The sequence below is a fragment of the Chinchilla lanigera genome, unplaced genomic scaffold (assembly GCF_000276665.1).
Source record: "Chinchilla lanigera isolate Chin_1 unplaced genomic scaffold, ChiLan1.0 scaffold00188, whole genome shotgun sequence".
Lineage (NCBI taxonomy): Eukaryota > Metazoa > Chordata > Mammalia > Rodentia > Chinchillidae > Chinchilla > Chinchilla lanigera.
Window position 1 is genome coordinate 391,640 of NW_004955589.1, and position 63,472 is coordinate 455,111.

The 63,472-nt window shown below is 46.1% G+C and overlaps 2 protein-coding genes and 1 long non-coding RNA gene across 6 annotated transcripts; 2 read left to right on the plus strand and 1 right to left on the minus strand.

The window, feature by feature from the left end:
- Positions 1-13,904: 13,904 nt before the first annotated feature.
- Positions 13,905-18,297, plus strand: S100a11 (S100 calcium binding protein A11). 4 transcript variants are annotated; one of them, XM_005414535.1, is made up of 3 exons: positions 13,905-14,012; positions 16,803-16,955; positions 17,992-18,297. In XM_005414535.1, exons 2-3 carry the CDS (start codon positions 16,809-16,811, stop codon positions 18,142-18,144), a joined length of 300 nt encoding a protein of 99 aa, XP_005414592.1. In that variant the 5' UTR covers positions 13,905-14,012; positions 16,803-16,808; the 3' UTR covers positions 18,145-18,297. The 4 variants fall into 4 exon arrangements, with proteins under 4 accessions (XP_005414592.1, XP_013365413.1, XP_013365414.1 ...); XM_013509959.1 differs by lacking the exon at positions 13,905-14,012 and adding an exon at positions 14,107-14,130; XM_013509960.1 differs by lacking the exon at positions 13,905-14,012 and adding an exon at positions 14,262-14,360.
- Positions 18,111-21,015, minus strand: LOC106147596. The gene is made up of 2 exons (XR_001232535.1): positions 20,007-21,015; positions 18,111-18,557 (listed from the first exon to the last, which is right to left on the minus strand). It is a non-coding gene; the product is annotated as an uncharacterized LOC106147596 (long non-coding RNA).
- Positions 21,016-44,158: 23,143 nt separating this feature from the next.
- S100a10 (S100 calcium binding protein A10) lies at positions 44,159-54,722 on the plus strand. Its single transcript, XM_005414536.2, has 3 exons — positions 44,159-44,257; positions 51,308-51,460; positions 54,399-54,722. The coding sequence occupies exons 2-3, from the start codon at positions 51,329-51,331 to the stop codon at positions 54,558-54,560; spliced, it is 294 nt and encodes a 97-aa protein (XP_005414593.1). The 5' UTR covers positions 44,159-44,257; positions 51,308-51,328; the 3' UTR covers positions 54,561-54,722.
- The last annotated feature ends 8,750 nt before the right edge of the window (positions 54,723-63,472 follow it).

The window sequence follows — 63,472 nt, forward strand, 5'->3', positions numbered from 1 at the left end:
CTAAAACTTCTCACCAGAGCCCACTTTTTAAAGTTTCTGCCATCTCCTAATAATGTCAAGCTGAGGCCAAGCCTTGAATGCATAAGCCTTTGGGAAACATGTAAGACCTGAATTATAACAGGTAGAATTTTAAAATGAGAAGATGGGGAAAACATCCCAGGTGGAAAAAAGGCCTCTGAGAAATATTCAAAATGTAACCCAGCACTGACCAATCAGAACTGTGACCAGACTATCTAGACAGGCCTGGAGCACATCATAGAGACATTTGTCAGGCAATGAATTAATCTTAAGGTGTTTGATCATGGAAATCAAGTGACCAAGGAGAGTCATAGAGTGGATAGCACTTCAAATGGATAGAACTCAGAAGGTGAAACAAGAGATTGTTTATCAATGGGTAGCGAAGAATTTCAAGGTATAGGGTAGGGGAGCAGCACCAGGTATTGAACACAGTGTCTTACTTTAAACCCATTTCTTTTCTTTTTTTTTTTTTCCAGTACCAGGAATCAAACTCACGACATTGCGCTTGCCAGGCAGGCGCTGTGCCGCTGAGCTAAATCCCCAGCCCCTCACATGTCTCACTTTGAGCTGTATCTCTAGCCCTTTTGTTCTTTTTTTAAAATTTTGAGACAGAGCTTTGCTAAGTCGCTGAATTGCCCAGGCTGGGTTCAGCCTTGCTATCTTCCTGCCTCATTTTCCCAGAGTGCTGGGATCACAGGTATGGGCCACCATGCCAGGTCTTAAAAATTTCAGTATTTTAACAAGTAATGTGGCTGGAAACCAGAGAGATCAGGGGCTGTTACCTGTGAAAACCAGCTGGGAAATCAACTCTGCCTTGAAGCATCAGTGTAAAGTTCCACTTGATTAGAGCTCACAGGAAATGATGGGAAATAACAAACAAGCATAAAAATAGCTGGAATTTAGGCTCTAGAGGATCTTGAATTCCAAGATGAAGAATTTGAACATAACAATTAAGCCATACAGATCTGCTGAGAATATTTTGATAACACATCCATATCACAGTAATCTGGGTGTTGTGGCATGTGGCTGAATCCCAGCACTCTGGAGGCTGAGGCAGGAGGATCCCTTGAGTTTGAGGCCAGCCTAGGTTACATAATGAGTTCAAGGCCAACCTGAACTATTATGTGAGACCCTGTCTGAAAAAAACCACAATGGACTGAACATGGATCTGACATATGTGGTATTATGGTTTGTATCTAAATGTCACCCTAAAGCTTCATAAGGTCACAGGCAGGACCTTTGGAAGGTGATTGGATTATAGAAGTGTTTTAGCTGGCTGTTAAGAAGTAGAGCTTGAAAAAAAATTTTTAAATTAAAAAACAATTTAAAAATAAAAAGAATTTAAAATTTTTTAAAAAAGGAAGTAGAGCCTGGTGGGAAGAGGGAGGTCACTGTGGACATGACCCGGAAGGTTATATCTCTTTCCCAGCTCCTCCCTTGATTCTCACTCTGCTTCCAGGATTCCATGACATGAGCAGCTCTCCTCTGCCAGGCCTCTCTACCACACTGTTTCTTCTTTGGAGCCTGCCAACTACAGACTGAAACAGCAGCCAAAATAAACCTCTCCTCCCTTAAGCTGTGGGTGTCAGGTATTTTGTCCCAGCAATGAGGAAAGTAACTGATACATGTGATCTTCTCAGAGTAGAAATTTAACATGCATGTGACAATTTCCTGTGGGAAATTGTGAAAGAGAAAATGTCTCAATCTACCTATGGTAGAATGGTTAAACAACTCAAAGAAATGACCAGGGAATACTTTAATGGCTTCTGACTATCAGCATGAAAGATGCCTAGAAGAATGTGCGGAAGAATGTCAATGCATACTGACAATAAAGGAAAGCAAATGGTCAGCTCCCACCAAGGTGTACAGGGCCTCTGCAGCTGCTCTGAAGATGCCACCGTTGCACAAGGACCAGTGAGAGAACCAAGGAGCACCAAAAATGAGGGCAGAGGGTGGAGAAGTGAGAGGAGGAAAAGGCTCGGAAGGGCAGCAATAATGATACACTACATCTGCAGAGTACAGTTTGCAAAGCACACTTCTTTAATCCGCACAGCAAGACTGTGAGTACTGATTAATATCTGCGTGACACTACACCGTTTAAAGAGCCCTTTTATACTTATTTATCTTAATTAGCAATCCCATTTCAGACATGAAAAACTGACATTCAGAATTAGAGAACAACTTATCTGGTAAGTGAGAGAGCTGGAACAGACTCAGGCTTTTGGATTCCTGGCCCAGCGTTTTCTTCTACACTAGAGTGACTCAGCCTGGGGTCATTCCTTACAAATGTGGCTTCAGTGCTCTAAGAAAGGGCTGCGTGTTAAGAGAAAAACCAAAGCATCTCCCCATACAGTTCTGTTCTTCACAAGGTAAACTTTTAGCCCAGGACTTGAGCAGAAGGTCTTACCCTCTAAACAGGGCTAATACTGCTGATACATATGACTTTGTTTCTAGAATGTCAGTCCTTCCTTACTAATCAAATTAGAATTGGAGATCCACAAGCACAGGTATTACCGGGGCTGGGGATTTAGCTCAGCGGCACAGCGCCTGCCTGGCAAGCACAAGGTCCTGAGTTCAATTCCTGGTACCAGAAAAAAAACAAACAAAAAAAAAGACAGGTATTACCTTCTCCACCAACCTATCAATGTCAAGTACCAGGTCCCTCAGACATTATCACCTGCCTCACACTGGCACCCCACCCTACCCATCTTGTCCTGGATGAGTTCAGCACTCACCCTATCCCCCATCCCCACCTACACCACCCTCACAGTATCTTAACCTCCTTCTCACCTACTCCACTTAAGCTGAAATCAGTTTAGTGTTTATAGCTGTGCTTCAATTTTAGCACTATTTATAAAGATTCCTATAAATAGTAAGACTTACAAGGACTCTACCAAATATCAAATTCACTGACAGATTGGACTATGCCAGGACTTCTTCTACCCCCAGCTCTTTCCACTGGTCTTTCCCATTTCTTCTTTGATGTGACAGAGACTTTCTTCTACCTCACCTGTTGCTTCCCTCTGTGGTCTGCACCCAATGCCCCGTCACGTGAAATCCATCACCCAGTTCCTCATCCTCTGAACTCCTTCATCTCCTTGTCCTTTGTTCACACCCTTCTGTATCCTAACCCAAAATCCATTCCACAACCTCTCCTTTGGGTCCAATGGGTAGACTTCTAAGTATCACTAAAAAACAGTCACACCATCATGCAACCATGAAGACTATATGTTATGCTTTATGTCTGGGTGTCCCCCCAAAGCCGCATGCAGTCATGGGTAGGCTTTTAGAGTTTATGATTGATCCATGGTCCAATGCTGGGATTAAGGTTGGAGTGCTGCACCAGCCTGGAGCAGGTAGTTTCCATATGTAAGGGAGGGAAAGAGACTACTTGCTGCCACTCCTCCCTTTTGCTGTTGTTGCTTTGCTGTCTTCCCCCACCATGAACTGTTGCCCTCTGCCATGTGCTGCTCTGCCTTGGAGCCAGCCAAGTATGGACTGAAACCTCCACCAACTGTGAGCTAAATAAACCTTTCCTTCCTTAATTTTGGGCATTGGGTATTTTGTCTCAGCAATGAGAGAAAAGTAACCAAGACGCTGTAATTACCATAAATGTTAGCTTCCTACCTAAGCTGTTATACCACTCAGCCATTCTGGGTCAGCTCCCTTCTCTACGTGCTCTGAGAAACACAGAATCCCTCCAGTCCCTACTCAGCGCCTGTGCACACACACTGCCTCACCTCCTGCTCTGTGGCCTCAGCCAGGCTCTGAGGGAGAGCACATCTCAGCAGCCCCCCAAACCCAGGCTCCCTACAGCCTCCTCCTGCTCTTCTCTTCTTCTACCTCTGTGGAGTAACTCCAGCCACCCGCAAGTCCTCTGGGACTTTGTTCCATTATTTATATCCTTTCAGTCCTCTACATTTCACTTCTCATTCTGACAACTCCTTCTGCATAGCTTGTAAACCTACTTGAACGTCTCCTGTATGTTTGTAAATCCTCCCTTGCCCCTACATCACCTCCAGCAACGGCTGGTCTCTCCTTTCGTATTCAAGTGAGTGACCCACACCCCCCACTGTGCCTCTCCCATTCTTTCTTTAACCCACTGCCCTTTGTCTTTCTCCTCATCCTCTGTTACAAGTGCCCTGGCCACGGTCCCCAAGGATACAGCTGCCAAATCCAGTGGACATGTATTGGCCTTTATCACAGCTGCTTCTCTGTAGTCTATCACCTTGTCACCCTCTCCCTCTACTTTAGAAGTCTCTCTTCATGGGCTCAGGCAACACCAGAGAGGTCTCCTTTTACTTCCCGACCATTTCATTTCTTTCTTCTGTGCAATGTCATCTTCTACTTGCTCTTTAAATGCTGTTCATATACCTAGGTTGGGCTCAGTTGTGCACCATCGGACAGAGTGTGCCTGGCTTCTTAACCCCCTCTATCCCAGGACTTAGACAGCTCTGCACACATGAAGTCCCTCCGCGTACAACCGCTGGCTGGCTGGCTGAATACGGAAACACTGTAGTCATCAAAGCATCGTCTCCACCCTCAAAAAGCTTGCAGTTTAGTAAGAAAGACAACTGGGTAAGCAGAAAATGATAGTAAAGTGTGGTGAGAAAGATGATACAAGGAGCTGTAGGAGAACATGTGATGGATACAGGCCATGCTTAATTCCTTCACGTCAGATTGTCCCACTTCCCTCAGATTTATTATGATCAGATTTATTATGATCAGTATTATTATGGCCATGACATTGCCATAAACATCCCCAAAAATGTTATTCAGTTTGCATTCTCCATCCAGGGATGGTACTGCAACCAGCCTGGTCACCAAAGTGAAGTCCTAGCGGTCACTCTGATACCTCCTTCTCTCTAACCCCCCAAATTCAAACAGTGGCCCTGCTAGGTTGTTTCACCTTCTCAGTACTTGGAAATTTTCTCTCCCTATCACCGTGGCCATCCCAGCTTTGTTACTACAACAATACCCTACTATGTTCTTTACCTCTAGTCTCTCTCCACGCTAGTACATTTTATGCACTTGCAAAAGTGGAGAGGATCAAATCACATTCCTTAAAAGCCTTCATTGGCTCTTGGTAATGGTAATGAGGCAATGGTTATAATCCAAGTATGCAGGCAGAGCGCATAATGATGCAACCCTGGGCTTTCCAGTCTCATATTTCATGGCTTCTGCCCCCATTTACCATCATCCCGTCCTCTGGAGTATGGTACCGCTGAATAACCTGCATGAACTGAGAGCATACACCACTCGTCCCTCCTTGCTTTTGCACAAGCTGTTATGTAAAACTTCCTCTGAAGACATTGCCCTAAATCCTAAGCATTCTGCATGAGTTAAGCTATAATCCACACAGCTACTCTCTTCTCCATCTTACAGGTAAAAAGAGAACACTTAAATGAAGAACTGGCTAATGTGTTGCGGCACTGGGATTTGAACCCCAGTCGAGTGGCTGTAAACACTGTCGTGCTGCCCAGCTTCAGCACTGTGTCCCTCCACGGGTGACCTCTGATCCACCCTTCAGTGCCCAACTCATGAATCTCTTTCTCCCTCACACTTTCTCTGCTCCGCCAGTGTAAGCCTCTCATCTCTTTCAAACACTGTCACTGTGCCTTGGTCACAACCCTGTCATTGCACTTGTCACACTCTGTTGTATCCATCTGAAAACATCCAAACCTACAGAGATCAAGTTGCACATAAGAATTCCTCTGGACTGCAGAAATCCCCACTTTTACTTCCCGGACCTCCCTTTCCCCATCTGCACCTGGTTTTTGTCTCTGGCTATCAACTTTCCAGCTGTCCCTCAGCCTCAGCTCCTTGCCTGTATTAATCCTTCAGTTTGGCCCATTGTTTCCCTACTTTGTCAAAGCTACCTCTCCAAGCTACCTTTCCTGACCTCTCCCTCCTGTGACCCACAAACGAAGCCCCTTCTATATGACCCTGGAGCAAGACTACCAGGGCAGTCCTTACTCAGCAGACCTGACCCCAACTTCATTCTGATCGATTCACGCTTAGTTTATTTTTTTCCTGTGGTTTCACTCAAGCTACCTCATGGATAAGGAGCTACTGAAAACCTAAATGTCTTATGGAAATTCAGGAAAAAGTAAACAACTTCATTCAGGAGAAACAAAAACATGATTGAGATGGGGGACTCCTCACTCACAGCTCCCCACCTCACACACCTAAGCTAATATCCAGCTCACCTCTTCTTTTATTTCAGTTAGCAGCTGGCTTATTTCCCCTTTATTCCATGTATTTCTTCCAAATTTTATAGCTTCCACTTATTCACAGTGTCTTGGTGTCTTCTTGTGGTTCTCTTTATGCAAATACTCAGTTCAGATCTTCTACATGCCTAGTTCTCTATGTGTTTTCTGATTTCAGCTCCCCAAGAACAAGAGACTTATCAACCTGAGCTTATCTTTCCCAGTCACAAAACATCTCATCTGATGCATTGGCAGTCTTTGAATTCAGAGCTAACCTCAATCCAGGCAGGTGTGATGAAGGGCACAAGGTCAAATCATGGAAAATGTGGCCTCCAGGGTTTCCTCTTCAACAGGGGCTGTAAGTGAAATGTTTTCTCTTTAAAAGTAGTAGGGTTTAGAAGGCCTCATGACTAGGGGTCTGGGGGTTTAGCTCAGGGGCAAAGTGCCTGCCTGGCAAGTGCAAGGTCATGAGTTTGATTCCTGGTACCAGAAGAAAAAAAAAAAAAAAAAAAAAAAAAAAGAAGGCCTCATGACCGAGTCTGGAGAAAGTTAGAAAAATAATTCTTTAGTATATTTGATCATAAATTTTTCTGAGAATCAAATGAAAGATTTGGATCATCTCCCCCGGAAAAAATTTCTCATATGTAGAATATTTCACATATAAAATTAGGGTATTGGGACTGGGGATAACAGCTCAGTGGCATAAGTGCCTGCCTGGCAAGCACAAGGTCCTGAGTTCAATCTCCGGTACCCAAAAAAAAAAAAGTTGAAAAATTCATTCAGTCAGTTAAGGTTAAAGTGGTTATTCAGAGCCACACAGAGACTAAAAAGCTTGGATTTGATATAAAGGCCATTCTGTTTCTTTTGTTGTACTTTGAAGTAAACCATTGATCAGGGCTGCACACTAGGAAAATATGTTCTTAACAGTCAACAGAACAGACTGAAGGGCAAGAGACTAGTTAGAAAACAGGAGAAAAAGGCCAGGCATGGTTGTGCACACCTGTAATCCCAGCACTCGGGAGGCTGAGGCAGGAGGATCGTCATGAGTTCAAGACCAGCCTGAGCTACAAAGTGAGCTCAAGGCCAGCCTGAACTGCATAGTGAGACCCTGCCTCAAAAAGACCAAAAAAAAAAAAAAAGAAAGAAAGAAAGAAAGAAAACAGGAGAAAAGAGGGAATGAAAATTAAACTAGTGGAAGCTAGAAGAGATTGCTTGGCATTTGCTAAGAATTGTGAGTGAGAAAAACATTTAGAATCCTGTCTTGGTTATTTTTCTCTCCTTGCTACAACACAATACCTGATGCCAAAAATTAAGGAAGGAAAGGTTTATTTAGCTCATAGTCTGTGGAGGTTTCAGTCCGTACTAGACTGGCTCCAAGGCAGGGCGGCACATGGCACAGGGCAACAGTTCATGGCAGCAGGAGACAGCAAAAACAGCAACAGCAAAAAGGGGGGAACAACAGAAAGCAGCCTCTTCCCCCAATCCATATTATTTGCAAACTACCCACCCCAGGGCAGGTGTAGCACTCACACCCATAATCCCAACATTGGACCATGAATCAGTCATAAACTCTAGAAGCCCACCCCATGACTACATAAAGCTTTAGGGGGACATCTAGACACAAACTATAACATTCCACCCCTGGCCTCTCAAAGACTCATGTACAGCCTTTCATGCAAAAGGCATTTAGTCCATCTGCAAGAGTTGCCAAAGCCCTAACAGTTTCAGCATGGCTGAAAGGTCTAAGACCCAAGTCTCCTCAGAGATGTAAGGCAAACTCTTCGGTTGCAAATCCCTTTACAAATGAAAAGTTAAACACTTCCAATATTCAATGGCACAAAATAAACATTTTCATTCCTAAAGTTACAAACAGGGGCTGGGGATTTAGCTCAGCAGCACAGCACCTGCCTGGCAAGTTCAAGGTCATGAGTTCAATTCCCAGTACCAGAAAAAAAACAAAAAAAAAAAAAAATTAAAGTTACAACAGGGGAATACAAAGGAATGGGACCAAAGCAAGTCCAAAATCCAGCAGGGCAAACATTAAGTCCTATAGTTCCATGTCCAGCATCAGAAGCAATCTGTAGCACATTATGAGCTCCAAAGAGCTTGCATGACTCCACCCCTATGGCACTTCTGGTGATTACAACTCCCATGGCTTCTCTCTTGGGCCAACTTTGCTCCCTCCTTGCAGCTTTCCTCAGACAATCCATATTCCTGGCTTTTTCAAACTTTTGGAGAGTCCACTGTACCTTTCACTTCACACAGCTTCACACACTGCCCTCTCAGGGGCGCACTGCCTGGCCTCCCAGGCCTTTTGAAATCTAGGTGGAAGCCTTCTTAACCCCAGAACTCTTGCATTCTGCATGCATCTAAAATCAGTGCCACAAGGGCTTCCGGCGCACAGGAAGCCACGGGCGGGGAGCGCCGGTCTTCCGGCTGGCTAGCTTCCTGCCTCGTAGGCTCCTGGAGGGAGGGCCCCCAGCGCACGGGGAGCCTCGGGCGGGGAGTGCCGGTCTTCAGACCAGTGGCTCACTCCCAGCCTCGTAGGCCCCCGGAAGGAGGGCTTCCGGTGCACAGGGAGCCACGGGCGGGGAGCGCCAGTCTTCCAGCTGGCTAGCTTCCTGCCTCGTAGGCCCCCTGCAGGAGGGCCCCCAGTGCCCAGGATGCCACAGGACGGGGATGGCTGGCCCTTGGGCCGGCCCCCAGCCTAACAGGCACCTGTTAGGAGGGGCTCTGGTGCACGGGAAGCCACACGGCGGTGAGTGCTGTTGCATGCCAGCCCTCAGGCTGGCCACCGCTGCTTTGTTGAGAACTACCATGACACAGAGAAACAATGACACAATTGGCCCACCATGCACCAGCTGCAGATGCCCACCCACAGACGTGTCTGAATCATTCAAACATGGAGAAACCCCTGGGAATACATGCCATACAACAGGTCACTCTTGCTCCTGCCACTGAGAACCAGAAAGGTCCAGAGTCAGCGGAGGAGCAGCTGCTGAACAAGGACTCGGAGAACATGAGAATACAGACTAAGCCCGAGGAATCAGAGGTCCTGTGGACTGGGTTCATGCAAGCCGTTCGGAAGCTGTAAACCAGGAGGACCTTGCACAAAACCTGCGGAGACTCATTGGAAGCCATTCTTCCCCTGACAGTACAGGCTGTGGTGGAGCTCTGGAGAGGTCTGCAGCAAGATTCCTGCTGCCTGTGATGACAGTTGGGGAGAGGACACTAACTGGTTGTGGGGTCCCAAAACAATGGGAAGCTGGAGAGAAAAAGCTACAAAGAATGGCTTTCACCCCAGACAGCTCACTTGAGATGTTAGTAAGAATTGCCTCCTCAGTATTCTATAGCCATGATGAGGAAGAGGCCAAGGAGAGAAAACAAAGAGACCGAGAAAAAGCAGCTGCTTTTGCTGCACCACTAAGAGAAACAGATCCCAAGTCTGATTCCTGGGGCCCCAAGAAGAACTCGACAACTGCATTCATCTGCTACCACTGTTAAAAGCCAGGCCACCTCAAGAGGAACTGCCCTAAGAGGCCCCATGGGCCATGCCCTGAATGCAAAGGAGACCACTGGAGATCGGTCTGCCCTCTGAAGTGGAGGCCCAGAGCTCAGACCCATGCTACCAGTTAGTCCAACAGGAATGAGAGGGCTAGGGGCATACTCTGCCTTCTCCCTCTGGCCAGACCGTCATCTCCATCGAGGAGTCCTGGGTAATCATGACTATGGAGGAACAAGAAAACAGCCTGTTGCTAGACACAGGTGCAAGTCTCTCGGTCCTTCTTTTCAATCCTGGCCTTCCTTCCAGCCATCATACCTCAGTGAAAGGAGTCACTGGTGAGGAGGTAATATGCTATTTTTGACAACCCTTAGGCTGTAACTACTTATGAGATCCTTCTTGCGTATCTCTGTCTTCCTGAGAAACCACTTTGAAGATACCACCATGTATTACAGCAGCCATTGATATTTTCCTACTAATCTATCCATAACTGTGTAAAGTTTGTAATGTTCCTATCCTATTTCATAAGTGGATGTATGTTTATTATTATGTGTTTCCTACAACAACCATTGAGAATAGTTAATGATTTTTCAATAGGTCACTCATGTATAGCTCTATTTATTTTCTTTAGAAGCCACTTTGAAGATACCAAAGTATAGTATTGATAATCTCCTACCTCTTTTGTCTCTAACTCACTATTATTTGTCTATTTGTTTTCCTGAGAAACTATTTTGTAGATAACAATATGTAAAACAATAACCATTGATAATTTCCTACCATTTTGTCTGTAATTTGGTAAGTCCCCCCTATTATTATGTTATCCTTCTTTTACTCTTTAAAATAAAAAAAATAAAATAAAATAAAATAAAATCAGTGCCACATGCATGATGCTAAGGTCCACTGCCAGCTGGAGCAGCAGCCAGGCTTTCTTCTCTCTTGGCTGTAGGGGTTTAGTGCCTGGATTGCTGAGCACTCTGAACCTGATTCTGAGGAACAAATTCTCTATGCTACCACCATTCTGGAACCTGGTATGGCTGCTGCTGCCATTCTGGAACATGGTGTTCTGTGGCTTTTTCTCAAAGCAGTCTTTCACTTTTGCAGGTTTGAGGCTGCAGAGGGTGGAAACTTGCTGCTCTTAGTGATGTCCTCAGGCCATCTTTCTATTTTCTAGTTCCTCCTCAGCAATCAAGATTTCCTTCACTCTATTTTTGCAGTCCGCAGCTTTACTGGAGTTTTCTTTCTGGCTAGACTCATAGTGTTTTAAATCATCCTGCTGGGCTCTTTGCTCTTGATTCTCAAAATAAATTTGGCTGAAAGCCTCCAACAATAGCCATGCTACTACCTCAACATTCAACTGCCTTGAAATCTGCCAGGTTAATCAGTCCAGCACCCTTAATCTCAGTCAGGCAAAGTCTCTGGACATGAGCAAAATGCAGACAAACTTTCTGCTAAGCTATAACACACACCGTCTGGAGTCCAGCACCCAATGCAGTCCTTCCCAGCAGAAACCTTCCAAGTCTGGTCTTTACTGGCAGGATTTTTATCAGCCTTCTGGTCTTCTGAGCTCTGACCAGTATCTCCCATACAGAACAGCTGAAGGCATTCTAGCACTTCTCTTTCAGGCAAAATCTCCAAACCTTTCCAAACACTTCCCATAAGCCATTTCCAAAGGCTCTTTAACAACATGGTCAGGTATGGTCACAGCAACGACCCCACTTCTCTGGTACCAAATTCTGTCTTGGTTATTTTTCTTTTGTTGCTGAGACAAAATAACTGACACCTCAAATTAAGGAAGCAAAGGTTTATTTAACTCACAGTTTGTGGAGGTTTCAGTCCATACTCAGCCAGCTCCAAGGCAGGGTGGCACATGGTACACGGCAACAGTTCATGGGGGCAGAAGACAGGAAAAGCAGCAAGAGCAAAAAGGGAGGAACAGCAGAAAGTAGCCTCTTCCCCCCACTTATATTGTATGCAAACTACCCACCCCAGGGCAGGTGTAGCACTCATATCTATACTCCCAGCATTGGACCATGAATCTATCATAAACTCCAGAAGCTGCCCCAGGACTGCATGAGGCTTTGGGGGGACATCCAGACAAGAACCGTGACAAGTCCCCAGAACAGCTCTAATGTTCTCAGGCAGGGAAAATGGAGGGGGGGCAGGGCCGTGGCAGGGAAAGGGAAGCCAGAGACAACTGGTTTGGGGAAAATGAAATCTTTCTTGATTTACCGAGTCTTGATGCACAGACGGGGTTTTCAATTTCCCAAATAAGTGACAAAAAATGTGGGTCTGGAGAGGCGGAGCGCAGAGATGAAGATCTGGCCTGCTGTGTTGAGCCGGTGAACAGCACAAGGACAGGTACCAAAATGCCTAGTGGCCCAGCGCTTTCAGGCCCCATTTACTCTGCAGGGTTTGAAACCTTCACCCTCAAAACCAGCACTTTACCTGATAGTCATAACAATCTTGTGAAATAGGAAAGGCAACCCGACCAGTTAACACATGAGGAAATGGAACCTCAGAGGTTACGGCGACGGTTCTTGTCAAAAAGTATTACAACAGAGCTATGGACCCAGGATTAGAGGCCAGAACTTCTAGTTCTTAATAAAACTCCCAACTCTACTGAAACTGCGAAAATGTCATATTAGCACAGGTCAATTTTTAATTGCAATTGCTCGGTTTTGGGTTTAGGGTTTTGTTTCTCGCTTTTCGGCTGTTATCAGTTTACAGTTTGAGGGAAGAGTGGCAATAGTGCCTTGGCAGCAACCATCAGCAATCCCGTGGCAATCCACCTGGCAATAACCACCACTGTTTATTAAGCATCTTCGGTGTGGAGAGATAGATAGCCTGGCTCCTGGGGACCTGCTCTGTGATTATGACCCATGCTGTCTTTACTCTCTTCCTTGTTTTTAAAAGGGACTTCTCTGCTCCTCTAATCTGAATGTGCAGAGGGAGCACATACACTGTATGATAGACAATTTTGGGGTTTTAATTTTTTTTTTTTCCAGTACCGGGGATCGAACTCACGACCTTGTGCTTGCCAGGCAGGCGCTGTGCCACTGAGCTAAATCCCCAGCCCCAAGGCATTTTAATTTTAAAATTTATTATAGTAAAAGACAGACTGTCATTACCCCCCTCAAAATACTCTCTCTTACACGTATACACATACATACACACACACACATTCAAACACTTATCCCATCCTTCTTGCCACCTTCTGGGGCAGTTCTGGAAGGCCTTTTTCTTAAGTCTTTAATTTCACTGTTCTGGCTGCATCAACCTCTTGAACTGATCCAAAACGTTCACCTTTCATGATCATTTTAGCTTTGAGGAAAAGCCAGAAGTTGCACAGTGCCAGATGCCAGATCCTGTGAATAAAATGGATGAGAAGCCAGGTTTGGTGGTGCATGCCTGTAATCCCAGCACTCAGGAGGCTGGGGCAGGAGGATTACTACAAATTCTAGGCCAGCCTAGGCTATATATGTGAGTTCAAACCAGTCTGGACTATGTAAATGAGACTCTGTCTTAAAAACCAAAAAAGAAAAAAAACAAAAAGGATGGATGAGCCAGGCGTGGTGGCACATGCCTGTAATCCCAGCACTCAGCAGGCTGAGGCAAGAGGATCACCGTGAATTCCGGGCCAACCTGCATTACTTAGCAAGACCGTGTATCAAAAAGAAAGAAAGAAAAAAAAAGATGAAGATGCGCCATATTTCACGAGCCTGCAGTATTCACCATACTTTCACTGTTGATTACAACTCGTAAAGACCTTCAGGAAACAGGTCTTGCAGCACTGGTTCCGAGAGTGGAAGAACCACGGGACAAGTGTGCCCCGGCGAGGAGAAGCAGTTTGAGGGGGTTAATGGTAATGTCTTTTACCTTAGTGAACGTTTTAAAATGTAAACATTCACCTTGCTTTTTGGCGGCCCCTGGTACATGGAAAGACCCGGGACAGACTGCCGGCAGATCGCTTTGCGAAACTTTTAATTCTGAGATTTAAAGTCTGCAAGGTTTACAGGACAAGGAAAGAGAATGAAAACTCGGTTCCCTCCCGGAGAGGACAATGGCTGTACGTGACTTTAAAGGCCAAGTTGTGTGCTTAGCGGAGGAGGCCGCGGGCGGGCAAGCCGGGACCTGCGGGCGGGGTGGGCCGAGTCAGGCTGGAGCAGGCGGAGCCCGCGGGGCGGGCGTGGCGCGGACGGGCAGGGCCAGTGCTCGCAGTGGACTCAGCTAGTCCACAGGTCCTGCGCCCGGACGCTGCGCTGCGCTCCGCTCCGACCCGCTCGGTAAGCCCGGCTTCCCCACTTTCCTTCCAGCCTAGGTGCAGAGGGGAGGCGGCGGGCTGGGCGCCAGGCTTTATCGCTGAGACCGGCGTGGACGTGGCAGGAAACAGATCAGGAAAAGGCAATTAGAGGAGCAAGGACGGAAAGCAGCGGCCCTAAAATTATACCTGTAGCCACAGCCTAGGGGCGGCCACCGGGGTTCTTTTGTGTTCTACCGTAGATAAGAAGAGCCGGGCCGGGCGGGGTCCCCTGGGCCCCTCCGCGGCCCGCAGCCCTCTCCCAGGCCGGGGTGCGCGAGGAACTCTAAGCCGGACTGCACTTCGGGGAGGCGTTCCTAGGTGGATCTGTAAGGTCAGGGGGAGAACTTTTCAAACGTGGTCGCCTGCGTCCTGGGGAAATCAGTTTCAGTAAGCGACGGGCAAAAGGCCAAGACACAAAGAGCCGAAACCGAGGGCTGTGGCCCCGCGGGAGGAGCCTGGCCTCGCCGCCCCGCTCCCTCCTCTTCCTGTCCCCGCCGTCTGCGAGGCGCTCGGCCCGTCGCCCGCTTTTCTCCTCTGCTACTTCCCGGCCCGCGTTGAGCTCTCTGCTTTTCCATTAATTCTTCTCCTCCTCCTCGGTCTCTCTTCAGGAAAGGGGACCCAGATCGGGCTTCTGGTCCCGCAAAGCTTAGAGTGTCATTTCTGAAAGACCATCAAAAGGGGAAGCACACTTTGTGAAAATGATGTGAATCTCAAACTTGAGCGTCCATAAAGCTCTGTGGGCACAGCCACACCTAGTGGTTTCCGTATTGTCCGCACTTGCTGCCTGGCCCAGGGGCAGAGTGACAAGGGACACATGGACCACAGCCGTGTGGAATATTCACTAGCTGTCCCTTTACGGGAAAGAAACCGCATGTCACCCCTGCGTGAGTGTATCTGAACCACCCGCCCACATTTTTCTCTTTGTCCTTCCCTTCCATAAAGGGGGTCAGGGTCACGCGGTCCCGGTCCCTTAAGGCAGGCGCCGCACCAGCGTGTGGTGAAGAAATAAGCTGACTGCCCTGAGGGACGTGCTGTGACCAGGATTCCTTGGGGCGAGGAGGGTAAGAGTGGGAACTTTGCTTTTTGCTTTTCTCAAGTGTTGAGTGCATTTTAAAAGTTCTTCCACACCATTTGTTCATCACAGCCCCCAAGTAAAACTCCCAGAGTGGAGAGTGTTGATTCTTTCCTTTGGCCGCCGCCCGCACCAAGGACAAAGCCTTCCCAGCTCTGGGCCTTCCCCGGACCCATCTCCAAAGGCCCCTTGAGCGCTACCAGTTCTATAATTCCATTTCTGTAATTTGATCATTGTGTTTCTTTTGCTTTAGAGAATTACTTCTGGGGCAGGAAATGCAGAGAGGTTTAAATATTCTCCTTGTGTCTGAAAGCAACAGTTTTTCAAGAGAAAAAATATGGTCTAAATTACAATCATGCCTGTAATCCCAGCACCCAGGAGGCTGAGACAGGAGGGTCGTTGCGAGTTCAAGACCAGCTTGAGCTACAAAGTGAGCTCAAGGCCAGCCTGAACTGCATAGTGAGACCCTATCTCAAAAAGAAAAAAAAAAAAAAAAAAAAAAATTACAATCAAGACCAACATGGGGGTGGGGGGCAGAAAGGCCTTTTGAAACTGCAAAATCCAAGCACTCTGAATCTTGCAAAGAATGGTGACAGAAGCATCTGTAGGTGTAGGGAAAGGCGGAAGAGCTGGAACCTTTCCCCTCTCTGGTGAGCTCTCCCTGCCAACCTTCCCATCCCCCCGCAGCTAGTGAGACAGATTTTGGTCCTGATAAGAACGCGTTGCGCAAACAAACTTGTTCCTAGGCTGTGGTATTTTGGTTTTCCTCAAGCTACCAACATCGCTCTTAAGAATAAGTTCCTTTTGTGGGAGAGGGGGCTCCCCAACATTGTGGTTGGGATAGGCTCCACCTCCAGAAGGTTCAGGGCTCGAAATTCTGCAGTGATCCCAGGAGCAGCATGTGGGCTAGGCTGGTAAAGCAGCTAGGGGAAGGAGGAGAAAGGCCCCCGGGGTAGTCCTTTGCACATGTAAATTACAGGGCCCAAAAGCCTTCAGCTCTGGGTTCGGGAAGTCTACCCCGGAAGGCAAATCAAAGGCTAAATGCTGAGTCGCTAACGAAGCCATCCAAACAAATCACTGTTAATGCCCAGAGGCAAAGCCCCAGAGGAAGGGTGTGGCCCCGCAGGTTCCCAGAAAGCCTGCAGCTGCTACTCTTATCCACCAGGGGGAGCGCACCTGCCCGCCTCTGGGCCCCGGGTTCCTGCTGTAGGGACAGTTTACGCAACCCAACAGAGCCTCCCTGAAGCGTTCCACTGTGAGGAAAGCAGAGTCCAGCGCAGGACGTGAATCTGCCGGTACCAGCACAGCTACGGTTCAGCTCTGACATTGGAAGTGCCACTTGCCGTTCCTTTGGGAGTTAGTGGCACCTGGAAGTGGAAGGACAAAGGTCAAGGTCTGCAGAGAGGGACCTGGAGGCCACGTCCTCGGGCTGACGCTGCCATGGTTTCCGCCTCGGGTCTCAGTGGCTTCACAGTAAAATCCATGGTTCCTGGCCCCTAAATATGAAATCTGCTTTTGAGCATCTAAAGCTTTCTGTGACTTCTTATGGTTGCCTTGGACCCCTGAGCTCCCTGAAAGATGATCTTTTTAGTAAACCGCTTTGCTCCAAAACGAGGAGATGAGAGGCTGCAGCAGGTTTGCAGTATCCAGCCTTTGCTATCTAGTCCCTGTCTGAGCTCTGCATTTTTTTTTTCTCCAAAGGCAAAAATGTCCAGCCCCACAGAGACCGAGCGGTGCATCGAGTCCCTGATCGCTGTCTTCCGGAAGTATGCTGGAAAAGACGGGAACAGCGTCACACTCTCCAAGACAGAGTTCCTCACATTCATGAATAAAGAACTGGGTGCTTTTACAAAGGTAAGGCTCTGGCCCACACCCGAACCTCCCACAGCCTGAAACAAGACCTGGCAGAATGGTGGGAAATGGGGAGCTGACCTCCCACGTCCTGCGTCCTTCTCACTCCAAGTCCGTGTGGCAGCCAAGCTCTGAGCCTCACAGTGAGCACTGCATGATAATTAAAGAGCCTTTTCTCTGGAATAAGATATATTTTAAACATCCATGCCAGGCTTGGTGGTGCACGCCTGTAATTCCAGCACTCAGGCTGCTGAGGCAGGAGGATCGTTGTGAGTTCGAGACCAGCCTGGGCTACAAAGTGAGCTCAAGACCAGCCTGAACTGCACAGTGAGACCCTGTCTCAAAAAGACAAAATGAAATAAGTAAAGATCCTAGTACACAAACTGCTTAACACAGAATGGTGACTTACTTTCCATGACCAGGGAGAGGTGTCTGAAATGAACATCACAATAAAATCATTTCCAGTAGTATTCCTGCATCCCAAACGCTCTAGGGCAGTCCTGTCTGACAAGGCTTTCTGTGCTATCCGGCAGGGTAGGCACCACCCACATGGTCAACCACTGAGTCCACTGAGCGCTTGAACCAGAGCTAGAACTGTGTCAAGGACTGGCTTTCTAAGTCACCCGCGTGTCTGCACTGGCTATGAGAGGGAGCTTGTGTTGAGGGCTCAGCAGAGTGGAGGATGCAGCTAATTGGGCAGGGCCTGCACCCTCTTTCTACCCGAAATCCCTCCACTTGTACATGGTTTACCTATTGGCATCACATGCAGCACCCAAAAGAAGTATTGCACTGATTTTGTGAACCTGAGTAATGCCTAGTGCCACAGAAAGAACCCTGGACTAGGAGCAGGAAGGCTTGGGTTTAATCCCAGCTCTGACCCTGAGGCAGGGACCTCTCCTCTTTGAGTCTGTTTTCAAGTGTGAAAAGTGGGAATATTAATAACCCCTTCCTGTGCCTTACTCCAGTGAGAATAAGCGTGGCAGCATATTTCACAGTACCGTAGAAGTGTGACGTAAAGCTCTTATTATTATCTTTGCAGAACCAGAAGGACCCTGGTGTCCTCGACCGCATGATGAAGAAGCTGGACCTCAACAGTGATGGGCAGCTAGATTTCCAAGAATTTCTTAACCTTATTGGCGGCTTAGCCCAAGCTTGCCATGACTCCTTCCTGGCAGCCCAGAAGCGTCTCTAAAGCCCCCTGGGGTAGCCTCACGCCTTGCCCCTGCCAGGCGCTCAGTTATCACCTCCTCCTGGCCCACACAGACCCCCAGCCCAGCCCACCCACCACTCCATGTAGCCCACTTCTGATGCTAGTAATAAAACCACAGTTTGTTTTTTAAACATACGCTGGAGAGTCAGAAAATGTGTGCGAGGGAAGGCGGAGAATGGGAGGAATGGAAGCCGTTACCTGAAGCATCCAAGTACACAGCAAAGGTGCCTCTTTGGTGAACACATAATCGGGACCAACGACACAACCGGAATCATCTGCAGACTGCTGCAGCAATCTCACCTGTTGCCATCATTCACTCGTTAAACATCTGCCCACCCCTGCCACAGGCACTGGCCGGGAGGAGGCGGTCATCCAGGCGGCATGGTGCTGCTGCACTAGCAGGGGAGAAAACAAGGAACAGATACGCAGACCAGGAAACAAAGGACTGAGTGTGGCAGACCCCGGGAGGGAAAGACAAGGTCATGTTACAGGCGTGTTGCTGAAGGCTGGGGGAGGGCACTGTTCTGAGGAGATCTGAGGGACAGAAGGAGCAAACATTTGAAGGGATGAAGGGGGCACTTCAGGCAAAGGAGCAGCAGGGCGCCGCCATCAGGTCAGGAGGAGCTGGGATGGCCGAGAATTGAAAGGGGCCCCGGCAAATCAAAGTGCTCACGCCTGGCTATGGATTTCCTCACTGAGGTTTGGTATGAGCCAGAGCCAGCCAGCTTACACTTAATGATGTTTCTTTTGATTTGGTTTTTGGGTTTTTGAGATGGAGTAGCCCAAACTGGCTTCAAACTCAAAATCAACTCCTACCTTAGCCTCCTGAGTGTTGGGATTATTGGCAAATGCCACCTGGCTCAACACTCACTTTAATTTTCTGAACTCCCAGCTAATGCAGCAGGGAGGTCTAGAGAGACTGAGAAGGCTGAGCTAGGGGCCAGATGACAGAAGAGAAAGGGAAAAAGAAGTGGATTTTCTTATTGGTGTGCAGTCACGCTTGGGAAATTCAGGGGAGACGTGCTACGTTTGCAGGTAACCCCTGGCTTCTTATGAGTTTTAACTAGCAAAAATCTATCTGCATCACAGTTCATTCCCACATAAGGTAAATAGACTAGATCAGACCATTTTGGAACTGCTTTTTGACCACAACATTCCAGCAATAAGGCCGGTACCTCAGGCTAGCAAGTCCCAAATTTTTCAAGTAGAACTGTGGCTTTTAGATAGAGTTCCTTAATTCATTGGCAGCACAAGAAGGGGGGAGAAAAAGCTTTAGCAAATGAAACCTTCCATATTCTCTTGACATGTATGCAAAAAAAGTGTCATTATCTCAAAGTATGCCAGAGAAGAGATGGAAAAATACCAGGCATCTGAAGTTATACTGGTTATAGGGGTATATACTATTTGCTACTCCACCAAGAAATCACTGGCCCTCACTTTAACACATCAGAATTCGAGAGAACCGACTGGGAAATCTTTACTTCTTGGTACCCTCAAGTTCTGACAAGAAGATCCAAAGAGGCAGTGACAGCACACGCCTGTATTTCCAGGACTCAAGCGGTTGAGGCAGAAGGGTCACAAGTTTGAGGTCAACATAGCAATAGCCTGGGCGGGGAGCTGGGGGATACCAATCAATTCAAGATTCAAATAGCAAGCCCTATGGAATGGGTCCTGTAAGGAAGGCGAGTGGTGGAGAGACTCCAGGAGGAGGATATGTTGTGTTGGAGGTGCTGTTGGGGTGTTGGCAGTGGCCAGTAGGCATTTGTTTTTGAGTCTAAAGAGAACACAGCTTGAGAAGCAGAGGCAGAGGGGCTGGGGATTTCGCTTAGCAGCACAGTGCCTACCTGGCAAGCGCAAGGTCGTGAGTTCGATTCCCGGTACTGGAAAAAATAAAAATAAAAATAAAATAAAAAAAGAGAAGCAGAGGCAGAAGGGCCTGGAGGCCAATGGGAAATCTTAGCAAAGGAGAAAAGAATACTGACGTCATGCAAATGAACTGGCTGCAAAGATACCTTCCCTGACTCCTAAACCCTACCTTCCTCCCCATCACTTGATTAACTTTTCAAAGGAGCCCGCTACATGTACTATCTTTACTTTCTATCTTTACATCCCTTTTCTATGTTTACAGCCTAGGCTCAAATCTACAATTCCCAGCTCACGTGTTTACCTTAGCATCTGTGCATGGGTGTCCACAATGAGGATTCTTTGTGTTGCAACTGAAATATTCAATTTAAATTACTTTAAGCAAAAGCAGGAATTTATTGACTCATGTAAGTGAGCAAGCCAGGGGTAACTTTAGCTTTTGCTAAAGCTCCAGGAGTTGGTATCTTCCTCTAAATTCCTTGGTTCTGTTTCCTCAGTCTTGGCTCCGTTCTCCCCTTCCTTGTGGTTGTAAGATAGTGATCAACATTGCTAGGGCTACAGTCACTCAGATTAGAATTCACTGGGAAAGGGGAAAAGGCAATCCTCTCTGTCATAGAATTTTAGCAAAGGTACTGAGATTCTTTGATCATGTAATCACCCCAAGGCCAGTCACTGTATGCAGAGGAACCCAGGGCACTGACTGACTTAGGCCAGACCTGTGTTCTTGACTATCAGACCCGGGTTTCTCTTAGAACTGGGTGCCTCCCACACAAACTATGAGAAGCGAGAGTAAGAAAGAGCAGATCATGTACTGTTTCAGAAAGAAAATGTAATGAATGCTGTAAGCACAAGGAACAAACACACACAGAACACATACCTCAAATACAACAAACACATTTTAAAATGAATTACATCTTTCTCCCAGAACCTATTGTGGTTGATACATTGTGTCAGCTTGAGCCTAGAAGCTTAATTAAGTAACTCAGCAGTTCTACATCCTGGGGTGAAAGGACATGGCTTTTGTAGTGGATTGATAACTGGTGGTCAATTTATAACCCCCAGCTGAACTGAGTGAGTGGTGCTGGGTGTGGGAGACCCACCTGAGGACGGTTGCCAGCAGCATAAGAGGCAGACCTGGAGAAGAAGAGGCTGTTGGGAGCTGAGAGAGGCTGTTGGGAACTGAAAGAGACTGTGGGGAGTTGGCTTTCCTGATGAACTTGGCTGTTTTCATCCTCCGAGGAGCTCAGGACCTCGCTGGCACTGAGAATGGCTTTGGTTCACTTTGGGGAGCTCTGGTCCTCACTTGAGTATAGCTTCCTGGTTCTGGAGGGGAAGATGGTGCACTGCCGGCCTCCTGGAGAAGCTTGCTGCATTGGTTTCCCTGATGGGAACTCGGCCATCCTGATCACTGGAGGAGCTCGGGACCTCACAGTTGCTGACGATGGCCATGGTACCTTTTGGGGGAGTTGTGGTTCTTCTGAGCATCACTTCCTGGCTCCAGTGCAGATCCCTCAGCCTACTAGCATAGATCCTTCTTCCTGCTGGCACAGACTTTGTAGATTCCACCACTGACCTTTGGGCCTTCCCAGCAGATCCCTGAAACAGGTCCGCATGAGATGTTGTCATGGGTTCTGGGCCTCCAGTTGGATTCATGGGAGGCATTGTTATGAGCTCTGGGTATTCAGCTCAACTCATGTAGGACATTGTTGTGGGATCCAGGCCCTCAGCTGGATTCCTTGGTCTTAGTGTGTGGACAGATTTCCTGCACTCTTGTATACTGTTGTTTGAGTGACTTATAAATAATCATATAAAGTATGTGTCCTGTATTATATTGTTCCCCTTGCAAAATAAGCCGCCCCAAACCAACACAGCTTTGCTGCTCTAGAATGTTGTTCATTGTGTCAACTTCAGAAGTTTAAAAGTTCAACTAAATGATTCAGCAGGGTGCCAGGGTCCTTACTTTGTAAACATCCTCAGCTTGTGGAAGAGGAGAGCACAGAGACGGTGTGGACATTGGCCGAGAGCTGATATACAATATAAGCTAGAAAAAGAGGCTTGTTCCCTAACTTTTTGCTCTTGCTGCTTTTGCTGTCTTGTGCGGGCTTGAAGTGTGGCCCCTGTACCCTGCTACCCTGCCTTGAAGCCAGCTGATTATAGACTGAAACCTCCATAAACTATAAGCTAAATAAATCTTTCCTTCCTTAATTTTGGACATTGGGTATTTTGTCTCAGCAAAGAGAAAAATCTTAAGACACTAAACCTTTTTTTGTTTGTTTGTTTGTTTGTTTTGGGTTTTTTTTCCAGTACCAGGAATCAAACTCACAACCTTGAGCTTGCCAGGCAGGCGCTGTGCCACTGAGCTAAATCCCCAGCCCTGAACTTCTTACTTCATTCCTAATCTCTGTGAATTGCAACATGATTACCTATCCAACTGTCCAAACCAGGAATAATCCTAGATTTCTCTTTCTTACTGCCTATGTCCAAATGGTAATCATGTCTTGGGCATCACCTCTTCCATAATCATCCCTTCCTTTCCACCTTCATTGCCTTACTTTAGGCTCTTCACTGACCTCCTGTATTAGGGTTCACTGGAAGCACAGATTTAGTATAAAATATACATGTATGATTATATGAAGAATTTACTACATAGGCTTACAATGGCCACCTGCAGAACCGGGGTAGAAGAATGCAAAATGGCCATCTGGGGGGCTGGAGATTTAGCTCAGCGGCACAGCACCTGCCTGGCAAGCGCAAGGTTGTGAGTTCGATTCCCGGTACCGGAAAAAAAAAAAACAAAAAAAAGAAAAACCAAAATGGCCATCTGTGTTCTGGAAGGCCAGAGGAACTAGTCAAAGGTCAGTGGCCTAGAGCTCATTCGCTAGTCTTGGTGAGTTCGTGTGGGAAAGCCAAAGTGCCTGCTTTGCAAAGCTGCAGAATCTGCACTAGAAGGCTGGAGGAACTGAGGCAAATGTCCAAAGGCAATCGTGAACTCTACCAAAACCCCTGTGTCTCCCACCTAGCAATATGGCACATGGATGATAAAGAAAGACAAAAAAAGAAACATCTGTAGTTGAGCTCAGGGATGACCCAATGCTCTCTACAGAACAAAGGGTGACAAGTCTGACAGCTCATAGCTTTTATTGGTATTAATAAGGGAAGTGGGTAGGGGTGAAGGCAAAGTGCTGAGAAGAGAGACTTTGCAGGCATGGCTGTAAGGAGAAACAGAGCACTCTTCCACCAGGCACAGAGCCCTCCAATTAGCAATGCAACAGACAGCTTGATGTATGCAAGGCTGGCACCTGTACTGCCAGGAGGGTATAATTCTTCTTGCGTACCAAGGCCTCAGCTGGGATGTTATCTCATGTCTTAGCCCTGGAATCTCACAGGCTCTTGCTTAAGCCTCTATTCCAGCCATCAGCAGGGGGCAATTCTGACCTGCTTTGCTATGCTGAGACTCACTGGCACCTCAGCCACACTCTATCTCATTCTTTTGGCCAATTAAGGGAATGTCTGTTTCTATATAGCCAGCTCTGCACATCTCAGTAATTAGGGTTGAGGTGAAGGTCAGGTTAAGATGGAGGCAAGGGGCTTCTTTCTCAGGGGAACGCAGTTTGGTGGTCTCCCACAGAACTCCTCCAAAGAAGCAAAAAGGAAAATGGCAGAGTGGTTAGCAGCAAAGAAACAGCTTCTCTGAGGTTTGGTGTGTCCAGATGCTGGAATATACCAGTGTGATGAAGGAAAGAAGGGAGGAAGTGGGTCCCCGGGACACAGCAAGGATCCGAAGCAAGAAATGAAGCCCTTGGGCAGAATGAAGAGACTTAGCAAAGAAGGAGGTGGCAAAGAAGCACAGAAAATGCTTCCCTCTTTCCCTTTTCATTCCATCCAGGCTACAAATGTATTGGTTGGTGCCACCTACACCTGGGGTGGGTCTTCCCTTCTCAGTTTTGGTTCTATGTCTCAATCACCCACAGACATACCTAGAACTGTGCGCCACTAACTCACTAGGCAGTTCTTAATCTATTCAAGTCAACACATACAGTTAACCATCACACCTAATTAACCATCTCTCCATTCCCTCCTTTTCTTTTCTCTTTTTTTTTTTTTTTGAGGCAGGATCTCGCTACATAGTTCAGGCCGGCCTTGAGCTCACTATGTAGCCCAGGCTACCCTTGAACTCACAGTAATCCTCCTGCCTCAGCCTCCTGAATACTGGGATTACAGGCCTGTGTCACCACAACCAGCTAGGCATTCTGTTTATTTCAAAAACGCTGGCTGATGACCATAGAACTACAAATGTCCAAGGCTAAAAGATAGTTCTAGTCACCCAAACACGGTGTGCCATCCCCCAATGAAATTATACGTTCACTAAGATTATATATTAGTCCCAAATCTGTTTAAATCTGTGGGATTTTTTCCTGTAACATGTAACTAAATATTCTATAAACCAGTAAAATATTGGGGCTGGGACTTAGCTCAGCAGCCCAGCACCTGCCTGGCAAGTGCTAGGTCGTGAGCTCGATTCCTCATACTGGGGGAAAAAAAAAAGAACCAGTAAAATATAGGTGCAGGAAGATAACTGTTGACTTTATGGAAGCAAATTGAATTCTTTTCAAAGATTTGATTAGAAAAATTCACTGAATACTGTAAAATAGGAAGAAAACGTTCAGAAGGGGAGGGAAATGAGGAGGGAGAGGAAAGGAAAGAAGGGGCAAGTTTTAAAAGGTAAGAAAAGAAGGAAAAAGTGAAAACAAAGCTTTTGTAAATGGGAGAGCAAGAAGGGTTGAAGGGAGGATAGGGGAATGCGGGGTGGGGGGACTTATATCATGTACAGGTACAAATTCTCTGTAATGAACGTGGTCATTATGTATATCTAAAATGTTCCGATAAAATGTGCTTTTAAAAAAAAATTTAAAAGAGGACTAGGCGGCACCTCTTGTGAACCCAGCTGCTGTTTCGGGGCGGGAAGCACCTCCCTCAGGGACCAGGGAGCAGCCGGGTGGGCTGGAGCCTCCTGGGCCAACTGGGAGGGCCTGGGTTCCCGCGCCTCGCGGGGCCGGACACTGCGCCTACCCGCAGGATGGCACGCACCGGAGATGCATTGACCGGGTGAGTCCGCCTCCAACTTTTCCACTCGCGAACTCAGACGCCCTAGCCCCAATGCAGAGCCTTCTGATTTTCTGAACTTCAAAGTCAGGAAGGAGGGGGTGGGGATTTAGCTCAGCGACACAGCGCCTGCCTGGCAAGGGCGAGGTCGTGAGTTCGATTCCCGGTACCGCAAAAAAAACAAACAAAGTCAGGAAGGAATACTGACGATGCCTATCCCGGACCATAGCTGAAAGACGCGAACGCTGCACAAGGAGCTTTTCAGAATCTAAGATCAGTATAATGAGCAATTGCTGCACCCGAGGACATTTAAACAGGTAATAGCCATTTTTTAGACTGTCAGCTGTCAAATGGGGCGTCACAAAACCCTCGTTCCTTTGTAAAGTTTCTGCCTCCTGTCGGGCCCCCGCCTTGCCCTTTTACCCCACTGCCCTCCACACAGCTTACACTTACGTTTACCTACACTCCTGGACTGAGATGTTTCTCTGACGCCCATCATCTCTCAGGTACTGTTCTTGATGCCCCGTTTACTTCAGTGAACAAAACACAAAAATCCATGAAGCTTATATTGTGTTGGAGGAGGCAGAAAGTAAATGTAAAATAAGTGCTTTCTGTAATGTGTTAGAAGGTAGTGGTGAGATACAGGGCACGGGGAAGTTGCAGAATAAATGTGGGAACTGGTATTTTAACTATGGTGGGTCGATTCAAGCCTAACTGAATAGGTGCTGTTTGAGCAAGGATGGAGAACTTTAAGAGAATTCTTAAATTCTCAGTGCAATGTGGGAAAACGCATTCCAGGCACAAAGAAAAGCCATCACGAGGGTCTTAGGAACACACCTGCCATGCTCAAGGGTATGCAAAGCAGGAGCCAGGAAGGAGTTTTATGCTGATACCTGAGTTGAGGCTCATCAGCAGTGATACTTATTTAAAGCCACCAGAATGAATGTTACCGCTAAGAAGTGTGTGGAGACAGCAGCAAACAAAAAAATAGAGAGAAAGAGAGACAGAGACAGAAACAGAGAGACAGAGAGAGACAGAGACATAGACAGAGAGGTTCATTGAAGACACCTGCAGTTGATATAGGTGTAGTTGACACAACTGTAAACAACTGAGAAAACAATTTCTAAATACCAAAAGTATTTTTTATTCAGAGTGCTTTACAAGATTTTTTTTTAAATTCTCTACCAAAAAAAAAAAAAAAAAAAAGGCCGGGTGTGGTGGCACATACCTGTAATTCCAGCACTCAGGAGGCTGAGGCAGGAGGATTGTTATGAGATCATATTTCCTGGCCACACTGTTACTCCTGTGAGAAGTAGAGAAGAAAGTACCAACACTAATTCAGGTAGATTATTTTTTAGTGTGTTATCTCAATTTATTGAAAAATTTTTCATTTTTTACTGTGGTTATATATACAGAACATAAAATTTATCAACTATTTTTAAGTGCAGAGTTCAGTGGTATTCAGTATATTCACATTGTTAAATAAACAACGCTATCACTACTCTACACAATTTTATTTTCTCAAACTGAAACTGTTTCCACTGAACAATAATTCCCCTATCTCCCTTTCCCTGCACCTTGGAAGGTTCATTCTACTTCATGAATTTGACTACACCACATACCTCATGCAAGTGGAATCATATAGTATTTGTCTTTTGTGACTGGCTTCCTTTGCTTAGCATAGCAAGTGTCCAGGTTTACCTAAGCTGTAGCACATGCCAGGATTTTCCTTTTTTGTTCCATTGTGTCATCAGGTATGGTGGTGTAAGCCTGTAATTCTAGCGCTCCGGAGACTGAGGTAGGAGGATCACCGGGAATTTAAGGCCAGCTTGGGCTACAAAGTGAGCTCAAGGCCAGCTTGAACTGCATAGTGAAACCATGTCTCAAAAAGACCAAAAAAAAAAAATTCCATGTGTCTGCCTGTTTCTGCTGCTTATAAAGAAAAGAAATTTACTGCTCACAGTTCTGGAGGCTGGAGGTCCTGCACAAGGGACATTCCCAATATGCATCAGATAAGAGATTTCATAACCATGCAACAAGAGAAAGCAATCTGGAAAGACATTAGCTTGAATATGTTTAAAAGTTCAAATAAATAATAAATAAAGCAATTCAATGCTTTAAACAAAAGTATATTACAAAGGAAAAAGAATGCCTCTAATCCCAGTTCTCTGGAAGGCTGAGGCAGGAGGATAGCAAGTTCAAGCCCAGACTGTGCAACTTAATGACTTAGCAAGACCCTGTCTCAAAATAACACACACACACACACACACACACACACACACACACATACACACATGAAGGGTGGGGGGTGTAGCTCAGTGTAGAGGCCCTAGTCAACCTTCAGTACAACAAAACAAAGAACCAAACAGAGATTCTATAAATAAAACATACTGTCATACAAATATACAAAAGATCCCAAAATTGGTGTTCCACCAGTTAGTGGCCCAGACCCAGTAGTAAGGAGGAGGATCTCTCCCTGCCCTGCTGCCCCTCAGGAAGACCTGGGTGACTCACTTTCCCCTGACCACCTCACAATAACCCCATTGTTCTGTCTAGGGACCTGGTGAGAGATGGGAAGGGAATCCAGGCGGAGAGGAGAGAACCACACCTGGTTCTGCTTCCCCTAATCACCTCAGTCTCCCCACTCACCACTAAACCCTTCCTGGGGACCACAGTCAAGCAGGAAGGCTGGGAGGGACAGGCAAGTCTGCGCTGGCTGGGAACAGGGTCCAGAGTGACTCTAGCAGGCTGCGAGAACAGGTGGCCAAGGTAGAGTGCAGCGCGAGCTCCTGTCTCAGGGGGAGAAATGTTTTCATTTCCTGTCGGTGTCAGCACTGCCATCACACAGGATCTGTGAAGTCACCACGGCCTCTGCTAGGGTGTAAAACGGGGACAAGGACTCCGGAACGTTGCAAGTCCAGCCCACAGGTTAATTTGTAGCAGAGGAAGGAACCCAAATGTGAAAGTTGTGTAGATTAATACCAGCTAGGCAGCAGAGGTTGCCTCAGAACTACTAGCTGACCCTTCTCCTCCTGTCCTCACTACTGCACTAAGCTTCCTGCAGCTGGGCTGCCCTCTCCTCCCCTTGCTAAAATCACATTCCCCAGGGTCACACGCAGTCCCTACCCTGTCACCAAACCAACAGCCTGTTCTCAGCCTTTGTTGTCCTCAACTCACACTGCTGGGCACTCTGCAAGTAAGGTATTAAGTTTACCTTTAATAAGGATTAAGTTAATTTACCCAGGAGTGAGATGCCTGAGGCTATAGTCTTTAGCTAGTTGAGATCAGATCCAGGTATCCTTGGCTGTGATCTTGTCTTATCCTTTGAAGCTTTCTGGCTTCATCTGCCAGGTTTTAGTAGGGATTAGTGATTCACGGAGGTTCACTTACTATGAGTCCATTGCCACTTCCAGACAAGCAGTCTGGGCTTTAGACAGATTCACAAGTAAACATAAAAAGCCAATTGGTTAATTTAAGTCCTGCTCAGGGCTGCTTTGTAGTGGTCTCCATCATTCCTGTAGGCCATTGGTGTGGAACCTATGGCACACATGCCACAGCAGGCTGTTTGTACCATTGAAAGCTCTAAAAGGTTCGCCATCACTGCTCTATACAATCTGCACATCACCCAGCCCAGCAGCTGCACCCAGCTCCTGGTTTTATTAGATAGACCACTGAGCTTAGCATCCTGTGTGGATCCCATCCTGACCAGGAAGTGTGTGGGGGGAGTGCAGGGAAGGAGTTCTCACCATCATGCCAGGGAGGGGACAAACAATTTAAGACTAATCACAAGGCAGATTGTTTCTACCTAGAAATCCACCAGCGGCTCATTTGGCACCTTCTCAACCCACATTTCCTCACTGCATTTGGCTCCAGGTGTCTGAGCCTGGAAAATTCCAGGTGGTTGTGTTCTTTTCTCTTCTTCAGGTCTGCAGCTCACCTGTGGGTGCCCTGTAGATTGTTCCTGTTGATTTTTCTCCAATCTGTCCATTCCTGTCCACACTCACCACCATCATTCCAGGTTAGACCTTCATCATCACTGCCCTCACCTCCCTCTCTCCCAGCCCTATCCCTCACCCAAACGTTACTTCTAGGTGCACCTGCCATTCCTCCAAATGTGTCCTGCACACTCTCCCTTTATCTTTTTAATTTATGTTTATTAGTACATGTTTGCAGTACTACTGTCTACATACATTTTAGAGAATACATGTCCTTATCTTTTTATTCCCCTTACTCTCCTCTCTCCCCCTGCTCCTTCCATCTCTAGATCCCTTCCCATTTGCAAAGGATCTATCTCCCTGTTTCCCTTTGTCTATTTTTAAATTTTATTTTTAAAATTATTTATACTTCTGTTTCTCACATGAGAGAAGTTCTGAGGTATTGAAACTTGGGTGTCTTATTTCACTTAACATTACAGTGGCAAGGTGTATCCCTTTTCCTACAAGTGACTCACATTTATTCTTCTTCACGGCTGGACAGTACTCCGTTACACACTTTCCCTTTAGCATCATGGTTTGCGTTACTTCTGCCCTCGCCGTCCGCTCCATATCAATGCCTACAGAACCTGGCCCAACCTTCAAAATACCTCAAATCCTACATCTCCAGGAAGTTATTCTCAGGGCCCTTGTCAGAAGGAAGGCTGCTGTTCTGAACTCCTGCTACCATCTGCCTGTGTGCAATAGTGGCCACACACACCACCTCACATGAGCTACCTGGGAACATTCCTCATGTTCCTGCCCACATTGCAGTTATCTTCTTAAGCAGCTGTCATCTGCTCTCAAAAAAAAAGCAGGCTGGGGTGTTGGCCAGGAAGACGCTTTGCAAAGAGGCCTACTTGGGCTTTAGGAGCGTTGTATGCATGTTTGCTCTCGGGAAGTGGCTTAACCTGGTTGAGCTTCCTTCCCTGAAAACAGATTTGGTATCTGTATTATAGGGCTTTTGTCAGAGTTAGAGATAATATAAGTAAGCCATAGTAAATTATAACTATAATCAGAACACTAGTCAATCTAAAATACTAACATTTTTGATGCTGTACGAGGGCCCTGAAACCCAGGGCCTCAAGCTTGCTCAGCAAATGCTCTGCCACTAAACTGCATCCCCAACCTCTAAAGTACTTCCTGAAGTGATTATAAGACAGAACTTTGTGTAGACTACAAGGCTGTTATGTTAATGTTTAGTAGCAACACATGGAGTATTTTTTTCTCATTTGCTATGACCAATACAGACCTCAGAGATGCCCCATTGATAATGAGAGATTACCAGCAAGTACATCTTCCAATAGCCAGGCACTTCGGTTTTCAGGACATCTGTGTTCAAAACTGTCAGAATAAATTTACTTAAAAGTCATCCAAAGGTGAACGTGGTAGGAGGCTGAGGCAGGAGGATTGTCGCAAGTTCAAGGCCAGCCTGGGCTACATAGCAAGACCCTGTCTTAAAAAAGCCATCCAATAAAGCTGGTTGAATCCTATGCTCAAACTGAGGTTTTGGTCCATCAGGCACCAAGTAGTTCAACCTAGTATCTCTATATTCACTTTTTTTTCATCTTGTACACTGAGCATTCCTTTTCCCACTGCTCAGGCCCTGGGAAATATCGTGAAGAAATGAGCACATAGGGAAGGGTGCCAACCTAAATCCCAGTCTCTACCTCTAGCCAACTGGGTAATCTTCCAGCACTACATCCAATCATCTGGTTTCCAGACACAGCTTCCTGTCCCCTGCCCTGTCTGGGCCACTCAGAACGCAAACCCCACTGCAGACCTACTCACTCTGTGGCCACCAGAGGGGCCCACAGCATTAGCTAGAAAGCAGGACACACCCTTTCCTGGTGCATTTCTGATCTTAAATCTTTGCCAGAGTACCCAGCCTCAGCCAGTAGGATGCCTGGGGGAAGAACTTGCTGCTGCCAACTCTGTTGAAACCTTAGTTCATACCAAGCAGCCAACATTTCACAAGAGGACAGGGCTGAATTTCTGTGTGTCTGAGCCCTCCCCAACTACATTCCAGGATTGGCAATGAACAAAGACTCTCTGTGGTTTAACTGTTTCTCTTTGATACAACCCCCACCACCACACTGAATTTCTGTCCTGAGCACCATTTGCCTTTCCTGAAGAAAAGGGAAGTGCCTGCAGTAGACGGGCATGATGAGCAGGTCGCATCTCACAGAGTCCCCACCCCCACCCCCGGGGCCAAGCGCTGGGATTCGGACAAATCTGTGTTCTGTCCCGACCTAGTTACTCAGCTCAAGGTGCCGATTAAGTTTCCTCCTCCTTGGAAGAGACCCACGGCAGGAAACTGGGAAATCTGGTTCCCTGATTACTAGAAATGATATAAGGGAGCGAAAATTCCACCTTTTCTCTGCCAGCCACCCCAGCTCTGACATAAGCAGACTCAAAACCTCTGATTTTCACTCTGATTTTGTCTCTCTTTTGAGGGTTTATGAAGAGGCTGGACATATTCCTGGAAATATTTTAAAGTAGCAGAAAAATCTCAAAAGATTGTTTACACTTGATCTTAGCCAAAAGGCCGAGAAGCAATCAAAAAAGATTGTTTAGAAATACCTAAAAGGCAGGTTTGTGTCCTCCTTCATGATAGCTGCACATCAATCATCTTATATAATAACCTCTCCAGGACAGAAATTGAAAGCCCATCTCATGGATGAATTAAAAGGAGAAGCAGAAAACTGCCCAGAGCATAAAACAATCACTCAGCAGAGCCAGGATTCGACACGAGTCTGTCTGGCTCCACTCTTGGGTAACGAGTGTTAACACAGGGGGGGGGGGTGTGCTTGCGACGTGCCACGGACTCTGCTAAGTACAGTATTTACATTATTTTTTCCTTTATACTCACAACATCCCTGCAAAGTAGGTGCTACTGTTAAGTCAGTTTTGCAGAGGAGAAAATCAGCAGTTTGGAAAGGGCAGGTGACACATGCAAGATCATATAGCTAATGAGTGGCAGAGAAACTATGACTCCCAAGGCCATCTGAAACTCCAGAGCCTGCACTTATAGACCCTGTGTTAACTTAATTGTTTTGTTTGTCTCTACAGCCAGCAAAAATGTTGGCCAGATTCCTGTATTGTCTCTCCACCCTCCTGTGTCACCATCCCCCTTGCTGCATGTGCTCCAGACACACTGGTGGTTTTCAAATCTGATATCAAATCAAGCTCCTCCCCGCCTCTGAGCCTTTACTGCTCCCCTCCCTCCGACTGTAAAGCTCTGCCTCCACCCTCCTTGCTGTGCAACTCTAGTTCTTCTTCCTCCAGGTTTGGCTTTCAGTGTCACTGCCTCAGGGCAGCCTTCCCTGACTTTCTACCCAAAACTGCTCCTTCTTCCTCAAACCCTTGTTTTTCCCATCATGGAACTCACAACAACTTAAACTTTTAGTTTTTCCCTTTTACTTGCATTTAAATCTTTCCCACTAGAATGTAGGGCTCATGAGGGCAGATATGCGTCTGTCTCCTTTGCTGACATATTCCCAGTACCCAGAACATGCCAAGAATTAGCAGGCACTCAGCAAATATTTGCTGGGTTATAATCACTAGAATTCGCAGTTTGCCTATAGAAGAAAGCAGATGGTTTTCAACCCCAAGTTCTTCTGTGTTAAAAAAAAAAAAAAAGCTTCAGTTCTTCAACTTCTGCCACTGTGAGAGGTAAGTTATCTGGCAAGCACAGCCTTCAAGTCCCCACAGGGAAGTCCACCAAAGGCATCACCCACAAATCACACAAACTGGAGGCCACAGGGCTCAGGCCAGCCCTGCTTAACTTCCTTCCAGCCGCTTCTCCACAGAGCTGGGATTCCACAGGTTCTGGAGTCTGCCTCCAGAACCTGCTGCTTCCTAGGGCCCAGCTGGATGCCTCTGTGTTCATCAAATAGTTCTCAGTCTTTCTTGTCTACCCCATTTCACCCTTAAGATGACTCAGGCTGAGAGTGGTTAAAGCGATTTTCCGAGAGCCACACAGCTAGTGAGGAGAGTTGCTGTTAGGCATTCTTCATTGGCTCCTCGTTACCTTGAAAACAAGCTCCAACTTCCTTAGCAGGGGCCAGGAGAGGTGCCTCTTCTTGAACTTACCACCTCCAAAGCTCTAAAGGACTTTGTACCCGCCCTATGCAGAACTGGGGCGATTCCTGGAATCGCTTCACTCACAATTTCATGCTCGGGGATCTCCTTTCCATCTGCCTCCCAGAAGGTGGCTTTTTCCTGTAGGTCCTTTAAGATCCATATAAACCAACCAACAAACAAAAAGATATCCCCTAGCAGAATTTATCCTAACAAAACAAATATGTGGGCAAAGATACATATTCAGAAGTAGTCATTTATATAGAGAGTTATTTATGAAAGCAAAAAATTAGAAGCAAACTAAATGCTAAAAAAATGGGAAATGTTTATCAAATTATAATGTCGCCCTATTTAGGGTGTACTAATACAGTCATGCTTCCTTTGAGCTTTGTTTTGTTAGCTTGTTTTCTTCTCTTTTTTGGACTTTGGCAAAAAGTCTCAAGCAGATCACTGTAAATTAGTGATTCTCAATCACAGTACCAAAGAGGACTGCTGCCACTGCCCACTACTGCACTGACATTGATGGGTAGCTGCTGCAACTATGATTCATGTGAACACAGTGTCTGGGCAAACAGGATACTGAGCTGGGCTGCACAGGTTTCTGTGTGGTTGAGGGCACAGCCTAATGACACACAAAGAGAAACAAAGAAACCACATTTGCTAAGACCTGTAAGCACTTTGCTTAGGGAGTATCTAAGAGAGAGGGGTCAGGGAGAAAATAGTTCTACTCAAAAAGTGACAACTAGGATGGGGGAAAGGAGAAAAGAAAGAAAGAAGGAAGGGAAAAAAAAAAATATATATATATATATATATATATACACAAGATAGCTAAGTAATTTTTTTTTTTTTTTTTGGTTTTGGTTTTTCTCCGGTACCAGGAACCGAACTCACGACCTTGCGCTTGCCAGGCAGGCGCTTTTGCCGCTGAGCTAAATCCCCAGCCCCTGATAGCTAAGTAATTGTACTACTAATTTCTATTGGTTTATTGAATGCTTATTTGTTTGATCAGTTTTGCATGCCTATATCTGGTAATCTGAATAACTACTTTGAAGATAGCAATATGTAATATAACAATCATTGTTAATTTCCTATCATCTTATTTTGAAATTATCACTTTTTTTATTTTTTGTCTTTAAAATAAAAAAGTGAATTGATCACTCATGTTTAGCTCTTTGTTTTCCCTAGAAACCACTTTGAAGAAACCAAAGTATAGTACAACAACCATTGATAATTTCCTACCACTTTTGTCTGTAACTCATTATTATTTGTTTTCCTGAGAAACTATCTTGAAGATACCAATAGGTAAAATAACAACCATTGATAATGTCCTACCATTTTGTCTGTAATTCGGTAAATCCCGCTATAACTATGTTATCCTTCTTTTACTGTTTTAAATAAAAATAAATAAAAATTTTTAAAAAGTAACACTATGCTATTTTTATCCATATAACAGTGCAATTATTATATGTGCAAGCTAATCCTTTCCAATATGCTGCCAAAAATACTATCGCTCAAAAGAATGCCACTCTATCTATGAGAGTTTTGCTGTAGCAATCACCCCCAAATTCTAGTCCAATGAGATTGTTCCTGGCCAGCAAGCAGCTTTTTTCCATATGGTGATTCAAGAACCCAGGTTCATTCTACCTATTGCTCTTCCATCCCTAGAGCCTTGGGGTCCTGATAGACGGAGAGAAAGAAAATGAAAAGTCATCACTTACTGCTCAGACCTGCAAATGACATCCATCACTTCCACTTGCACCCATACTTAAATAATCCCAGCCAGGTGCTGGAGGTAGTAGGGACACAATGCCTTGGCTGAACAGCCACCTTCCACAAATACCCTGTGAAGGAGGCCCATACGTTTCTGGTGAGTAACCTACCTTCTGTGCTGCAGCCACAAACTAAAACTATTGGGAACCACTGGCTAATGAGGTTTTGTTGCTATGCCTCATAGAGAAGTATGAAAAGCCCCAGTCCTACCCCACTAATGGAACAATCTCTGCTGCTCCCAGCATTTTGCATGTGGAAGGTACTCAGGCCCAGTAGAGAACTTGAATGCTGCTTCCTCTTCATTCCAGCGAGCACACTGGACCAAGCCTCAGTTCTGTTCCTCCAATGCTGTCCAGGTTCTCTTCCTGGTGCCGCTCCCCTCTACCACCTGCTATGACTCCAGCCTTGCTGGACAGCTCTGCCCGGTTGCCTCCAGGGAAGCAGAGCTTTATACATATGGTTGACAAGGCATAACTGTTTCTTTTTTTTTTTTTTTTTTTTTTTTGGTTTTTCTCCGGTACCGGGACATAACTGTTTCTTAGAGGAAGAAATAGCAGGGATCATTTTCCTAGAGAGAGATTATAGGCACAGTGGGTGCTTAGAGATTTATGGACCTATTAGTAGACAGAGTCTTTAAGAAGCTACATAAAGGGCCAGAAGTGCTCAGTTACAGAGTGCTTGCCTAGCATACAAGAGACCCTGTGTTCCATCCCCAGCACCACAAAAAAGACCCCAAACCCACAAAAGACCAGGTGTAGGGTCCATCCTGCTCGCCATTTGTACCCACAGTATTTCAGAAACCCACCTCCTTTATGGAGCTGCACCTAGAGTCACACTGGCAGATGAGCAGAGAGAATAGGTACTGGAGTGAAGAGGAAAAAGGAATCAGTCATACTGGTGCTCAGCTGTAATCCAAGGTACCCAGGAGGCTGAGGCAGGAAGATCATAAATTCAAGGCCAGAATGGGCAACTTAGGGAGACATCTCAAAACAAAAAATAAAAAGGATTGAGGATGTAGCTCAATGGTAGCTCATACTGGATTGGATCCCAGTATGGGGATGGGGAGAATGAGAGACTGAACACTCATGTCTTGACAAATATTTAATGACATAGAAAACAGTAAAGATACAATATTATGGAACAACAAAAAAAACCCATAGCATCAGTGTGATCACAGTTATGTAAATATGTATTACATACGATTGAAAAGAACAGGAAGATACATAAAATGTTTATCTTTGGTTCATGCATTTATTAATAATCTTTCTTTTTAAAACTGCTGTATTTTCCAAGCTTTTTATAATAAGAATGCAATCTTTTTACATATCAAAAAATCCCAGTGTTATTATTTTTAAATTTCTATTACATGTTGACTTTACCAAGAATCATTCTGTGACCACTCACAGGGGACTTTGGAAGCCCTCTCCTCAACAATCTCATAGTATCCTAGGCCATTGGCTAATCACTCTGGAGTTTTAATTGGTTCCTTGTCTATCTCCCAATAAGCCCTGGAGCTCCTGGAGGGAAGAGACTGATTCATCTCTGAATCTCCAGGGTCCAGCACACATAGGTCTCCCTAAAGATTTGTGGACCAAATTAAGAGGTAAAATGAATAAATGTGTGCAAACATAGGCATTCTTGATATAGGAGGTGGGGCATGGCAAAGCCAGCTGTCAATCACAAGCTCCTAGGGAGCCAGGCCTTGTGGCACGCCTGTAATCCCAACACTTGGGAGGCTGAGACAGGAGGATCATTGGGAGTTCGAGACCAGCCTGGGCTACAAAGTGAGCTCAAGGCCAGCCTGAACTACATAGCGAGACCTGTCTCAAAAAAAAAAGAAAAAATAAAAAAGATTACTCTTGGACTGGGGATATAGCTCAGTGGCATAAGCGCTTGCCTGGCAAGCCTGAGGTCAGGAGTTCAATTCCCAGTACCAGGAAAAAAAAAAAAAAAAAGCTCCTAGGGAACAGGATGAGCCCTGTGTGGAACTTGCAAGCTCCCACGAGATGTGGACAGCTTAAAAAGACAGGCCATCACTGAAAGCCGCTATCCTGTGTGAGTTTGCACGGTAGCCTGTGCTGTGTTTCCCCATGCAACATGTACTTTGACTTTTGCTCTTATCTTTTTTCTTTGTTCGGCCCACGCTAGCTCTGAAGAGCTGATTTTTCCCAAACCCATTTACCCCACACTTTTCAAATAAATTTTTTGGTACCGTTATTGGCTTTTCTCATCCGATTCTTTGTTGGAGGCATGAACCACCTGGAATACTCTGATTGGCGAGCCATTTCTAAAGGAACTACCTGCTAACAGCTGGCAGAGTCCGCACGTAGAATATACTTGGCATGGCCTGGCACAGGAATGAAGCTCAGGTGTCGGAGACCAAGATAAGACCTATGTGGGCACATTTTCCGTTTCTAAAATGCTGACAGGTTTCTTTTCTCCTTCTTCCCCTCACTCTCTTCTCTAGGCAGAGAATGCAGGAGACAGGAAGCTGTTTGCTTTTGTAGCTGTGGGGATGGGGGAAGGGAACGTAGGTTTTGTTTTTCTTTCTGACGGCTGTGTTCACTTTGTGGTTATGCCTTGTTGTTCCAGCGTTTATTTCTTGTGTGTTTTGCTAAATTAGGCTGGTCTCCACATACCCTAGTTTATAAATGGCTTTTTCTCAGTTTGTGTTTTGGTCAGGCATGCCGCCGTATGACCTTGCCACGTGGCCAGTCACTGTCTTGTCTCCTGTCACTATGCATAACTTTTACATGGACAGGTTTCACCAGCCATCACCATCTTTTTTTTTCTATCTCCTTTTTTTTTTTGTCTTTTTGAGACAGGGTCTCACTATGTAGTTCAGGCTGGCCTTGAGCTCACTTTGTAGCCCAGGCTGGTCTCGAACTTGCCACAATCCTGCCTCAGCCTCCTGTCTTTTTTAAAAGAATTGGCTTTGTGAGCTAAGCCTCTGATTTTGGAGAGCATGCGGGCTTAGGGAGAGTAAGAGAAGGAAATTTTTTCTTCCTCCCCCATAAAAAGTAAAAATAGTGCACTATCCCTTTAAGAACTCCTGCAGCACGTTTGGGTGGCCGCTGGCTGGACTAACTGCAGGCACTCCAGGCAGGGTAGATGCCCTCGGGCAAAACTGGGGCCTGCTTTCCTGTTGGCAGGGAGATTCAGTCTTACCTACCTCCAAGTGGGGGAGAAATCGAACTCAAGAAAAAATACTTATCCATTTTAAAATGTTGAGGCATTTGGTAGGAATCAAGTAGCCAACAACACTGCACTCTCTGGTCCAAGAGCCTGCCTGACGCCATGGTCACCTAGTTTTGTGCTTCCTTGTTTAAATGCAGATAAATTAAAGATCTACACCTGATGCCTGAACAGCTAATTAAAGTAACTGAGTGTAAAAAAAAAAAAAAAATAGAGCCATCCCAACGTTTAGTATTTTTATCAGAGCAAATGCAAAGGATGCTTTTCTGCCAGACATGGTGGTACATGCCTGTAATCCTAGCACTGGGGAGGCTGAGGCAGGAGTACTGCTGCAAGTTTGAGGCCAGCCTGGGCTCTACAGTAAGACTCTGTCTCAAAGAACTTAAAACAAAAAAAGTTTTTCCCATATGATTTCAAGTGCAAGTTGGACCATAAGGAGGTTCAACCAGGTGGTTAAAAGAACTTTGCTTGGGGCCAGGAATATAGCTCAGCAGCACAGGGCCTGCCTGGCAAGTGAGAGGTTGTGAGTTCGATTCCCAGTACCAACTCTGCCTAGGAAAGTTCTACCATTATCTCCCAGGGAGTTTGAACTAGGCAAGGCCAGCAGATGGCCTTGAGAGAGCACCAGTCTCCCTAATGAGTTAATGGGTCCAAATGTGGAGACAAAAGCCCCCAGGGTGGGGGCTGGGGGCTTTCTTCTGTGGTCTGTGGTAAAATGATGCCCATATCACTCTCAGGTTGTTGAGCAGAGATGTCTCTCCCTGCCCTGTAAAATTGCACTAGGGGCACCTTGTGGACTTCCGATCTCCTCCTCATGTGTGGGTGCTGCCTTAAGGAGCAGAGGTGTAAGACAAACTGATGGGAAATCTATTGGATCTCTTCACCATGTGGATTTCACAGACTTCACCACTAGGCCGCCAGGTCCTTGACGAATGGGACAGGTTTCAGCCTGACAATTTATAAGAAGAACAACTTATCTACTATTGCAATACGGTCTGGGTTCCATATGAACTGGAAGGTGGTGAAAGCCGGTACTCTGCACTAGGAGGCTGCTGTGCAGTTACAGTGTTGCTGCTGAAAACACGAAAAGTGGAGAGAAATGTCTCAGGTTCAGGCTTTTATAACTCTTTTTCAAAGGAAAGGTTCAAGAACTATGGTACTCAGTACAGGCTCCGAGGAAGACAAAGAGATCCTCAGTGACCTAGTTCTAAGACCCCCACTTGTCTCTCAGGGGTATCTCAGTCTCGCTGATTTATTTAAGAAGGATAACCACACCAGCATGTCCCCTTGACCTCCCCCTTATAACCTCAGACCCTGCTCTTACCATGGGGATAAAAAGGTGCGTTAAAAGGTCTGTTCACCATGATAAGGTGCCCAGAAGAAAATCCAGTTGTGTTTCGTAACTGACTAGCGGAGGCCTTCCAAAAGTATACTTACAAATCCATCCTCTAGGGACGGAGAGGCACTAATGGGACACCACTTCATCTGTCAATAACCCCCAGATATTCAGCATAAGCTACAAAAACGGGGCCTCAGATACTGATAACCCAACGGCCGGACACAGCATTTTCTGTGTTCAACCATCAGGACCCAGAGAAGAGAGAAAAGAGAAAGGCTACGACTACAGCCATTGCCATCGGTAGTGCTTTAAACTCACCCACAACCTCTTAGAAAAAGCCCAGGGACAACCGAGGAAAGAGTTCCTGTTTGAAGGGTAAGAAGGCTGGACGCTGGGCACAAGATAGCACCAAGATTCTGCCCGGGACCTGTTCTAAATGTGAGGCAAGTACTGTGCCTGACTCTCGGCACTGGAGGTCTGACTGCCCCCGCTCCCAGAGAGGGACTAGGCCGGCCAGAACCCTCATTCCCGCGCTGACAACTGACATCACCATCGCCATCTCCTCAGAGGAACCCTGGGTGGAATTAGAAGAGTGAGCCAGTTCAACTGTTTACTGATACAGGGGCACCTCATTCTGCTTTGATTTCTTCTCTAGAAAACTCTCCTCTAAGTCTACAGCCATAATTGGGGCTATAAGTACCCATCGTCAGAGATTTTTTCACTCCTGCTGTGAGGTACCACTTTGAAGATCAAATGTTTAACCATGAGTTTCTAATAGTCCCACAGTGTCCTACTCCCCTGCTATACAGAGCTTTATTAACAAAATTGGGTACAATTCCCAGATTCTGGCTGAGGCCAAATGCCTTCTACTTGCTGGGACTGCACTAGGTCTCCCTGACCAAGTTAGTCAACAGGTGAATCCTGCTGCCTGGTATAAGGGAATACCTAGTAGAGCAAATTCAGCTATGCCAATAATTAAAAGACTGAAAGATTCCAACTGATTTCCCAACTGAAAGCAGTATCCAATCAAGGAAGAGGCATGCAAAGGCCCCCAGCCTCGCCTAAACAGATTTCTCAAATACAGCCCTTTGAAACCTTGTCAGGCCTCTTGCAATATTCCCATTCTCCCTGTAATTAAGCCCTCAGGAGAATACAGGATGGTACAAGACCTCCACCTAATTACCAAGGCTGTTACTCCAACCCATCCTCTAGTGGCAAATCCATATATAATTCTCTCTCAAATTCCAGATGATAATAATTGGTTCTCAGCTTTATAGTTAAAAGACACATTCTTTTCCACCCCCCCTACATTCAGATGCTGTTTCTGTTTGCCTTTAAATGGGAAAGTCCCATTTTAAGAGAAAAACAATATACTTGGGACAGTTCTCCCATAGGGGTTTAGAGATAGTCCTCACCTTTTTGCTCTAGCACTAGAAAAAGATTTGAAGAACCTAAAGCTAGAACAAGGAACTATCTTACAGTATGTAGATGATATTCTATTTTTCAGCCCAAATCAGAAATTATCTAATTATAACATTGTACAAACTCTCAACTTTCTGGCTAAGAAGGAATATAAAATCTCCAAAGAAAAGGCTCAGACATCCCTCCAAAAAAGTTCAATATCTGGGATATATTCTCACACCTGAAAAACAATAGCTATCTAGGGACCAGATCCAGGCTATCTATGATCTTGGGCCTCCTGCCACCAAATAATTTCATTCCTTCCTAAGAATGGTAGACTTTTGCAGGATCTGGCTACCGAATTTTGGACTAATGGCAAAGCCTCTGTATGAGGCAATAAAAGGCCCCGAGTCTGTGCCCTAGAATGGACAAAAGTGACTAACAATGCCTTTGGGAATTAAAGCATGCCCTTACTCAGGCTCCAGCACTGGGAATACCTGACTTAAAACCTTTCTAAGGCCGGGCATGGTGGCGCACACCTGTAATCCCAGCACTTGGGAGGCTGAGGCAGGAGGATCATTGTGAGGCCAGCCTGGGCTACAAAGTGAGCGCAAGTTCAGCCTGAACTGCATAGGGAGACCCTGTTTCAAAAAGACAAAAAAAACCCAAAACTTTCTATCTCTATGTATCAGAAAAGGAGGAATTGCTTTGGAGTCATTGTCTCGACCCAAAGGTGACAAGAACCTTGCCCAGTGGCATACTTTTCAAAGAAATTAGATGGGTGGCTACTGGATGGCCAACCTGCTGTAGCTGCTATACTAACAGAAGCTACAACATTAACTTTGGGACAGAGACTAGAAGTTCTGACTCCCCATAGGGTCAAACCTATTTTAGAGACAAAAATTTACTTGTGTTTTGTTTTTCGGTTTTTTTCCAGTACTGGCAATCGCACTCACTACCTCACGCTTGCCAGGCAGGCGCTGTGCCGCTGAGCTAAATCCCCAGCCCCATTACTTGTGGTTAACAGGAAAAAGGCTTACCAATTATCAGGCTCTCCTCTTAGACACTCCTGAGATTTTTATTCAAATTTGAGTACTATTAACACTGCTTCTTTGATGCCTACAGGCCCAAAGGTTGGCCAGTCTTGTGAACAATTAACTGTCCAGATCTATGCAAGTGGGCAGGACATCAGCGGTATGCTCTCCAAGATCCTCATGTGGTATGGTTCACAAATAAAAGTTTTTGTCCAAGAAGCACCCAAAAGAAGAAAGCTAATCCTGTGAACTTCTGGAAGACTTGAAATTTCTCTTCAAAAAGCAAAGCTCTAGTGCTACTACAGATAAGTAAGCAAGATGTTGCTAAGGCCATGGCTCTCAGATTCTTGACAATTTATCTGACATAGCTCTCTAACATACATTCTTCTCTACCAGAAGCATGGAAGTCTGACCCGCTCCTCACATCTGGACTAATAGTAAAGTTTCTTTCTACTGTCAAACAGGCAGCTAGAAAGTCACGAACTCTTTTTTCATTGTTTTCTGAAAGTTTTTTTTTCCCCTCAACCCAGGCTACAAGCCACAAGGTAGTTGGAGAGTACATTATCACTAGAAGTCTACAGCCCCTTCCAGCTTGAAGAAGCTATAGAAGACAGACCACCACTCCTTCAGCACCCCATAAAAATTTATGTCTCCCTGGGGGAAATGATATAGGCGATAGGGCGTGGCAAAGCTGGCTGAGGGAAAAGAGCAGGACTTGTCAATCACAAGCTCCCAGGGCAATAGGGAGAAGATGTAGAAGATGCAAGCTCCTGGGAGATGTGCACAGTGTAAAAAGGAGGGGCCATCGCTGAAAGTGGCTATCTTGTGTGAGTCTGCACAGTAGCCTGCGCTGCGTTTCTCACACACAATGCGTGCTTTAATTTTTGCCTTTATCTTTTTTTTTTTTTTTTTTTTTTTTTTTTTTGGTACCAGGAATCAAACTCACGACCTCGCATCCTCTTTCTATTTTGTTTGGCCTAAGTTAGCTCTACAGAGCTGGTTTCTTCCATACCCATTTACCCCATACTTTTCAAATAAACCTTTTGTCACTGTTACTGGCTTGTCTCATCCAATTCTTTGTTCGAGGCAAGAAGAGCCTGGAATGCTTTTGACTGGTGAGCCATTTTTAAAGGAACTACCCTATCACATTCTCATTCTAAATCCACTGGCATCTTCCCAGAACAAAGATACCCAGCAATTCCTGCCTGGAGACCAAGCCTGAGCGCGGTATACGAGATCTGGAAGAACCGCCATCCTGAGTAGTCAGCACCAAGTCTGCAAGGACCTAGCGGAAGTGAGAGCTGAATCAAATTGGGGTTTCCTGGCAACAGCCAAGATTAGTCACGTGGTGGCACCGGGAGGATTCCCCGACCCTGCTCATTCCTTTGGGATCACTCACCAGCCCTCCCAGGCCCTCCCCTGAGAACGCAAGAAAATCCCGGGTCTTGGGACTGGCTCTTTTCCACCAACAGCTGCTAGTAATTTGCCCATAACCTTAAACCACAATTTAAGGGGGGGAAGGCGGCGTTTAAAATCGTTCGCTCGGAAACACTTAGGTTTTCTCTAAATCTGTTCCAGAAGTTTCCTCCAAAGGGCTGTCAGGACCAACTACACCCATTACAGAGCAAAAAGAGCCTTGAAAACTTTCGGTATTAACATTTTTAAGCACAAATGAAACTGAATCACTGTCTAGGAAAAGCCACACACAGGAGGGGTAAATCTCTCCTGCTATACAGCGTTTGCAACGTCCCCAGAGCTCAGAACCCAAACATCTCCCTCCCCTTCTCCCTTTTCCCTGCCGGCAGAACGCGCAGGATCCGGCTTCTCGGCGAGATGCCCTGATCAGAGAACAAGCCTGGGTTCCCTCGAGAGTGGCGGGCTCCACGCGTTCCTCCTCCCTGACATCTAGAAAATAACTCCTAAACCCGTGGGTTCCCTGAGAGCCGCGGGCCTCTGGCTCTGGGCCAGCCAGCCCCACCCGCGGGATGGCTGCATTCTTGGAGTTCCACACTCACCCACTTTCTGAAACCGAACCCGAGAGGAAGGGCACGGCCCAGGGTGGGGATGTCCCGAGATAGCAGCGAGGGGAGCCTTGCTCCTGGGGGAGAAGTTCAGCAGGGCTGTCCCTGCGCGGGGGAGGCCGCAGGGAGGCGGGTCTGCGAAGTGGGAGGGCGTATGCAGGGGGCAGGACTGGGCGGCCCCGCCGCCAACCCAGGCTCCTCCCGCCTCGCGCGGGCCGCCCCGCGTACAAAGGCGTGCAGCCCGCGGTGCGCTCCTCCCCGCCCGTGCGCCCCGCTCGCCCCGCTCGCTCGCGTCTGCAGCGCCTCCGCGCCCAGGTGAGTGCGCTCCGCGAGTCCCCCGACCCGCACCTGAACCCCGGGGTACTGGCCGCTGGCTGCGCCCGGCAGACTCGAAGAGGCGACCCCGGCGTCGCGGACCCGGAGTGAGAGCGGCCTGAGGGGAATCCGCGTCGCGGCGCTGCGGGCCACACCCTGTCCGGCCCCGCGCCCACCCAGCCCCGCGGGGATGGCAGAGGGGGCGCTGCCCGTCAACACTAGGCTTGGCGTTGGTGCCTCTGGACCGCTGATCTTCTTTTCCATTTGCAGTTCTTTACTCTTACTTTCCCTGCTCCCCGCCTGCACCCCCTTCTCGCCCCTGCCCTGGCTGGCGTGATTCCTTATGGGTTTGGATCGATTGCAGGCTGATCTGGGTCCAGATGTTTGTAGCCACCCCAGCCCCGGGCCTCGCAAGCTCCGGGAGGGCTGTGGAGGGCTGGACGGCTTGGCAGCTGGAGGATTCCCTTCCTACAGGATACTGTTCAGTCCTGCGCCCGACGGAACACATGCCGCAAGCTGGGCGTCCTGTTGTTTGTCGGTCGGGTAGAAGGGAAGGGTCTTCCCGCCGAGTGGGGGCGGTATATTTGTTTTCTTTGTAAGGCATTGCTGGGGCAGGGCGAGGGAGAACCTTGTGCTGTGGTTTTTCTACTGAAAGCTCTCTTCTTGCTGTCTTAAGTGGAACCAGAGAGAGACGAGGAAGAGCAGACTGATGATGAATCTTACCGTCCCAGCTTGCTTTGGCCCCTTGCAGTGGGGCCGACAGACAGGCCATTGGTACCTGGTGCACACTTGACCTTGGCCAAAGGAAAGGCGTTCCCTCCAGCCCTGCCTCTGGAGAACGGGCTCTGCCCAAGTAAACCAAGAACTCAGCCGTGCTGGGTAGGGTGGTGAGAAAAACAGTGCAGCTACAGGCCAGCAAAGCAAGGAGAGCCCTGAGCCAGGTTCTGGAACGCATTACACCCGCTCCGGTCGGTCCCTTCCCCTCTCCCTCCCAGGGGGAGCTGCGGGGTGTGGTTAGCACGGAGGGCCCCAGGATTCTCCTGGTGACCTGAGGCCCGTGACTCAGCTGTGCGACCGTGTGGGTGTGGCCCTGCTGCTTGCAGATACTCTGGACAGTATAGTCCCTGAAGGAAAAAAGGAACTGTGCCATCTTAGAGGGCATTTTCCAAGCGGAAGTGACTCATACCAGGACTGGGTGCCAATTTGACGGAGCCGTTTCTTGACTGAGCGGTGGTGAGAGTAGTACTTAGATTGGCAGGGCCATGGCAAGACCGCTGCTAGGTTATCCGCCAGGCTATCAGCCCTCGATGTGCGGCTTGGCAGCCAGCCTCAGCTTTACTTGGGAAGTAGCTTTTCCCATTAAGACATCTGCAGTTGATGCGGAGCTCCCCCGCCAACCCTCACCCTTGAGTTTCAGCCTCCAGGAGTGGATTTTCATGTCCTACACTTCAGGTGAGACCAGGTCCATGGAAGCATCCTGTGGATGATCTTTGTCTCCAGTGTGTTTCCGCAAATTGTAAAGGATAACCAGGAGTTGGGGCAGGAATAAGTTCTTATAACTCATTTGAAATTTACTCATCCATCCTCCCCCCGCAGATTCCTATCTGCTTACTGTTTAGTCGTCTCTTCTAAATGGTGTTATGTTCCTAGACAGCCCACGGTGGTTTCTTCACAGTGGCCCTTGACTCAGCCTTTGGAGTTTCTCATTGAAGTTCTTCAGTGAGGTTAAGTTTTCTGGGTCTGTTGGGCATAGAGCTGTTGTGTAGACTCAACTGCTGGCTTTTCCTGAATTCATCAAATGGGCCCTTGTCCTCCCAGTTTTGGCCTCTGGCCCAGCCCCAGCAGCCACCCAGTGTGGTTGGGCCTGGGGCTGCGAGGGGCTGAGGCTAGGTGCCTCTTCTTTCCACTGACAGCTTTAAAAATGTGACTTTTTGAGCACTACCCACTGGGTACGCCCTTGAACACAATCCTGTCTTCTAAAGCATAATGCTAAGGGAAACAATGGAATTCTTTCAGGATTATGCTGTATAAATTAGCACTAGAAAAGCTGGTCTAAAATTTTAGGATCTTTCCTGAGCTTCTTATTTTCCCAGGACTCAGCGATTTCGGAACCTCACAGCAAAGCAAAAAGAGTTTACTTATTTTTAACAATTTTCAAGGGCCGGGGGTATAGCTCAGTGGCATAAGTGCCTGCCTGGCAAGTGCAAGGTCTTGAGTTCAATTCCCGGTACCAAAAACAAAATAAAATAAAAAATAAAAACAATTTTCAGTACTCCATCCTTCCACTAAACGACTCCCATTTACCTCACCAAAGGATTTAACAGCATTTGTCATAATAGTTGTTGTTGGCTGATTTAGATGCCTGACAGTTCTCCAAGGAATTATGGATGTACTTGGTTGAGCTTGATGTTTCTGAGTTCTTCCTGTTGAACTGCATCTGGAACTTCCCTTTGCTGACCAGTTCTTTAGTAGGCAAGTTTTATTTCATGAGGGAGACATCCTGGATGGAGATCTATTGTCTCCACTCATTTTTTTAATTCCCTTTTGGGATCAACTTCAAAAATGCCTTCTGGGTTTAATTTCAACAAAAGTATTTTTTTTTTTTCATTCTCCAAATCCCCAAAATAAGAGGAAGAAAATTTCAAATGTATTTTAAATAACAGATGTTTGTTTTTACTGACAAGCTGCCAGTCAGTTTCTGGGTGGCTCTACGAAAACTAGTGTATGAATGCGATAGAGATGAGCAAAGTAAGTCAGACCTCTTGCCCCTTCGAAGAGTCCTCTTGAAAATTATGGCCTTAGTCTGGGCCCAGGTCCAGAGCAAACATTTGGGATGGTTCAGAAGCAGACACTTTCCTAAGAGAGACGCCTTCCCTCCTCCTCCTGGGAGGGCTGTAGTCACAGTGTTATTGTCCATTTCATTTTTACTGGTACAAAGAGCAGGCTGCAGGAAGCTGGGCACTGATTGCTGAGACGTTGCCTGAGGATCCTGCAATCTACTGGGCAAAGAACCAGAAACGCCAATAACTAAAATTTTTTGTTTGTTTGTTTGTTTGTTGTTTTTCTTCCAGTACCAGGAATCACATTGATGACCTTGCACTTGCCAGGCAGGTGCTGTGCCGCTGAGCTAAATCCCCAGCCCAATAACTAGAATTGAGGGCAGGCTTTTACATAATAAATATTCCATTCGCTGGTGGCAAGCACCACGGAGAGAGAGTAAATCTCTGACACCATCACTGGAACATGCAAAATAGTTGCTTAGTGTAGGAGAACCAAACATAGAAAATTGGGTTCATGTCACATTAACTAAATGTGTTGAGTCCAGGATTGTTTTCTATAGAGAAAACTATAGCAAGAGGTCAGATTTCTGAGCCTTCACTCTTACTACTTACAGCCTAGGCAAACAAATAGAGCGCATCAGAATAAAATGATTTGCCAGGCATGGTGGTGCATGCCTGTGATCCCAGCACTTGGAAGGCCAAGGCAGGGGGCTCGCTGTCAGCTTAAGGCCAGGCTGGGCTACATAAGCAAGTTCAAGGCAAGCCTGCACTGCATAACGAGAGCCTGTCTCAAAAAAAAAAAATAATGATTCAATAAAAGGTGAGTGGAGCTGGGAGTAGTGGTACACACCGGAGGCTGAGGCAGGAAGATTGCCATGAGTTCGAGGCCAGCCTGGATTACACAGTGAGATCTTGTCTCAAGAAATTTTTAAAAAAAAAGTGAGCAGTGAGGTTGGTGCCTCCTGTGGAGCTCAGCAGTGAGCTGGCAGAGCTAGAAAAACACAAAGAAGGTGGGATGAATGAAAACACAAGAAAACTGCCAGAGTCAGAAGTCCTGTGAGAGTCTGACCAGACCTGTTTAACAACACACATATTTTTGTTTGCATCTGGAATGTGCTCTCCTCTGTTCTCCACTGTTCCATTCAGAGGCAGACCCTGTTGAGGCCCCTTTCTTGGCCCTTCCCAGTTCTCACGTCCTGCTGCTGAGCTCAGCTACAAGGTTTCCAGCCTCTTCTAGGTCATCACACGGTCATCTCAGGTCCGGACAAGGGGATTGTTTGATTCATTCATTCACTTATATGACAAACAGTTATTTAGTGGTCTGTGGATAAAAGGTAAATAATTTACAGTTCTTAACTAAGAAGAGCTTAAGTAGTACACAGTTGAATGCAATTAAGTGTGTTGAGTGCAGGAATAGGTTGTTGGGGACGCTAAAAAGATGCTGCTTCTCAGCCCAGCCCCAAGGCCCTCTGCCTCAGTGCATCTGACCAGCAAGCAAGCCCGCCCCTGCTGCCGCGGAGCGCGGGATGGAAATGCCAGGTTCACGTCCCTGAGGATCTTGGGCTTTAATAACCAATGGTCTCCATTACAGTCACCCTGCCCTGTAAGCCCTGCCCAAGGAGGGAGAGAGCTCCAGGCTGACTCTTGGGCCCTGCTACACAGGCCAAAGGGCTGTGAGATTCATCCAGCCAAGAGCACAGTGTTAAATTAAACAAGCATTCCCCCTTTTCTTTCCTTCACCTTTAAAACCCACATACAGCTCCTTCCAAACACAGTTCCTGAGCTGTCACTTTGGCCAGTGCCACCTGGGGCATAGGGTCCTCCTGCGATGGAAGGCGTCTCTGATTTTCAGTGCTGGTTTCACTTCTGGCTAGCCTCTGCCCTGCATTTTTTGTGGGGTTTTTTTTTCTTTTTTTTTTTTTGTGGCACTGGGAGTTAAACCCAGAGTCTTCCCTCTGAGCTAAATCCCCAGACATTTTATATTTTGAGATGCGCTCTTGCTAAGTCTCTAAGTGGCCCGGGCTGGACTCAAACTTGTCCTCTTGCCTCAGCTTCCCCTGCATTCTTAGCACAGCGGGTCTAGTGGATGCGAAGCCAGGCAGCTGGCTGCTCTGTTCCCCACCTCACCCGCAGCTGGGTGTGGGTCTAGATAGGGAAGCAGCTATAGATAGGAAAGCTCCATCCCTTCAGCGCCAGTGAGGCCAAGGAAGAGGTGATGAAAGAAGGGATGATCAGAGTGACCTCAGACCTGAGCTGTGCTTGTACAGTAAACTGACCTCATTCTCTTAAAAAATATATTCAGGTATGGACAAGATTTCCTCAGCTTACAGCTTATATTTCTTGGGAAAAATCTGCCTGTTTTCCTATTTTAGGCATGCTTATCCTGCTGCATTCTCTTCTCTGGCTTTGTAGTGCACTCTCCTGCTGTCTTGGGAAGAAAATGAACTAGGTGTCCTACTCATTTCTAATACGGGTGATCTTCAGGGAATTGGTCAGTAAGGGCTCTGTTGCTGTGACCTTGGGCACAGGTTTGTTTGGTTTTGGTTTCTTTTTTTCTTTTTTCTGTCCTTTGAGACAGGGTTTCAGTATCAGTTCAAGTTGGCCTTAAACTCACTTTGTAGCCCAGACGGGCCTCTAACTCAGAGCTATCCTCCTGCCTCAGCCTGCTGAGTGCTGGGATTAGAGGCGTGCACCACCACGCCTGGCTGGGCACAGGTATTTTTAAACCTCAGTGGTGTCTGACTTGTTTCCTGAGTTATTTAAGTACCAAGGCAAGAGCCCATGTTCTCGTATAATTGACTCACTCCATTCATTTTTCTTAAATTGCTACACTTCCAGACCAACCCAGGTAAGTAAGGCAGACGCTCCTAAGCCCACTGCCATGGGAAACCCATGCGGGCGTTGGGGGTGAGCCAGTCCAGACTGTAGGAGGAGAAGGAAAAGGGTGTGGTCCCCCTGGAATTCATTGCACAATGGACCTTGATGTGTGCAGTTACTACTTTCTGCTACTTTTCTCTCGGTAAAAGATAGCATGTAGGGGTCTGGGCTGAACAGGCATCTCCTGCCTGAGGCAGAGCCCTGGTTCCTATTGGTGCTCTTCAGCAGGGAAAGCTCCCAGCCTCTCCTACCTGTGCTCACAGCCTACTGTAATTTGTTTTACGTAATGTATTATAATCCCCAAAGAAATTCACCTGTTTCCTGTCCAGTATCGATTTTATATGATGTTAAACAAAGCTGTTCTGTTCTGGACAGAGTGTGCCTTCTGTTAAGCTAGAATCCATTAAACGCCTGTTAAGTATCAGGCACTGGGTCATGGTGAAACATGTGCCCCAAGTCCCTCATACCTGAATGCAGTGACCTGACATGTCCCTTTGCTGTCCTGAACTCTTCTTGATGAAGAGCTCCTGCCTTCCCACCACACCGTAGACTGTGAGAATGGTTCTGCTATTCCATGCTGCCAAAGTGCGTGAGGCCCCCAAAGGAGTGAGGACACACTATTCCTTACTCCTTCCCCAGTGAAGGTAGTAATGAACTTTGGGAAACTTGTACTGTGGTAGAACTGCTGCATTTTACCACCAGGGATGCAAATATCTTTATTGCAAAATTAGCAAGTTTAGAACTTTAGTAAAGTATAAATACCCAGCAGACAAAGTATAAATATCCAGCAGCAAGCAGATTTCCAAATCCCAGAATCCGATGGAAGTAGTTTACTGAGTTAAGCTTGGAAGGTTGAAGTTTTCATATTCATCAGGCTTGTCTATGTGGGGTTTCAGCCAGTTCCGAGTCCCTTTTGCTATTGCCAAGGAAAATGAAGAAATATCTGTTCTGTCAATAAGGGCTTTGTCAGTTAAAAAGGGGTACACTGGTCTTGCTTTTTCAAGTGAGTACAGTTTGTATTCTTCATGAGGTGATTTGTGCAGAATTAGCTGGCAACCAGATCAATCTCTCCTTCAAAGCACTGATACCTGAGTGCCTATTTCCACCACTGAGATATCCAAAAATGGAGTTGAAGTGATCTTTGGATTCCTTGAATTTTATAGCTAGAAAAGCCTAGTCACCCTCCTCCCAGTTATCCTCAAAATATTAATAGTACATGTGACTTAAAAGGTAAGCATAGGCTGGGCGTGGTGGTGCACCCCTATAATACCAGCACTCAGGAGGCTGAGGCAGGAGGATCACCTCAAGTTCAAGGCCAGCCTGAACTGCATAGCAAAACCCTGTCTCAAAAAGAAAATAACAGTTAACCCTTTTTCTTTATATCTTTTAACAGGTTTCAACAGATCTCACCAAAATGCCCTCCCAAATGGAACATGCCATGGAAACCATGATGTTTACGTTTCACAAATTTGCTGGGGACAAATGCTACCTAACAAAGGAGGACCTGAGAGTACTCATGGAGAAGGAGTTCCCTGGATTTTTGGAAGTAGGTGTTGAAAGGCTTCGAAAAAACCCCAGGCGTATAAGTCAGTGCTTCCTTTCCCTTGCTTTTCCCTCTCCTCTCTGTGGAGGGCACTACAGAAAAGGATTTTCATTTATTTATTAAACAATATTGAGCACCTAGTATGAATAACATCGTATAGGGACACAAAATGAAGAAGATACGGCCTCTGCCCTCAAAGAGCTTACAGTCTGCAGATTAAATAAGACAGGACATGGCTGCTACACAAAGTCGCAGGGAATTGTTCTGGAACGTTCCTCTGGAGTCGCTCGCATCCACTGCAACAATGTGAGCGGGGGGGTGGGGAGGAGGCTTTTCAAAAGATAATAAATAACCATAAACTTGGTGCAGAAGATGCCACATCCTGGTCACATTCTGCTCTGAGCGACTTGTATCTCCTTTTTATTTATCTGGAGATCAAACCCAGGCCTTCCATATGCTGAGGAATACCTCCACCCAAAATTTCCCTTCTTAAATCCTTTCAGATGAAAGCATGTTTTTTTCTTTTCCAACTCTAATTCATACAGCAATGGTATCAGTCATCAGCTAATAAAAGCCAAGTGTTAGGGGCTAGGGATTTAGCTCAGCGGCACAGCGCCTACCTGGAAAGCGCAAGGTCATGAGTTTGATTCCCAGTACCAGAAAAACAAACAAAAAAAGCCAAGTGTTGCTGCAGAAATAACTGCTTTCCCCCCTGAAATCGCTACAGAACACAGGTGCGCGGTCAGGTATACACCTTACTCTTAGCTGAGCAACCCTGGAAGATGAAGAGGACTCTGCCAAAATCCCGGACACATCACTCAGGACGTTAGACTACGAGGCACAGTTGTCCTTTGGCTTTGCGGACACTTGAGAGGTTGTTGTTGAACTTAATGTTCAACCAAGGCAAAGCACTGCTTGACACAATAGCATGTGGAAGTGAAGGCTGGTCATTCCTTGCCACAGTTGTAGTCACTCTCATTCTGGGTGCTGAATAATGCATTAGCCCCTGAAGGTGACGGCGAGGGATGGTAAAAAGCTAGGTCTTGCCTCTTGTTATCTGCCTGGTGAATAGTCCAATAATCAAGTTCCTGATTCCTGCATCAATTAATACTATTTTTATATGTCATCAATACCAAATAATTAACCTAACAGTGGTGGTGAACCTGTGGCAAGCATGCCACTGCGGGTTGTTTACTATCACTGAAACCTCTAAAAGGTTCACCATCACTGGCCTAACACTTCTCTCTGAGCTGCAGTCACCACAATGCTATCCCGGAATAAGCCGGAACATACAGTTACTCTACCTGTGTAGAACCCTGTAGTCTAGCCCCACATCAGGAATTAGAAGATCTGGCTCGGCAGGTTGCTTCACTTCTCTGGGCCTCAGTTCCTTCCTTTGTAAAATGAAAGGGCTGGACAGATCAGCTGCGAGACTGCTTTTATTTCCTGTGATCTTCTAGGCGAGTGTAAAATGCAAAGGCAGGATGTACTCATTCCAAGCCATGGTATCACACAGACAGAGGTGTTTTTGCTAAACACTAATCATGTTGTTGCATAAGTTAGGAGCCAGAATAAATGTCACATAAGACACAGACCCTCCCTCCCTAAAGGTTTTGTGGCATCAGCAGCATAAAAGGTGTATGTAGGGCCATTTATTCTAGGCTCAGGGTAATTCTAGACACCAACACTAACTGCATCAATAGCATTTTGCTTCTAAAGTTGACCCCTGATGTCATCCAAATTTCACCCATTCTGACCAAAGCCAGGAAGCTGGGGGTAAGGCCAGAATTAGCTACGTAGAGCAGGTTTGAGTTGATTGCTTAGGGTAGGAGTTTGCAGTCCTCATGTAGGAAGGTCAGCTGCTTTACCATAGGGGATTTTTGAGTGCAGTATATAAACATCCAGCACACTCACTACACTGACATCATTAGAATTCATCAGTACTTGATTGTGAGCCTGATAATAACCTCTAAGAAGCCATATTCCCCTCTCTGATAATGGCACAGACCCTGTAGGAGTAATTACACTTTTATTCTTCTGACCAGCATCACTGAAAAAGAAGTAACCAGTACAAGCTCCATGAAAGCAAAGAGGATCTTACACCGTTTCACACATTAATAGTAGGCATTGGGGGGTTATGGTCCCATCACATGTTTCCTTTGACATTCGCCCAATGTACAGTAGGCTAAGGATGCAGCTTAGTGCTAAAGCATTAGCCCAGCATGCACAAGACCCTAGGTTCCAGCCCCATCACTGCAAAGGGGAAAAAAAAAAAATGGAATGGAACCTAGAAATGGCATTGCACTCCACACTCCTCCATTTATTGCTTTTTGTTTTATCTTGTTTCATTTTTTGGTACCTGGAGTCAAACTCAGGACCGTGCGCATGCCAGACAGGTGCTTGTGTTGCTGAGCTACATCCCCAGCCCTCATTTATTGTTGATACACCAGGGCACACAAAGCTATGCTGCTTATGCAAGGTCATATGGCCACTGTGTCAGGACATCACGTTAACTTGGCCTCAGCTGTGAAAGGAGAAAAAGCGAGCTTTCTGTCCTTCTCAGACTTAAAGCACCCATGGTATCATTAGGATAGGTGGCACTGAAACTTACTCCCTAAGTAATCTCGTGAGATCTTGTCATAAGGTGTTTCCTTTGAAAGGATTTGACCATGTTATCAGGAATACATATAAGTCTGAACTACAAAATGGTGAGTATAAGGTAGTTCTTAGGCAGATGCTAAATATGAAGTTACCAAGATGTGTGAAGACAAAAAAAAAAAACAACATTTAGGTGATCTACAGAGGTCACTTATGACCTAAAACACTAGTGCAGATCATTAGGAGATTGTACACACTGTTGTCGTCAACACAAATCAGATACACTCGTCATTGCAGCCATTGACTAATATTTCTTGTCCTTGTTCTCTCCCTGCCCCCGCAGAATCAGAAAGACCCTCTGGCTGTGGACAAAATTATGAAGGACCTGGACCAGTGTCGAGATGGCAAAGTGGGCTTCCAGAGCTTCTTCTCACTAGTTGCGGGCCTCACCATTGCGTGCAATGATTATTTTGTAGTTCACATGAAGCAGAAGGGAAAGAAGTAGGTGGACATGAGCGTTTACTCCTGCCCTGATGAGAGTTCTCCCAAAGGGCCCCTTAAGGAATCTGCCCCTCAGTTTCCCCTTGTATAAAGATTTCATGAGCAGATCGGGACCCTTAGAAAATGAACAAATAACATCCGGCTCTCACTGGACAAACAGAAAATGGAAAGTTAACTAGATGCTCGATAAGCTTTTGATTTTTATATTTGCATCCTCTTGCCCTCAATAAAGTCTTTTTTTTTTTTAGTTCCAAATTTGAGACAGCATGTGTGTTGCTTCTTCCTCATTTTGGTTAATGAAGAATCTGCATCCCCTTGAGAACCTGGCACACAGCAGAGCAACTTTCACAGAACCTGCAAGAGGGAAAGTACCCTGCATTCAGGCTTAGAGTTCCACTTCTCTGACTGCTTTCTTTGTAGCTGTATATGAAGGACCAAAACGCAAAGCATTTGAGAAGGCTCTGGCAGAACATATTCTAATTTTATAATTACTAGGGGACGGGGATAGAGCTCAGTGGCAATGTGCCTGCCTGGCAAGCACAAGGTCATGAGTTTGATTCCTGGTACCAAAAAAAAGTTTTATAGTTACTGAACCCAGGCTTGCCTAGTTAAACCAGCCCCTTTCCAGCCCACACCTTGGATGCCTGAGATGTCTGAATCCATTTTTTATAGCAAAGTGGGGCCCACAGAAAGCCCACATGAAAACCAGTCGAAGGAGGAAGAGATCTGTATGGTACTCCAGTAATAACAACGGTTGAGTCAGCTCCCAGATGGCAGGATAGGCTGGGCGTGACTTACAGACACTGTATGGCTTTTTGGCTAAGCTGCCAATACTGATGTCTTCAAAGACAGCAAAGTGTTCCTCCCAGCCCTTTTCTGTAGCTATTACAAGCTTCAGCATATTTACATTATGTGATTTATGCTTAGTAATAACAGTACCCTTTTCATGGAGAGATGATTATGAAGTCCATGAATTGATCCCTTAAATTGTTCCAATTAGGTAAACCAACAAAGATGGAGATACTCTTATGCTTGGGCGTTTCAATATAACTTCAGGGGGAAAAAATTTTCATACAACTTTGAGAAAAACACCATACAAAGTCATCTATCATTTCGAGGAAAAGCCTATAAAAAAGAACAAAATAGTTCAAATCTAGCTCCAGACAAAAGGAATCCATACTAAAGTCAAGGATAAAATCCAACCATTTCCTTTTGTCTCAGTCAACAAATCATCAGGGTAAGACAAAGCATTGCTTTGAGGTTGGGCATGGTGGCACAGGCTCAAGAGGCTGAAGCAGGAAGGTTGAAAGTTTGAGGCCAGCCTGGGCATCTTAGCAAGACTGTCTCAAAATAAAAACACAATGTGGTCCCATATCCAGATGTCAAGCCTTAACAGATCGCATCAAAACTGTAACTGCGAGGGAGTCAGAAGTACAGCTTTACGCCGTCCAGCCTCGACAAGCCAGGAGTTACGTGCTGGTTCATCCTATCTGCCATGGTGATTCTAAATTCTAAGGGAAGTCTTCCACCTTGTAGGTTAAAGAAATTAAACCACTGAGAAGAGGGGCCGGAGAAGGTAACCTCTTTGATAGCCAAGAATAGAGAAGTGGATTGGCCCTCCATAAAAGGCAAACCATTCCGTGACAATGTCTACCCATCCAGATTTACCACTTTGGTTTCTGGTTTCCTGCTTCCCAGGAAACCTGTATTTACTGGGCATGGTGAGGATTAGTGGTTAATTCACAAATGAGCAGATACAGCCATCACAGAGGGAGATATGACTATGAGCTCAGATGCCCCCAACCCGTGCAAACTTTCACACTCGAACAATCCCTGACGAGGTCCTAGGGGTGTAGGGTAAAGGAAGTATCACTTCATGCTCGCAGTTGGGGTGTGGATTTAAGGGAACTCTGAAACACTGTGTTATTCCAAGCAGATTACCCCAGATCCTGGCACCCAGAGAGGTGCCTGTGGCCAGGGATCATCTGAGTCACTGTATTAGGAGGGGTGTGTGTGTTGGGGGAGGAGGGCAGCACTTTCCTCACTTCAGCTCCTTGTTCAAAGCATGGAGTCTGTCGGGAGCTGTAGCACAAGGAAAATACAAGTGGTTATGTGTGGTCTGAAATCTTACATGGCTCGGTGTCAACGAAAGCACAAGGCTCCCACAATCTGACCTGCTGAAACAGCCGTCTAGGCTTTGGGGCTGCGGCCTAATGGCTCCCAGAGGGCAAAGCTGCAATCACGCCAACAGCCAACAAGAGGGCCATCTGGAAAATTCCACTCACTCTGCTAAATGGCTAAGCTATAAAACTAGATCCCGCCCCTCTCCACGCCCAGTAATGGGGAAAAAACAGCAGCTCAGAAAGTCCATTTCCAACATGCTGCAGAGTAGACCTTAAAAAACAGCTCCATTTCCTCTCCTGGACCATTGCCAACTATCTGTGTGAGTTCATACTTTTCTCCCCACCTATCTCTCTGTGAGACCGAGGACAAGTCTATAAACTCTCTCAATTTGACCAATGTGAATGTGATTGTTTGAATGCCTGCCCTACGTTTTAATCCCAAAGAGATAGTTGCAGATAAAAATTCCTTCATTTGGCAAATATTAAGGGGCGCTATGTGAGTGACAGCGGGCAAAGTTCTGGTGTTACAGAGAGGCAGATGACCACAGTGCCTGCTCAAGAAGATTACTGCCATCTAGGCTGAAAGGTACTAGATAAAGCAGATGAAAGGTTAAATAACAACAGAGTTAGCAAAGTGACATGTGAAGGCCACACCCCACGCCCGGTAGCTGTTGACAGGAGTAAGGACTTTATGGAACTTTCAGGAAGGTGACAGTTGGCAATATGTATCAGGATCCTTTAATGTGCTTTCTTTGAACGGGTATTTTTATTCCTAGGAACTTAACAAACTAATCAAAGGCATTTTCAAAATTCATATACAAAGATATTTAATACAGCATGAATCAGACCAGCTACAACCTAAATAAAAGCTCAAACCCCAATAATAAAGGCATGGTTAAATAGTTCAGTATGGATGTGTATAGGATGCTTTACAGCAGGAAAATCATAGCTTTGAAAAACACTAATAAGATGGAGAAATGCCTTTTAAAGTAAGGTAGGCTGCAAAATTAGTATATAATGTGATTCCTTTTATTTATTTTTTAGGCAGTCTCACTATATAGTTCAGGCTGATCTCAAACTCACTGAGATCCTCCTGCCCCTACCTCCTGAGTGCTGGGGTTGCAGGCATGGGCCACCACACCCAGGTCTTTTTAACTTTTTTTTTTTTTGGTACTGGGAATTGAACTCAGGACCTTGCACTTGCCAGGCAGGCGCTGTGCGCTGAGCTATATCCCCAGCCCCTGGGTCTTTCTAAAATACACGGGCATTCCTGTGAAATTCATGGGAGCTGGGCGGAGGGAGAGAAGCTAAAAGAAATACAATCAGCTGTTAGTTTCCAGGATAGGCGCTGCTGCTACCTGGGACAACTGTTGTCTCTAGAAAGATGTTTACCATTATTTTAATTTTCTCTATCTCATTGCTATATTTTTTTTTCTTTTTTTTTTTGTGGTACTGGGGATCAAACTCATGACCTTCCGCTTGCCATGCAGGCACTTATGCCAATGAGCTATATCCCCAGCCCCTCATTGCTATATTATTTAAATTTCTATAATGATTTTGTTTTTACAATCGAGAAAACAAAAGCTCTAAGGTATTTTGAAAGCCTGTACATTTACTGGGGGTCTACCATGAGTTAGGGCTGGTACAAGATACTTCTTAACCCTGTTCTACCTCGCTAGTCCTAACAATAACTCTTCAAAGGTATCAAAATATCCATTTTACAGATGACAAAACTAAGTCTTAAGCAGCTCGCTTAAAGCCCCACAATACCTAGTGTGTGAAGATTTGAAGATATTGTTTCTTTCCATCCATTCTCCTGCTATATCAAAGTGCTAAGAAAATTACTAATTGTGTTACATTTTCAAAAGATTAAAACGATCATTATGGGTTGTGTAACATTAGTCAAAGAAAATAAGAGGCAGGATGTCGTCTGGTCTTTGAAGATTAGAAGACATGTGGCTAACAGCTAATATTCACTGCAATCTTAATATGTCCCGGGGTCTGCTCTACTGCTTTGCGAGGACTAACTCACTTGCTCCTTCTAACAGCGGTGAAGCAGCCACTGCTATTGTCCCCAGTTTACAAGTGATCTGACCAAAGTGCAGAGCTAATAAGGGGGAGAGGCATGACTTGGATCCAGACTAAGGGTTTTGTTTTGTTTTGTTTTGTTTTGTTTTGTTTTGTGTGTATGTGTGTTTTGTCTTTTTGAGACAGGGTCTCGCTATGCAGTTCAGGCTGGCCTTGAGCTCACTTTATAGCCCAGGCTAGACTCAAACTCCCAACGACCCTCCTGCCTCAGCCTCCCGAGTGCTAGGATTATAGGTATGCGCCACCACACCTGGCTCAGACTAAGGCTTTAGCTACTCTGCTCCCTTCCGGACATAATAATGATGGCACCAAGGAATTCCCAGGACACGGAGTACTCAGGAGACCATGTCAGTCCAGAGTGGCTACATTAGGGGAGTGCATTCACATCGATAGTACGTGTAGATGGGATAGGAAAGGCAGGCAGTGTTAAATAAATGATAAATGGTGAAGATTAAAGGATATGTGAAACATGGTATCAAGGTTCTCAATTAAAAACTCTATTAAAGCCAGGGATATAGCTGAGTGTAAGCAGTAAATATACATTTTAGCATCCCACCTGCTTTCTTCCTGCACTCACATTCCAATTACATTCCAGCTATAAAAGATAAAGCAGGGTGGAAATTCACATTTACCTCTCTGAGAACAGAAAAGAAAGGGGAAAAATTGAGCTTAAGTCAGCTCACGCCAAATTTTTTTTTTTTTTTTTTTCTCTTTTTGAGACAGGGTCTCACTATGCAGTTCAGGCTGGCCTTGAGCTCACTTTGTAGCCCAGGCTGGTCTCGAACTCACAATGATCCTCCTGCTTCAGCCTCCCGAGTGCTGGGATTACAGGCGTGCACCACCATGCCCAGCTCACGCCAAATTTAATGGAGAGAAAAATCAAGATGACAGGGCCATAGAAACCACTTTGAAGATATCAATATGTAATACAACAAGCATTGTTAATTTCCTACCAGTTTGTTTGTAACTCTGTATTGTCTGTACTGTCCTTTTGCTATTTTGTAAAAGGTTGTCTGCCTGTTAATGCTGTCCTCCTTTTATTTTTAAAATTTAAAAAAAAAAAAGATGACAGGGCCACAGAGTCTGGTGAGAAAGATCCCATCTATAGAATACTTTTTTTTTTTTTTTTTTGGTTTTTCTCCGGTACCGGGAACCGAACTCACGACCTTACGCTTGCCAGGCAGGCGCTTTTGCCGCTGAGCTAAATCCCCAGCCCCCCCATCTATAGAATACTTGTTCATCTGGTTTCCTAGCAAGAAGCCAACTTACCTGCAAAACGGTGTGTTCACTCTGACAGCAACTGCTGAATTTTTTTTAAGTGCATGAATTTGGGCAAAGTCTAGAAGGGGCTAGAAAAGTGAAAAGGGTCATGTTAGCAATGCTTTCTTTCATACAGTTACATCATACTTTTAATAAGGAAGAAACTCCTTTTCATTTGTTCTCTGGGCACAGAACTTGGTCTGCTCAATGTGAGATCCTACTTGTCACGTTACTCAAAGCCGCTAGCCGGTGAGCCACCCATGCAGACGGCCTCTTCCTGCAGAGCCTCTGGCGCCTCCCTGCAGCCTCCTTTAGGCCATCTCTATCAAGGCCCTGGTGGGCAGTGGGCACACTGAGCCTGGAGCCTGTTCTTCTAGAAGGAGGAGGCGGATGATTCTATGTCGGGCTCTGCAGGGAGGACTCTGCTTTGTCCTACCCTACTCCAGGATGCTCAGATGAGTCAGTACAGAGTCAGGGTTCCTGGCACTCGGGAGGCTGAAGCAGGAGGATCATTGCGAGTTCAAGACCAGCCTGGGCTACAAAGTGAGCTCAAGGCCAGCCTGAACTGCATAGTGAAATCCTGTCTCAAAAAGACAAAAACAAAAACAAACAAACAAAAAGATTTACAGATACTGCCAACTAGGGTGGCATATGCTTATGATCCCAGCACTCAGGAGGCTGAGGCTGAGGCAGGAGGATTACCGTGAGTTCCAGGCCAGCCTGAACTACAGAGTGAGACTCTGCTTCAAAAAAACAAAACAAAACAATGACAACAAGAACAAAGAGTAAGCAAGATCCAAAACATCACATCTCTGGCTCCCTTAGATGGGGTGCTGGGTGAGGGACAGTGACAATGTACTAAGGTCACAGTATACAGAAGGAGCACTTTTCGAAAGCACCCCTTTACCTGATGATATTTTAAATAGCTTTACATTAAAACAGAGCTCTTACATAAAACACATGGCTCCAAAGAAAGTACGAAGTTAAAAAATCAGATTTGTCATTCTCCCTAGAGATCTCTGGTCCCTGCCTGAGAAGCAAGAGTATAATCAAGTAAGCCAGATTCAAGCCAGACTTCCTGGGTTCAGATTCTGACTGTGACACTTACAGGCTGTGTGCACCTGTTCCTCTGCCTTTTCGTGCCTGTTTCCTCCTACCTCACAGGGCTGCTCTATGATTAAGTCATTACACTTGTAACACCTAGAACAATGGTTGCCCCTATGTAATCGTCACTAGGATTAGCCCTGCAACTCTTTCTAAGTTTAAACTGAAGAGGTTGAAAAGAGAGAGACAAAATCCTGGGAAGCAGGTTTTATGCCAGGGGATATTACAAAGCCTCATAAATCATCCTCCAACCAGCAGGTCCCTTCCTGTCCCAAAAGCTCCACAGAACAATGCCTTGTTGGAAAAGCACAGGCTGTGGAGTCGGGAGGAGGACAAAGCTCCCTTGCTCTGCCACCATTTCTCGTGGCCTTGGGCAAGTTACTTGACCTCTTTGAGTGTTCACTTTTCTCCTTTGTACACAGACAGGAGTATCCACATGGCAGGATTGTTGGGAGGAGCCAAAGAGATAATCACATAAAATACGCCTGTCGGTGCTTCTGCTGGCACAGAGGCAAGAGCAAGATTATTTATTCTAGCTAAGTCTCATCAGGAAGAAGTCAGACCTTTGCTACTGAGCTGGTCAAACATTAATGAAGGGTGGCCGCTTGCTCCATCACTCCAACTGGCACTGTCCGTTTGTTCCAGTAGAAGCTCTGCATTCTGGCTTCTCATGAAACCAGTCATGAAATAAGGGTCCAACTAAATTTCAGTCATTTTTATGGCACTTCCTGTGGGAAATTTAAGCTTTTAAAATAGTGCAGGTAGCCGGGCACGGTGGTGCACACCTGTAATCCCAGCCCTGGGGAGGCTGAGGCAGGAGGATCATTGTGAGTTCGAGACCTGCCTGGGCTACAAAGTGAGCTCAAGGCCAGCCTGAACTATATAGCGAGACCCTGTCTCAAAAGACAAAAAAATAAATAAAGAAAATAAAACAGTGCAGGTAAATATGGAACAAGATAGTTGAGGCTCAAAGCAAGCATCGGTCAGATTTAGGTGCTCCTGTGTGACTTTGGGCAAGTTACCTAACTTTTCTGGACCTCTATTGCATCCCTTGCAAATTAGAAGGTACAACATCCACTCCTAGAGAGTTTTAGAAGGTTAAATGCTATGTAGAGCCTACACTCATCCCTTCCTGTTTTTCTTCTATGAAAGCCGCTGGACACCCGATTTCCGCTCTGAGGCGCGTCCCTCCTCCTGGGCTCTGTCTCTCGCCCGCTCCCTGCCTTCTAGACTCCTTCCACCAATCATTTGTCCTTTTCTGGGTCTTCTTTCCATTGCGCCCCCACTCAGTCAATTCCATTCTTTTATGTGTGGCGAAGTTTCTCTCATTAGGAGAAAAAACGCCCAGCAAATCCATAGCCAACGAATTGCTTTGAAAGAATTGGACTTACCTGCTGTCTCCATTTCCTCGTCACCTCTTTCTCATTCACTCTGATGTGAACCGTGCTCAGTCCGCTCCACTGAGACTTTCACGGAACTCCCTCCAGGAGACAGTGCTTAGCCCTGAGTTCATCTGAATGCTCTGTAGGATTTCTTTTGTTACCCATTCCCTCTTTTAGGATGCTCTGCCCTTAGGTTCCACAAGGTCTCATTCTCGTTTTCTTCCTTCCTCTCAGGCTTACTCTTATCCTTCCTGTTAGCATCTGTGCTTCCTCCTTGGATGCTCGTCTTTCTCCAGGACATTAGGACCTTTTCTCTCCCAAGTGGACTCTCTCCCCGGGAAAGTTCGCTGCCCATTAGCCCCGCCCCACTCAATCCTCATCAACCTACCTGGGTTCCATAGGCCCTTCCCTAACCCTAACCCTAACCCTAACCCTAACCCTAACCCTAACCCTAACCCTAACTCAACCTAGGACCTACACCCACCACCTCCCTACCTACCTTTCCCCGCAAGGGGAAAGCTGACATTGTCAGGGTTCTTGTCTTCAACCAAAAAATTCTGTCAGGCTAGTTTAAGCACTAAAGAAATTCTAAAAGAATTTCTAAGGATCTTGAAGACACCATAAGCCTATGAGTTGGGCTCTGGGCCTGTGCTTTTCACCTGTAAATTACATTTCCTCCTGCAGCACTAGGCAGTATATCTCAGCTTCAAACACATGGAAATGGTTTGCATTCTTACATAGCCTGGGTAGATGGGTAACCTGACCAACAGCAGGAATACACTGTGATCACCCTTTGTAAAGACAGGTTCAAGACCACATAAGATGGTGCACACCTGTAATCCCAGCACTCGGGAGGCTGAGGCAGGAGGATCATTGTGAGTTCGAGACCAGCCTGGGCTACAAAGGGAGCTCAAGGCCAGCCTGAACTGCACAGCAAGACCCTGTCTCAAAAAGACAAA

Bases quoted from the DNA above. Each gene is read 5' to 3' on its own strand.
- S100a11 (XM_005414535.1), top strand. From the start codon at position 16,809: ATGTCCAGCCCCACAGAGACCGAGCGGTGCATCGAGTCCCTGATCGCT. The intron at 16,956-17,991 runs GTAAGGCTCTGG...TTATCTTTGCAG, and splicing joins AACTGGGTGCTTTTACAAAG to AACCAGAAGGACCCTGGTGT.
- S100a10 (XM_005414536.2), top strand. From the start codon at position 51,329: ATGCCCTCCCAAATGGAACATGCCATGGAAACCATGATGTTTACGTTT. The intron at 51,461-54,398 runs GTAGGTGTTGAA...CTGCCCCCGCAG, and splicing joins AGTTCCCTGGATTTTTGGAA to AATCAGAAAGACCCTCTGGC.